The sequence below is a fragment of the Peromyscus maniculatus genome, chromosome 22 (genome assembly GCF_049852395.1).
Source record: "Peromyscus maniculatus bairdii isolate BWxNUB_F1_BW_parent chromosome 22, HU_Pman_BW_mat_3.1, whole genome shotgun sequence".
NCBI lineage: Eukaryota > Metazoa > Chordata > Mammalia > Rodentia > Cricetidae > Peromyscus > Peromyscus maniculatus.
Genome location: NC_134873.1, coordinates 10970079 through 11034183, shown reverse-complemented (window position 1 = coordinate 11034183; position 64105 = coordinate 10970079). Strand labels below are relative to the sequence as shown.

Sequence of the window (64105 nt, the reverse complement as noted above, 5' to 3'; positions counted from 1 at the left end):
CAAGCTGGGTATTCCACACATGTCCATAACTCCAGCTTTGAGGGATCTAGTGCTCTTTCCTGGCCTCTGCACACACACACACACACACACACACACACACACACACACACACACACACACACTGTGGATGATTGATTGATAAATAAAATGCTGATTGGCCAGTAGCCAGGCAGGAAGTATAGGTGGGACAAGCAGAGAAGAGAATTCTGGGAACAGGAAGGCTGAGTCAGGAGTCACCAGCCAGACACAGAGAAAATGATAAAAGCACAAGTACGCCACAAGCCACGTGGCAACTTATAGATTAATAGAAATGGGTTAGTTTAAGATGTAAGAGTTTGTCAATAGTTAGCCTGAGCTAATGGCCATGCAGTATTAAATAATATTAGTCTGTTTGTGTTTATCTGGGTCTGAGCGACTTTGGAAACGCAAGGACGCAGGAGACGGGTGGACACAGGAAAACTTCAACTACAAATGGCACCCAATGGCTGGAGTTTCCACCTAAAACCCGAGAAAGCTTAAAAAACGGAGCTAAAACAGCTTCCTAGTTGTCTCTCTCCCTAGTTGTCTCTCTCAAGTTAGCCGCAGCCTGCATGCTTGACCTACTATATGGCGGGTGTCTGGCGTGCAGCAGGCTTGACCTACTCATGGAGGGAATGAGGTATCTGCAAGCCACGTATTACGCTGCTGCTGTGTGGTGGATTAAGCCTTTGCTAGTACAGACAAAAAAAAAAAAAAAAGAGGTTTCTGGGGTGCACACTGCTGGATGGAAGCATAGAGCCACTGCTTCCCAGAGTCGGTGGTAAGCATGGTTCCCAGAGCTGCCTGTAAACGTAGTTCCACCATATTGGGAAGCTGAGGTGGGCGGAGAATGCTACAGTTTAAAGCAATAGATTCACAATATGACAGATTCAGATGGGATAAACCTCTAAAGAGTTTACAATGTGTGTGAAAATGTACATAGGCTTGGAAGAGGAAAAAAAGTAATATATGCAGTTATATAAAGAAATAGATAGTTTTAAAAAATAAAGTCTTTAAAGAGAAAATAAAAGTAATATAAAAATTAAGCCACATAAAGATGGATATCACACAGAGAATTTGGATTGTGTTGTCTTTGATATTTTTAATTGCAGAGAGATATTTGATTGTAAAGGCAGATGAGTTAAACCAATATGTATATTTTAAAGGTACCTTAACTTCAAAATTTGGATCAAAAGATATGTTGCTTTGGAAAGGAGTCTCTGCTTTTGTTTCCACAGAAAGTAAGAAGCTATGGATTTGTTCCAGATTAAGATACATGAGGTCAGACCAGCCAAGACTCCCTGAAAGGTCTTCAGTGACACCATGGCCCAGATGATCTAACATCCAGAGTGGTTTCTAGGCAACTGGCTCAGACAATATACCTCATGGACTATTCCATAATTTTCTTTATGTCCCCATAAGAACACAGCACCCTCATCCAGCAGGAAGTAGTATGAGACGCTACACCCAAAATCCCCAAATATTGTTTATGAATGTTTATTTTTATCTAAAACAGGTTGTTTATAAATGCAATCTCGCCGGGCGGTGGTGGCGTATGCCTTTAATCCCAGCACTCAGGAGGCAGAGCCAGGCGGATCTCTGTGAGTTCGAAGCCAGCCTGGGCTACCAAGTGAGTTCCAGGAAAAGGCGCAAAGCTACACAGAGAAACCCTGTCTCGAAAAACCAATAAATAAATAAATAAATGCAATCTCTTTCTAAAGAAGAAAAGGGGGTAGTTTAGATATGATAGGATGAAATTAATGAACCTACTTTTAAAGAGCAACAACTTGTTTAGAAATGTTTTACATTGCTATGGATTTTAGTTTATTGATACAAGTTTAAACTTAATTTTGTTATACTGTATATATATTTTTACTCTTGTTTGAGGTATTATGTTTTTGTAACTCATTTAGATTGTAATGGATAATTAAAAAATACAGATTAATAACTAGTCTTCTATGATAGTCAAATTTATAGTCATATTAAGTTTTCTAGATATACATAGATATATTTTAGATAGATAGTAATCTTCAAACACTTCAAAGACTACAGAATATGGCATTTAAAATGTTTTAGAAAATAGACTTTCTGGACAGTGAGACATGTCTGCTCCTGGCAGGACTTATTTACTTCAGAGAGGATGATGGGCATCGAAGGCACTCCATATGGAGTTTATCTTCTTCTTGGCAAAAATAGCCATTTGGGTAAGAAACTGTTCTTGCCTGGACTACTTGATTGACTGGACATGCAGGACCCATAGGAAGGTGACCACTGAACTTTGCTTGGTAAAATGGTCCTTCAGGTTTCTGCTTCACAGAGGAAACTGTCAGACATTTTAGAGGACACAGAGAGAAGTGACTGAGAGACTCTAGGCCTGTGGGCTGAAGACAGATACCCCAACTTTACAGAGGAACTTTGGATGACTGTCCAGGCTGCCAACTGTCTCTGTCTACTGTCGTAAGACTCTGAAAAGTTGCTTGCGTCCTTCTCCCGTTTCTCAGGTAATATTGTATCCTTCTGGGGTCTTTGGTGTAGTTGAAGATTAGATAGTTATAATTTCCTTAGTTATGATAAAAGATAAGTTAGATATGAAACCTTAGACTCACAAATATAGGATAGATAGGATATCTTCTTTAATTTTGCCAAATACAAATAGACTAGATATTATAAATAGACTAGATATTGTAACTGTAATTCTTGCTTGATAATTGTTTTGTTACATGTAATTTTACTATGTGAAAGTTAAAAACCTTCCTTTTTGAAAAAAAAGGGGAGGGGGAAATGCTGTGGATGACTGATTGATAAATAAAATGTTGATTGGCCAGTAGCTGGACAGGAAATGTAGGCAGGACAAGCAGAGAAGAGAATTCTGGGAACAGGAAGGCTGAGTCAGGAGTCACCAGCCAGACACAGAGGAAGCGAGATATAAAAGTACTGGTAAGCCACAAGCCATGTGGCAACTTATAGATTAATAGAAATGGGTTAATTTAAGATGTAAGAGCTAGTTAAGCCGGGCAGTGGTGGCACACGCCTTTAATCCCAGCACTTGGGAGGCAGAGCCAGGCAGATCTCTGTGAGTTCGAGGCCAGCCTGGTCTACAGAGTGAGTTCCAGGAAAGGCACCAAAACTACACAGAGAAACCCTGTCTCGAAAAAAAAAAAAAAAAAAAGCTAGTCAATTCAATAGTTAGCCTGAGCTAATGGCCATACAGTTTTAAATAATATCAGCCTGTGTGTGTTTATTTGGGCCTGAGTGGCTGCAGAAACATAAGGATGCAGGAGCTGGGTGGACATAGGAAAACTTGAACTACACACACACACACACACACACACACACACACACACACACACACACATTTAAAGACAGGGTCTCACTATGTAGCCCCAGCTGTCCTGGAACTTGCTGTGTAGACCAGGCTGGTCTCAAATCCACAGAGATCCTCTTGCCTCTGCCTTGAGAGAAGGTGTGCGCTATGAAACCCTACCCAAACACAGTAGAGCTGGCCCTGAAGGTGCAGGAGAACTGGCCCCGCCCCTTCTCATCCCTAGCCAGGAAAATACAGGAGTGCTCACCCTGGTGATAAGGACAAGGAAGAGCTGGCGGGCTGACCAACCCTGCAACTACCCAGGTCCAGAACCAGAGTTGGCCCACCCCAGCGTCCACCCCATCTGTGATCTGCTGGAGCACATGAAGGGACCGGTCCTGCAGACCCAAAGCTTCAGGATCTCCACCACAAAGGGCAACAACAGGAAAACCAGGAGGAGTCCCAGTGAGGACCCAGCATTGAGAGTGTAGCAGAAGCCAGAGGCCTCAGACCAGACCTCTTTGCAATGAACACTTGCAAGTGAAGATACATGGACAAAAGGGTTCACTGTGTGACTCACTGTGTCACACTGCAGCTTCCACGATGAGACTGATTTTTCTTTTTTTCTTTCTCTTAAGTTTTATTTCATTTTATTTTGTGGGGAGGTTACAAGAGCAGAGGGTGGATACGAAGTGATGGGAAAATGAATTGGATGGAGATGCATGATGTGAAAGACACAAAGAATAAATTTAAAAGAACATTAAAAAATAAATAAAAAATTTTAAAAAAGAAACCCTGCCCAATAAAAAAAAAATACATTTATTTATTGTTATCTGGTGGTGATGGGGGGATGTGTTCCACTTGTGGAGGTCAGAGGACAACTTGTGGGAGCTGGTTTTTTCCTTCTTCCACACGGGTGTGGTGTATGTCCTTCCAAGATTCTGTGGGTCCTCTGGCCCAGCCTGTGGCTCTCAGTGTCACTTTCCCCCTCCCGCTCTTGAGACTCTCTGGGGACAGAGCATAGGACCTCTATAGTTTCCATTCTCAGCCTTCAACAGAGGGGCTGGCAGAACCCTTAGCAGGTCAACTGGTACTGTAAAACTCAGTTAATGGCAATGAAAAGACAGGCCTCCCAGGCATGGTGGTGCCTTTAACCTCAGCACTGGGGAGGCTGAGGTAGGCTGATCTCTGTGAGTTCAAGGCCAGCCTGGTTTACAAAGCGAGTTCCAGGGCAGCCTGGGCTACACAGAGAAACCCTGTCTCAAAAACTAAAAGAGTAAAAAAGGAAAGAAAAAAATGGGCCGCATGGTGAAACCATGTAGGATGCGGGTGTGCTAGGGGCTGGTGTGGACATTTAAAGCGCTTTATATATTTATATATTATTGAGAGAGAGAGAGAGAGAGAGAGAGAGAGAGAGAGAGAGAGAGAGAGCGCACACGCGCGTGTACGCACAGTGAGTGTTTAGGGTGCGTGTGCCTCAGGGTGCATGTGGCGTCGGAAGACAATTTGTGTGTGTTCGTCCTTTCATTCTACCACGGGAGTCCCAGGAATTGAACTCAGGTCTTCAAGATTGGCACCTTTCCCCCTTAGGTAGATTTTGTGATCAGCACACATGGGAGAAAGGAGGCTGCTTCCTGGGAGAGCTGACCACAGGCACATGAGACTCACGTGCATGCGACTCCTGGCAAGATTGTAAATGCCGCCCTGGTTTATGGTATAGTTGGGCACGAGTTTTGAGCTAGTTGATGTTTAGTGTCCCCATGAAACTTCTGGACGGGCTTGCTTCTCTGGACCTAGGTTGGGAAGGTTTGGAGTCGAGGGTGTCTGCGTTTGTGTCCTGGCTGTGTATGTGTGCCCTGGCTTTGGCTGTGTACTGGAGGATGGGGATGGGCATGCTCATGAGCTGGATGCTGTCCTGTCACGCCGGTTAGGCCCGCATCTCTCTTGGCCGACTGGAGCGTACCAAGGTCCGCTGCTCCCAGGCTCGGCGGGTTGAGGGTCGGACCCCAGGAGGCCGGGCAGGGGGCGGGGGCGGTCGGGGCCAGCCCCGGGGCGGGGCGAGCCGCCCAGGGTTGGGGGCGGGGCGGCCTGGCAGCCTCACTTCGGCGAAGTTGGCGGCGCGGAGGCTGGCCGGGGACGCGCCCGGAGCCCTGGGAAAGAGGGAGGAGGGAGGAGGGAGGAGGGAGGGTCGCGGCCGCCATGGGGCCGGGGGCCCGGGGCCGCCGCCGCCGTCGTCGCTTGATGGCCCTGCCACCGCCACCACCGCCCATGCGGGCGCTGCCCCTGCTGTTGCTGCTAGCGGGGCCGGGGGCTGCAGGTGAGGGATCAGGGACGTGGAGGGTGGGACTGGGGCTGCAGGGGCGTGGAAGCACAAAACCCCCTAAGTTTGGGACTTAGGGGACCTGAGAGCCCAGGACTAGAGCTGGGGCAGAGGTGCAGGAGCTGGAGGCTGTATGCCCGTCATGGGGCGCACAGGGATTCGTGATGGGAAGGCAAGGTCCTAGAGGCCCGAGGAATCAAGATCCTTGAATGAGCCAGGAGTCCGAGACTGGGCACTCGGATGTGGGAATCTGGGGCTGAAATTTGGAGGCGAGGTGTCTCAAAAGTTCCAGGCTCACTCCATCCTACTTCTGCCTGGAGCCCTGGGAAGGTTACGGTGGGGGCTCCAAGACCCCCAAGGCCTAAGACCCCTTGCACAAAAGGCTCCCCCCATCCCGGGAGGGCCGGGAGTGGTGGTGGTGGTTGGGGGGGGGGGCGAAGAGGGGGCGCGAAGTTCTGGGAGCTCTGAACTGGGAGAAAACTTCTCAGGCCGGATAGCTGCAAGACCTGGGGCTGGAGCGCGAGGAGCCGGAGCTGAAGCCCTAGCGGCGCCCTCGCCCCCTCCCCCCCGCGTGCCGCCCGCTCCCTCTTCTGGCTGCTAGGATCCCACAGCCTCGGTACCCCGCCTCTGCGCCGGGAGGAGAAGGGGCGAGGCCCACGTGCTCCTCTCCGGCTTCTGGGCCCCCTCCCTGTGGCCGGAGCCCCTCCCCAGCCGGCCCAGGGGCCCCCTCCCCTTCTCCTCCAATCCTTACTCCCCTCCCCCGCTCGGGACAATGGCTGCGCCGTCTAGACACCCCCTCCCCCCGGCCGGCCTCGCGCTTTCTTTGCCAGACAAAGCGGGACCCACGGAGGGCCAGAGCGGGGACTGAGGGGGCGCCCCCATCCCCGCCCCGGGAGGCCTGATCAGCGGGGGAGGGGCACAAACCGGTGGCCTGGGCCGGGAGTTCTAGGGAGCCCACGGTGGGACTTGGGCCCGGTGAGAGTTGCAGAGAGGGGCCTGCATCCCCAGCGTAGCCTTTGGGCTCATCTAGGCAGGACCAGGCAGGAGCCACCGCCCCCGCGGGGCCGGCGCAGACTCATGGCCTGTCACACATAGAGAGATGCAAATGTGCATGTGCGCAGGTTCATGACACCCACGGATGCACACTTGGCACACACAAGACACACCTACGTGTTCACTGTTCATATGCTAATGTGCATTCATACAAGGTCAAGTATGATCACACATGCATAGCCATACCAAGACTCGGTATGCATTCATAGTCAAGGTCATACTGAGAGGTGCCAATACATGGCCCATACAGACACACCCGTGGCCACACAGTTGTATGCTTGAATACTGCTGTTCATATAGGTGGATGCACGGCACGTGCAGCTTGTGTGCTTGTGTGCACATGGAGTGCTTGGCTGTGCTGTTCACAGGTATCAGCACGGTAACATGCACATGCATTTTCACTATTAGCCACCCAGTGGCCTAATGCTCTCAAGTCTCCACAGACTGTCACACAAACTCACAAGCATGCGTGCACAGCACACACACACACACACACACACACACACACACACACACACACAGGGCACACATCGTCATGTCTCCCATCACACAGTTTCCAGTGCGACGTCACAGAAATGAATAGGTGGCTCTGAATCTCTCTCCTTTCAGTGTCTGTCTGTCCCTGTTTCTCAGCCCCCCCCCCATTCCTGCTCTCTCCAAGGAACACACTTCCACAGAGCCCCACACCTGCCTGAGCACATAATTCTCCACTAGCTCAGACCTGGCCACACCTCTCACCCAGCTGGCAAGACTGATACACCCGAGAGGGACACAGCCCTGAGGGATGGGGACACTGGACAGGGTAGCACATGTCTTGCACCCGGTGCCTCTCCCTTCTACTACACACCCTACCCACAGCCACCTCTCTACTGCCGTCACCAGTTGGTCCTGGGTGCGTGCTCTGCCTACTCTTTCAAGAGCCAGCAGGCTTGCCTGGCTGGAGTAGATACCCCAACGTTAGTGGAGGGTGGACCCAGCGGCCCACCCTTCCTCACCTCATCCCTTATCCCAGGACAAGGGCTTGCAGATGCAGACCCTCCTTCACACCCAGCATGCTCATTTCCTACGCTGTAGCCCTTCTCCAGTATGGACATGTTAGTTTGGGCAACTTCCTGAGCCCCCACATCTGGCACAAGTCAACTCCTCCTCCTTCCCACCCCTGCCTTGTGGTTCCCAGGGCTTGAGCTGGCAGGGACAGCTGCGGCCCCAACAGCTGGGACTGGGGCGGGGGGCCATGGGAACTGTAGATGGGGGGCCTCTCAGTACCCACAGACACCCTCCAGCCCTGTGCAGCTGTCGCCTGGCAGACAGGAGAGGAGGGTCTGTCCTTCCAGTGTGGGGTTCTGGGGGCCTGTCTGACCTCCCCACCTTCTTTTGCCCCTACACAGCTCCCCCTTGCCTGGACGGAAGCCCGTGTGCAAATGGAGGTCGGTGCACCCAGCAGCCCTCCCGGGAGGCTGCCTGCCTGTGAGTGTCTGGCCCGGCGCCATCAGTGGGCGGGCCCTGCATGGGAGGGAATCTGTCCTCTCCCCCTGCCTCCGAGTCTCCTGGGGGATGCTGCTATCACTTCCTCCATGTGTGTGGCTTGGGTAACCTCTTGTGTTTCCCTGTTGGGAATCAGACAGAGTTAAGAGCGGAGGCTCTGAAGTCCCTCTGGCCTGGGTTCAAATCCCACATCATGTTGCTAAGTGGCTGAGACTTAAACCCATTAAGTCACAGTGTTCTGGACCGGAAAATTGATTCCCAAGGCCAATGGCAGTAGCTTGACAGCCATGAGGACATCCATACCCTCCCATATCTGAGGACTTAGGAGCCACACCGGCTGCCTACGCTAGAGTCCTGTTGGACTGTTTTCTGGTTTGTGTGACCTTAGGTCAGTCACTTCTCTGTTCTGTGCCCCACTGCATCTGTGAACTAGGAATGCCTCCCCTGGCATATGGCTGTGAAGGAGTTCAAGAATTATTTGTTCAATAATACGAGGAAATGCAGAGGGTTGGGGAAGAAGAGCCGGGGCTGGGAAAGAGCTGAGTAGAGGCGGACAGAGCTCTGAGCTCTGGGCATCTGTAGCCAGTGCTGAGAACCTTCTGAGCCACTTCGGATCTGTAATGGCATTGTGAAGATTCGAAAAGAACCTTTAACTGGGTGGTTTACACTTGTTTTTCCCAGCAGAAGCAGGAGGATTGCCTTTAGTTGGAGGTCAGCTTGCACTACATATTGAGTTCCATGCCTGCTTATGCCACAGAGCGAGGCTGTCTCAAAAATGTTTTGGTTTTGTGTTTAAAGGTAGGGCGCCCAGCAGGCTAGCTCAAGTAGGTAACGGAGCTTGCTGCCAGACTTTGGTAACCTGAGTTAAATCCTGGGGACCTACGAGGTGGAAGGAGAGAACCAACTTCTACAAGTTGTTCTGACCTCCACGTGCACACACACACACACACACACACACACACACACACTAATGTAATAAAAATATATTTAAAAATGAGAGAGACTTTTGAAACTCTTTGAGGGCTGGAGGTGTTCAGTGGTGAGTGCTTGCCTAGCCTGGGTTTTTGGGGATGGACCTCAAGGTTTGTGGCCTTATTGGGCTTGTTTTCTCCTTAATAGCGACAGCAGTCCATCAGCAACTATTAATTAGTTCATAAATGTTCATTTACTCAGTACCGTGTGGCCTAGCCAGTGGGTCAGCCTCAAGCTAGGTGGGACCAGGATGACTTTCCATACAGAAGAACCCTCTTTGACGTACAGTGGCAGATGAACTCAAGTGGCTGGAACCCCATTTAGCTTCATTTTGGGGCTACTGGCCGAAGGGCATCCTGAGGGTGGGGGTTTAAGTTGGTGGAGCTGGGAGGGTGGGGGTTTAAGTTGGAGGAGCTGGGAGTGTGTCCTTACTTGGAAGGAGTCACTTGGAAGGAAGGTTGAGACACCGGCCGGGCGCCTGCGCAGTGGAACTACATGCCTGGACTACTGCCGACAGGTGAATACGCCCGAGGCCGCCCCGCCCCTCGACAGGTGAATCACCGGCTCACTCGGCCTCCGGGAGTCCGGATCGCGCGGAGTGGAGCCCGCTCAGGCTCCCGAGTAGATCCCTACATCCCCTTCATCCCCCAAGCCTCTCCTTTAATTTCTCAAATCCTCCTGTCCCCCAAATGTCACTTTCTTCCACCGATTACCCCCCATCTCCCCCACCTCCCCACCCCCCAAGTAGGCTCCGAAACTCTACTTCGCTTGTTCCTTGTCTGCCTTGCCGGTCGGTCAGTTTCCTCCTTGGAAGCCGTGCTCCCCCCCCTCCACGTCTCCCCCAAAGCTCAGGCCGCGGGGCGGGGCGCGGGGCCGGGGCTGGAACCGGCCCGACCGGTCGGCGGGGGCGCGGGGCGCAGAGCGTGGGAACCCGCCCGCGGCGCAGGGAGGGGGCCGCGCCCAGCCTGGCTGTGGTACCCGCAGTCCCCGGCGCCCTGCACGCAGCGCCCCCTCCTGGGGCGCCGCCGCCGCCGCTGTGCGGGTCTTAGGCGAAGGGGGCTGAGAGCATCACCTCCGAGTTTCCAACGCCACCCACACCCCTGCAGGGGTTTAGCTGGGAACGGAATTGGGTGGGGGATATTGTAAGGTGACGCTAAGAAGTGAGTCATCCGCTTTGAGTCCTGTCTTGGCGTTTGGGACCAGACGGAGCTAGGGGATCCGCTCAGGGAGCCGGAAGGGTAGGGTAGAGGAGAGGAGGGTCGGGGTAGGGGTGTCGAAGGTTGTGTCATAGCAGAGCCAGGACCTTTTGACTCCTCCATTCACCCTCCTTAGCCTTCCTCACCCCTGTCCCTGGGAAGGCTGAAAGCTTTGTCTTCAATTCTTATTTTCTTACACTCAGGACTACCTTGGTGGGTTTGGGGAAGGGGCTGCAAGCTGCAGGTCCCCCTTCCAGCATGAGGGCTGAGGGGTCTATGAGAAGCCCCGCCCGATCCGTGGGAGGAGGGTTGTGTGCGCTTGGGAGAAAGGAGTTGAGGGTTTGTGGCTATCTTCCGCCTGCCCATGTGAGTGAGAGTTTCCCACATACGCGTGGGAGGCTGTGGCTTGGTGTCGGTGTTTGCCAGGCCAGTGTGGCCAGTTGTATGCATCTGTGTGGTTTCTGGGCCCTTCTGGGTGTGCCAGTCTCCTGGAGTCTTAGGCTTTTCGTCGGTTGTTCCCACTACCTGGAGGGCCCTTCCCCACATCACCCTTTGGCTCACCCTTTTTACCTTCTTCAGTGTGTGAAAATGTAACACCCCCTCATTCCATTACCCTTTCCTGTGGTTGCTGTAGCAGATTACCACAAACAGGGTGGCTTAAAACAACAAAAATGTACTCTGGAAAAATCTTGGAGGCCGGAAGTGAGAAATGAAGGCGTTGCCAGCACTGGCTTTCCCTACAGGCGCTCAGAGGGGAGAATCCCTTACTGTGCCTTCCAGCTTCTGGTTGGCTCAGGCAGTCCTTGGCTTATGGCTGCCTCACCTTATCCTCTGCCTTTGTCTGTACATGACCTCTCTCTCTCTCTCTCTCTCTCTCTCTCTCTCTCTCTCTCTCTCTCTCTCTCTCTCTCTCTCTCTCTCTCTCTTTCTCTCCCTCCTCCTCCTCCTCCTCCTCCTCCTCCTCCTCCTCTTCTTCTTCTTCTTCTTCTCTCTCTCTCTCTCTCTCTCTCTCTCTCTCTCTCTCTCTCTCCTAAATCAATCATTTTCTATCTCAGTCTCTCTCCTTCCTTTCTCTTGCTGCCCTGACTTCTTTCTCTTGTGTCCTGGGAATGGAACCCAGGGCTCTGCACAAGCCAGCAAGAGCTCTACCATTGAGCCCCATTCCAACCTTTCTCTTCTAAAGATACTGTATGTCCAGGCTGGTGAAATAACTCAGTGGTTTAGAGCACATACTGCTTTTGCAGAGACCCCCAAGTTTGATTCCCAGTGCTCGGATGGTTACCCACCTGTAACTCCAGCCTCAGGGGTTCCGATGACCTCTTCTGGCCTCTGAGGACACTGCACACATGCCCACACGCAGCCACACATGTATACACATAATTAAAAATAAATGAATAGGGGCTGGAAAAATGGCTCCGCAGTTAAGAGCACTTATTGCTCTTTCAGAGGACCTGGGTTTGGTTCCTGGAACCCATATGGTGGCTCACAACTATCCTCAATGTCACTGCCCTCTTCAGACCTCCACGGGTAGCAGGCATGGACATTATGCACATACATACATGCAGGAAAAAAACTCATCCATACAAAAGTAAAATAAATAAATCATTTTAAAAAAGACATTTGGAATGGCTTGGATAATCCAGGGTGAATTCATCTTAAAATCCTTCATAATCATATTGGCAAAAATTCTTTTTCCTTCCTTCTTTTTTCTTGTGCTGGGGACTGAACCCAGAGCTTTGTGTATCCTAGGCAAGTGCAGTACCACTGAGCTATATTCCCAGCCCTCTCAGTATTTGTTTTAAAATATGTGTATTTGTTTTGAGACAGGGTCTCATGTAGTCAAGACTGGCTTCAAACTTGCTATGTGGCTAAGGCTCCTTTAAACTCCTGATCCACCTGCTGAGTGCCAGGTTTATAAGTATGAGCCACCTTGCCTGGACCATCTCTTTAAAAAGGAAAAAAAAAGATGATAGTCACAACTTCTGGGACATGGGCATGTCTTTGGGTGGGGGGGTGGGTGTGGGTACCATGTCCTTCTCAAGCCCTTGTGGCTTATACAAGCTGTTGCTGGCATGTTTCATATTAATTTGTTACTTGTTCTCTTTGCCTGACCTAGCTATGAGGACCAAGAGGGTAAGAATCATTTTTATTTTGTTTGCTGCCATGTTTTAGTTTGTAGTAGGCAATATTTGATAATATTTGTTGTCAGAATAAAAGAGTGTGGCCGAGACTGGTGGGACTCACCTTAAACCTAGCGATCTAGAGGTAGAGGCAGAGGCAAATAAATTCCTGTGGGCTCCAGGCTAGCCAGGAGTATGTAGTGAAACCCTATGTAAAATAAGAAGAAAGACCAAATGGATGTGTCTTACAGTTTGTTTGGCAAGTGTGCTCTTGGATGAGTGCGTCTTGTGTTATCCGTCGGGGATCACCATGCTTTATATTGTGCCCACCACACGTCTCTTCTTCCCACAGGTGCCTGCCAGGCTGGGTGGGTGAGCGGTGCCAGCTGGAAGATCCTTGCCACTCAGGCCCCTGTGCTGGGCGTGGCGTCTGCCAGAGTTCGGTGGTGGCGGGCACTGCCCGGTTCTCCTGTCGTTGTCCCCGTGGCTTCCGAGGTGAAGGGGTGGGCTTGGATGAGAGCCCGAGTTAGGTTAAGATGTGGTCAGTCCCAAGCTCACCCTCTCCTGGTTCTTCCAGGCCCAGACTGCTCCCTGCCAGACCCCTGCCTCAGCAGCCCCTGCGCGCACGGTGCCCGCTGCTCAGTGGGGTCGGACGGCCGCTTCGTCTGTTCCTGTCCGCCGGGCTACCAGGGTCGCAGCTGCCGGGGTGACGTAGATGAGTGCCGAGCGGGTGGGCCCTGCCGCCACGGCGGTACCTGCCTCAACACTCCTGGCTCCTTCCGCTGCCTGTGCCCACTTGGCTACACAGGGCTGCTGTGTGAGAACCCTACGGTGCCCTGTGCCCCTTCCCCATGTCGGAACGGTGGCACCTGTAGGCAGAGTAGTGATACCACCTATGACTGTGCTTGCCTTCCTGGTGAGTAAGGGGTACCAGGGGAGGCAGCTGGGGACAGTAGGCTAGCCTCCTAGTGACCGTCCTTACCTTGTCCTTCCCCACTAGGCTTCGAGGGCCAGAACTGCGAAGTCAACGTGGATGACTGTCCTGGACATCGGTGCCTCAATGGGGGAACGTGCGTGGACGGTGTCAACACTTACAACTGCCAGTGCCCTCCTGAGTGGACAGGTGGGCACCAGGGCTGCCGGGAGCTGGGGCTGACATCGGGTGGGCACACAGGAGAAGCCTAGACCAGTACATCTTTGTGCCCTAGGCCAGTTCTGCACAGAGGATGTGGATGAGTGTCAGCTGCAGCCCAATGCCTGCCACAATGGGGGCACCTGCTTCAACCTGCTGGGTGGCCACAGCTGTGTGTGCGTCAACGGCTGGACGGGCGAGAGCTGCAGTCAGAACATCGATGACTGTGCCACAGCCGTGTGCTTCCACGGGGCTACCTGCCATGACCGTGTAGCCTCGTTCTATTGTGCCTGCCCCATGGGCAAGACAGGTGAGTGGCCATTTTCTTTGTGGGCAACAGGATGCCATTGATGGCTTCAGAATGGAAGGGGAAGACAGATTCTGATTTGGGTGTTAGAACGATTGTGATGGGGCCGGAGTGTCGCTTACCAGTAGAGCGTGTGCTTAGAGTGCACCAGGCCCTGGGTTCAATCCTTAGCATGAAGAAAGACAGCAGAGATGAGGGAGGGGAGGAGGGAGGAGGGAAGCAGGGAGGGAAGGGGATGCTGGAGACTGGATTTGGGAGGAAGGTTGAGCCTCTGTCCTGTGAGGATGCTGGTACACAGCCCAAGGCAGATGCTATTGGAATGGGAGAACTCCTGAGAGGTCTGACTGGGAAAGAGGCAGGACATAGGGAAGTTAGAAGGGTCAGAGAACGTGTTAAGAGGGGCACTTGGATAGCTGGGAATGGTGGCACACACCTTTAATCCCAGCAGTAGATCTCTGTGAGTTCGAGGCCAGCCTGGTCTACAAAGTGAGTTCCAGGACAGCCAAGGCTGTTACATACAGAAACCCTGTCTCAAACTCCCTCTCCCCGCCAAAAAAGTTTATTTTACATGTGTGTTTTGGCTGCATGTATGTCTGGTCCCACATGCATGACTGGTATGCTTAGAGGCCAGAAGAATTAATCAGATCCCCTGGCACTGGAGTTACAGATGGTTGTGAGCTTCTATATGGGTGCTGGGAATCAAAACTAGGTCTTCCGGAAGAGCTGCTAGTGCTCTTAGCTGCTGAGCCATCTCTCCAGCCCTTAGTGACTTGTTTGTAAAACATTTCCAAGTTATTTTCAAATAGTTTAGAAGAAACAGGTTAATAGATAAATAATAGTGAACCAAGTGCTCCACATGTGAAACATATTCTGTGTATCTCGATTTTTTTCATAATAAATGGCTTAAAAAGAACAGATACTAAGTACACTGGTGGTTAATATAAGCATGAAATAGGAGGCATCCAGGCGGTGGTGGCGCACGCCTTTAATCCCAGCACTTGGGAAGCAGAGGCAGGTGGATCTCTGTGAGTTCCAGGCCAGCCTAGTCTACAAATTGAGTTCCAGGATAGCCAGGGCTACACAGAGAAACTCTGCCTCAAAAAACAAATAAACAAACAAACACAACAGTAACAAGAGGAAGCAATCGAGATGGGCCAGATGGACACTCAGAGGGTTAAAGGTGCTTGCTGAATAAGTCTAGCGATCTAAATTCCATCACTGGGACCCACAGGGTAGAAGGGGAGTATCCACTCCCCCAGGTTGTCCTCTGACCTCTATACATGTACTATGACATTTGCAAACCCCCCCCCAGATAAGTAAATTAATTAAAAAAGTAATAATAAACCAAAAGCAAGGAGCTGGGAGTGTAGCTCAGTGGCATCATTCATGCTTTGTATGCGCAGGGTCCTGGTGTTCCATCCCTAGAACCAAACTTCTTCCTCAAATGCTAGGCATGTGTGGACTTTGGGTAGACCTGGGGACCAGCTCTTGATCTTGGCTTACCTTTTCTCAGGCCTCTTGTGTCATCTGGATGATGCCTGTGTCAGCAATCCCTGCCATGAGGATGCTATCTGTGACACAAACCCTGTGAGCGGCCGGGCCATCTGCACCTGTCCACCCGGCTTCACCGGAGGGGCGTGTGACCAGGATGTGGACGAGTGCTCCATTGGTGAGAGGGGCACCTTCTGGAAATGAGTCTGAAATCAGGGGAAAGGTGGAGCTATGGTTGGCCATGCCCATCCTGGCTGTACCCTCATTCCGCAGGTGCCAATCCCTGCGAACATTTGGGCCGGTGTGTGAACACACAGGGCTCATTCCTGTGTCAATGCGGCCGTGGCTACACTGGACCTCGATGTGAGACGGATGTCAATGAGTGTCTGTCTGGGCCCTGTCGCAACCAGGCCACGTGTCTTGACCGAATTGGCCAGTTCACCTGCATCTGCATGGCAGGTGGGTGGTGGGTGTGGCTTGGGTGGGTCCTGAAGGCTGGAGCCTGGGCAAGAAAAGCCAGGGTGAAACTGGGTTCATTTTTATTAATTAAGAAAAAAATATGCTGGGCATGGAGACACTTGCCTGCAATCCCAACACTTGTGAGGCAGAGGCAGCCTGGTCCACATGGTAAGTTCTGGGATGGCTAGGATAATGAGGTGAGACCCTGTCTCAAATAAAATAAAATAAAAAGGGACTAGAGAGGTAGCTTAGTGGTTAACAGTAATTCCTGGTTTTCTAGAGGACCGAGTTTGGTTCCCAGCACCCATATGGGGCAGTTCACAACTGCTTGTAGTTCTAGCTCCAAGGGATATACCACCCTCTTCTGGCCTCTGAGGATACCCATGTGTGTGACACACACACACACACACACACACACACACACACACACACACACACACACAAATAAACAAAACCAACCAACCAACCAACCAAACAAACAAACAAACTAAAATTTTAAGCCAGCTGTGGTGACACACACTTTCAGTACATAGAGAATTGCAGACCAGCCAGGGCTACATAGTGAGACCCTGTCTGGAACTCACCAGGCTGGCCTTGAACTCACAGAGGTCCACCTGCCTCTGCTTCCCAAATATTGGATTTAAAGGCATGTGCCACTGTGCCTGGTAACAATATTTCTTTGAAAGTTTACATTCATGTGTGTGTGTGTGTGTGTGTGTGTGTGTGTGTGTGTGTGTGTGCACGCATTGATGAGTTCATGGCGTGGTGTGAGTGTGGAGATTGGATAGCAACTTTCAAGAATCAGTTCTCCTTCTACCATGAGGGTTCCACGCCTTGTAGCTTGGCAGCAAGTGTCCTCTGTTAAACCATCTTGCTGGCCCCAAACTGGGTTTAAAGCTTCCTGGCTCGAGAGAGGGAGAGTTCTGTGTCTTTAGGATGAAACCTTGTGACCCTGGATCAGGCAGGTGCAGGGCCAGAGCAGAATTTTGCCAGATGTTATTGAAGGGGGAGCTTCATCAACCTTGGTCCATGTGAAACCACAGCTGGGTGAGGGCTCAGCTTGTTTGAATCTAAATCTAAGTTTGAATGTGGTCGTGCATGCCTGTAATCCCAGCATTTGGGCTGCTGAAGCAGGAGGATCATCAGTTTGAGGCCAGCTCACGGTACATAGCAGGAACCTAGCTGAACAAAAACAACAACAAAACCAGAGCCCTGAAACTAAGGTGAAAAAGACCCCCTGAGCTCAGGGAACTTCCAGTGCCCCATCCTGTCCCCTCCCAGGCTTCACGGGGACCTACTGTGAGGTGGACATCGATGAATGTCAGAGCAGTCCATGTGTCAATGGTGGTGTCTGCAAGGATCGAGTCAATGGCTTCAGCTGCACCTGCCCCTCAGGTGAGGACCTGGCACAGAGAGCCTGGCATGTCAGGTTATGTCAACACTGAAATTTAAAAAGAAAGTAATTACTTAATTAATTGCTTTTTTTGTGTATGTGGGTTCTCTCCTTCCACTATTCTTGGGAATTGAGCTCAGGTGGTCAGGCTTGGCTGGCAAGTCCCTGGCCTTGACTACCTTGAAATTAATTTAAAACAAACCAAAGGGGTTTTCCTACTCAAATAAGGCAGGGTGCCTGCTTTGACGATGAATGTCGCCTTTCATCCACTACTTACTCCCAGGATTCAGTGGGTCCATGTGTCAGCTGGACGTGGATGAATGTGCAAGCACTCCTTGCCGGAATGGTGCCAAGTGTGTGGACCAGCCCGATGGCTATGAGTGTCGCTGTGCAGAGGGTGAGGGTGGACCGTGAGACTGTGGCAAGAACCTCAAGGTGGGCTGGTGGGCTGACGGCCGTCAAGGACCGATAGCGGAACTGGGGACAGCCTCAGAGGAGGGTTTCAGCGAGGCCAGGGCAGGGCCAGTGACAGCTGGGGTGTGGCGCTGACGATGGAGGTAGGCAGGGTTCTTGGCAGGATTCAGGGTGCGGCTAGAAGTGGGATTTAAAGTGAAAGGGGCGGAGCTTGGAGGGTGGAATGGAAGGGAGAAGGGGTGGGGCCTGAGAGCTGAGCTAGAATTGGGCCAAGACGAGCCATGGGGCAGACCCTAACCTCTTGTTCTTGCAGGCTTTGAGGGCACTCTCTGTGAGCGAAATGTGGACGACTGCTCTCCGGACCCCTGCCACCATGGGCGCTGTGTCGATGGCATTGCTAGCTTCTCGTGTGCGTGTGCCCCGGGCTACACGGGCACACGCTGCGAGAGCCAGGTGGATGAGTGCCGCAGCCAGCCCTGCCGCTACGGGGGCAAATGTCTAGACTTGGTGGACAAGTACCTCTGCCGCTGTCCTCCCGGAACCACAGGTGGGGTCTGGGGCTGGGCTGTGACAGGGATAGTATACGGGTGTGGGGGGGTGTCCGTGAGGGGTTTGGGAGTAGTACTTGCCAATAGCGGCTACTCCCTGCCGTATTCCCCTCCCTGCAGGTGTGAACTGCGAAGTCAACATTGATGATTGCGCCAGCAACCCCTGTACCTTTGGAGTCTGCCATGACGGCATCAACCGCTACGATTGCATCTGTCAGCCTGGCTTCACAGGTGGGCAGGTGGCTGCCATGGAGCGGGGAGGGCCTTGAAGGATAGGGATTAAGCTCCAAGTCTCTTTTGGGTGGGTTTCCACACACACACCTTTATTTTTTAAAAATTACATTTTATTTTGTGTGTATGTGTGAAGTTCAGTTCTCTCCTACCATATAGGTCCCAGGGACCCAACTCAGGCCGTCAGTCTTGGTGGCAAGCATTTCCCTCCCCCCAGTGAACCATTCCTCCCTTTATTTGCGTGCACACGCGCGCACACACACACACACACACACACACACACACACACACACATGATTATCCAAGGCCAGACATGGTGATGTATGCCTGTAACCTTAATACTCGGAGGCAAAGGCAGGAGGGTTGGTACAGGTTCGAGGCTAGCCTGAGCATCAGTGAGCACTCGGCCAGCCAGGGCTACACCGAAAAATCATGTTTCACAATAAAACAACACAGAGTGCTGGAGAGCTGGCTCTGCAGTTTCTGCACTTGCAGAGAACTGGGGTTCAGTTCCCGGCACCCACATGGGTAGCTCATAACTGCTTGGTTTTGTTTTTTAATATAAAATAAAAATGTAATAAAATAAAATAAGATAAAACAAAAACCAACACATTGGAATTGGACAAAACAGATCCAGAAGGAAAAGAGCTCAAGAGAAGACACAAGAATCAGAGACCCACCTGGTAGTGGTGGCGCACGCCTTTAATCCCAGCAGGAGGAGCTCTGTGAGTTCAAGGCCAGCCTGGTCTACAGATTGAGTTTCAGGACAGCCAGGGCTACACAGAGAAACCCTGTCTCAAAAAAACCAAAACAACAACAACAACAACAACAACAACACAACAACAATAAGAAGAATCAGAGACCCACTCATCCACACACTCAGGAATCCCACAGAAACACCAGACTGGAAACTGCTGCAGGGGGAAGCTCCTCTGATGATGCCTGAGCAAGGCACTGATCTATGAGGACAGCAGAATGTCATTAGCAGTCATTTTATCACTACTTTTTTTTTTTTTTACTCTTAAGACTAGTAGCATTTGGTTTTATCTTAGGCCCCAGGGCTACCTAGCCTCAGGTTCTTGGCTGCTGAAGCAAATGTCGGGTATGGGCTTCATCTTGAGTGAGCCTTCAGTCAAATCAGATATCGGTTGGTTATTCCCGTAAGCTTCACGCCGCCGTTGCACTAGCCTGTCTTGGAGGCGGGACACCATTTGTAGATCAGAGGGTTCGTGCCTGGGCTAGTGTTCATGTTTCTCCTTTGGTAGCTTGCAGGAGTACCTTCCTGTAGCAAAGACCCTAGAATGTAGAAGGCTCCATGTAGGCACCAGTTTTATCTCTCTGTGTTCAGTGTGTTTCACAACTGCTTGTAACCCCAGTTCCAGGAATCCAACCCCCTCTGCTGGTTCTCATGGGCACGGGGCACACACCATGCTGCACCAACATAACATACAAGCACTCACATTAAATAAACAAATTAAATAAATGATAAGCTTTTTAAAAAGCAGAAAGAGAAAGGAGAGATGGAGAGAGAGAGGGAGGAAGAGAGGCTGGCAGAGAGAGAGAAAGGGAGAGAGAGAGAGAGAGAGAGAGAGAGAGAGAGAGAGAGAGAGAGAGCAGAGAGCGGGAGCGCACACCTGCCTTGTCGTATCCTGAGCTTGCTCACTCACTGGTTTGGGGGTTGTCACCCCCATCAGCAGAATGAGGGCCTCCTCACATGGGGACACAGCTGTGTGGTGTAGAACAAGGTGTTCCCTTCCCCTCAGTCGGCACCTCTCTCTTTGTTCTGGAACGAAGTTGCCTGTGTGCTTCCCAGGGCCCCTCTGCAATGTGGAGATCAACGAGTGTGCGTCCAGCCCGTGTGGAGAGGGCGGCTCCTGTGTGGACGGGGAAAATGGATTCCGTTGCCTCTGTCCGCCGGGCTCCCTGCCTCCTCTCTGCCTGCCTGCGAGTCATCCTTGTGCCCACAAGCCCTGCAGCCACGGAGTCTGCCATGACGCCTCTGGCGGGTGAGGCCCTTCCCCAACTCCTGACTCCTCTCTTCTGCTGTCTCTGGTCGCCTGCCACCCCTGACTGCCTCCCCCACCAGGTTCCGCTGTGTGTGTGAGCCCGGTTGGAGTGGCCCCCGCTGCAGCCAGAGCCTGGCTCCAGATGCCTGTGAGTCCCAGCCCTGCCAGGCTGGTGGTACCTGCACCAGTGATGGACTAGGCTTCCACTGCACCTGTCCCCCTGGATTCCAGGGTGTGTGTCATCACCTTCCTCCTCAGGGTCCCTGATACCCTCGTTTCTCACGTTTCCTTTCTACTCTCTTTAAAGCTTTGTTTAGTTGCCCCCGTCCCCCCCATGTGTCTCTATGCGCACGTGCCTGTGCGTGGAGGCCAGAACCAGAAGAGGGCGTAGGGGTCATCCTCTGCCACTCTCTACCCTTCCTCGGAGGCACGGTCTCTCCCTGAACCTGGGGGTTGTGCTTTCTTGGATAGGCTGATGCCAGTGAGTCCCTGTGATCATCCTGTTTCCTTCTGACTTGCCGCTGGGGTTAGCGTTTGTTATATAGGTGCTGGGGTCTGAGCTCTGGTCCCCATGACTGGGCATCAGGTGCTCTTAACAGCTGAGCCATCCCTCCAGCCCCTTCTGCCTTTTCTTTTCTTCTTTCCTTTCTCTCTCTTTCTGTCTTTCTGGATATCAGGGTGGGACTCCATGGCTGGGGGAGATGGGAGCAATGAGTCTTCGAAGACGATCTAAACCCTGCTGGTTCCCTGCAGGCCGCCAGTGTGAGGTGCTGTCCCCCTGCACTCCAAGCCTTTGTGAGCATGGAGGCCATTGTGAGTCTGACCCTGGCCAGCCGACTGTCTGTTCCTGTCCCCCCGGCTGGCAAGGTACACCAAAGTCCTCCTCCTCTCCTTTTCCTCCTCCTCCCCTCCCACCTCCTCTCTTCTTCCTCCTCCTCTCTCTCTACCTCCTTTTCCTGCTCCTCACTTCATGTTGGGTGATGCTGGGAAGCCCAAAGCAGACCCGCCCCTGCTCTGCCTTTGAAGGTCCTTCATTCTGGGCAAAGACAGCTGGATCTAGACATTCACAGCCCACGTGAGTCAGCTCAGGATAAGAGGGAGCCACGTGGGGCTGAGGATGCTGGGATGCTTGAGGTTTGATGACAAGTCTTTGAAGGGTGTATGTTCACCAGCTGCAGAGATAAGGCAGAACATAGTTCAGGAGTGGCGTGTGCCAAACACCCAGGGGCAATTGCTTGCCTTTGCCTTTTCCTGCCTCAGCCTGCAGGTTCTTGAGCTGCAGGCACCCTCACACCCCACCTTACTCCTCTAACCGTAACTACTTCCCTTCTCCCCTCCAGGCTCACGATGCCAGCAGGATGTGGATGAGTGTGCCAGTGCTTCACCCTGCGGCCCCCATGGCACCTGCACCAACCTTCCTGGGAGCTTCAGGTGCATCTGCCATGGGGGATACACTGGCCCTTTCTGTGATCAGGACATTGACGACTGTGCCCCCAGTAAGTGCAGGGAGCTATGGGGGCGCTTCCCCAGGGAACCCACCCGCCAAGCCATATATGTGCCTGGCACAGTGTTGCTGTGTCCTCACAGCTCTGTCACCCTCCCCACGCACGAGGGCCTTCGTTCCGCCTGCAGCACTGGGCTGCTGAGATGACTCTGCAGTTAAAGGGGCTTGCCTCCAAGCCTGATGACCCGAGTTCAGTCCTACCAGTTGTCCTCTGCTCTCTACACAAATACCACATGTACACACACGCACGCACGCACGCACGCACGCACGCACGCACGCACGCACGCACAAAGTAATGATAAAAAAATCACATGGCCGGGCGGTGGTGGCGCACGCCTTTAATTCCAACACTCGGGGAGGCAGAGGCAGGCGGATCTCTGAGTTTGAGGCCAACCTGGTCTACAGAGTGAGTTCTAGGGCAGCCAGGGCTACACAGAGGAACCAAAAAAAAAAAAAAAAAAAAAACAAAAAACAAACAAACAAGAAAATATTTTCATTTCCACGTATAGGCTTTCAAAAATTTGAATTCTGCTAAATGTATTTTACATTTGCAGCTTTTTTTTTTTTTTTTTTTTTAATTTGGACTAGCAGGAATGTCAAGGGCCCATTAGTCTCCTGTGGCTAGTAGTGGCTACCCTAGTCACCAAGGTCTGTGCTGAGCTCACCAATCCGAGCAGGTAGTAACAGGACACGTGTCCCTTGGTGCTCTGAGACTGGATACCAGACTCCATGGGTGCTCAAGTCTCTTGTTTTAAAATGGCTTAATATTTGCAAATAGCCTCTGCATATCCTCCCAGAGACTTTAAATCATCTCTGGGTACCTTACTTTTTATTTAAAAATTTCTACATTGACTTATTGTGTGTATGTGTGCCACATGTAGAGGTCAGAGGACAGTTTTTGGGGATTCTGTCCTTCCACCTCCAGGGACCTAGGGCTACGACTCAGGATGTCAGGCTTGGTGGCAGGTGTCAGCCCATGTCTTACTAATTTAGGCTTAATTTTTAATTTAAATCTTATTATTGTGTGTATGGCATGTGTGTGTGTGTGTGTGTGTGTGTGTTTGTGTTTGTGTGTTCGTGCACACACTTGCTACATTGCACGTGTTGAGGCCAGAGAACAATTTGGAGGGGTTGGTTATTTCCTTCTATCATGTGAATTTCAGGAATTGAACTCAGGTAGTCAGTCATGGGTGACAGGCACCTTCCCCAGCCGAACCCCTTCCCGGACCCTCTACACAGCTTAAAGTAGCAAGCACAATGTAGATACCACGCACGTGCTTGTTACACTCTGTTGCTTAGGGAGTAAGGAGAAGAAAGTGTGTGTGCAGTCCTCATGTGAGCTCTGGTTTTCACTCTTTCTCATCTGCTGGTTGAACCTGAAGATTCTTTTTTTTTTCGAGACAGGGTTTCTCTGTGTAGTTTTGGTACCTGGCCTGGAACTCACTCTGTAGACCAGGCTGGCCTTGAACTCACAGAGATCCGCCTGCCTCTGCCTCCCGAGTGCTGGGATTAAAGGCGTGTGCCACCATTGCCCAGCAAACCTGCAGATTCTTGTATGTGGATTTTTCTTTGGGCTACCACTCACAAAAAGTGACATGGAGACTTATTAATTATGAAAGATTGGCCTTAGCTTAGGCTTGTTCCTAACTAGTTCTTATAACTTAACCCAGGTCTCTTAATCTAAGTTCTTTTACGTGGCTCAGTTACCTTTACTCTGTACTGCCCATGCTGCCTCCTCTGTGTCTGGCTGGCGACCTCTCCATTCTTCTTCCCAGAGCTCTCTGTCCCCAGAAGTCCCACCTAACCTCTTCCTGCCTAGCTAGTGGCCATTTAGCTCTTTATTAAACCAGTCACAGTGACACATCTTCATACAGTGTGAAGGAATAGTCCACAACAGAGTCTGAATTTCAGGATAGGTAGGGCCAGCTTTATAGCTCAAAGGGGAGTTTTTAAATTTTATTTTTATTCATTAATTAATTTTTTCCAGTCCCTACCCCCACCTCCACTCTTCCCCTTCTCCATCTCCTCCAAAGGGGATTTAACATTTGCTTTTGCATTTATTTACTTGTGTGTACATTGCACATGTGTGCTAGAGTGTTCATGTGGGGGCCCAAGGACAACTTGTAGGAAGAGGCTTTAACCACAAAAGGGGCAAACTTTGATCTCTGATCAGGAGTGTCCCTCTGGACTATGTGTGGTGGTGGTGCACGCCTTTAATTTCAACACTCACGAGGCAGAATGTAGGCTCATCTCTGGGTTCGAGGCCAGCCCGTTCTACATATTGAACTCCAGACCTGTCACGGCTACGTAGTAAGACCCTGGTTCAAAGACAAGCAAACAAACAAAAGGAGCGTCCCCCCTCTAGATTGAATCTGGCTTCTTCCTGTGTGAAGTGTGGCTGGGTCAGGCCAGGCTGACATGGCCATAGGGAATGACCAGGCTTCCTTCCTGCTCACTGCAGACCCGTGCCTCAATGGCGGTTCCTGCCAGGACGGCGTGGGCTCCTTTTCCTGCTCCTGCCTCACTGGCTTTGCTGGCCCTACCTGTGCCCTGGACGTGGATGAGTGTCTGAGCAGCCCCTGTGGCCCTGGCACCTGTACTGACCACGTGGCCTCCTTCACCTGTACCTGTCCACCTGGCTACGGAGGCTTCCACTGTGAGAATGACCTGCCGGACTGCAGCCCCAGGTGGGTGGGGCGTGGGCTGGACACTCAGGGCCCTGTGACAGAATGCAGACCAGAGAGGGCTCCCTGGGCCTGGCATCTGTCTGAGGGCTCTGGTGATGGTGGCATATGTCCAAGAAAGGGCAAGGCTGTGTGGAAGTCACAGACTCCAGCCCTTGCGAGGCCCAGACTGGAGCAGGATCCATAGGTGAAGGGACCAGATGGGATCTCTACAGAGCTATAGCTTGTTGAGGACAGTGAGGACCGGACGTTGGGAAGCACTTAGTTCTAGGAGGGTCAGGCTGGCCTTCAAGGTGGTGGAACTTGATCCCCTTGTCCTGCTTTCTAGTTCCTGCTTCAACGGAGGGACCTGTGTGGACGGCGTGAACTCCTTCAGCTGTCTCTGTCGCCCGGGCTACAAAGGCACCCACTGCCAATATGAGGCTGACCCCTGCCTCTCCCGGCCCTGTCTGCATGGGGGCATCTGCAGCCCCACCCACCCGGGGTTTCAGTGCACCTGCCGGGAGGGCTTCACTGGGAGTCACTGTCAGGTGGGTGGTGTCTGAGGTCCTGGGGAAGAGTCCGGAAACCAGCTGGGGCCTGTGGGGCATCCTGGAGGGAGAAGCCCGCCTTGTTTCTGGGGTCTCTCCCAGCGCTGACCTTGAGGGGTTCTTTTGCAGAATCTGGTGGACTGGTGCAGCCAGTCACCCTGCCAGAATGGGGGTCGCTGTGTCCAGACTGGGGCCTACTGCCTTTGTCCCCCTGGATGGAGTGGCCGCCTGTGTGACATACAGAGTCTACCCTGCAAGGAGGCTGCAGCCCAGATGGGTGAGGGGCAGCACGCGGTGGGCGTGTGGGGCTGAAGGGAGTGTGACGGTGCCACACAGCATGCGGGTCTAACGAGGTGTGTGGTTCCGTGTGTGTGTGTGTGTGTGTGTGTGTGTGTGTGTGTGTGTGTGTGACTGTGGAATAGCTGGCCAGGATGGTGATGGTGTCTGTCGTGGGAGACAAGCTGGGATGCTGTGTGTGTGTGTGTGTGTGTGTGTGTGTGTGTGTGTGTGTGTGTGTGACTGAGCCGGTAGGGGTATCAAAGTTGGGCGTTATGGAAAGAGACCAGGCCAGTTGACAAGTTGCCTGACCGCCCTCTGGATTGTGGGTGAGGCACTAGGGATTGATGCCGGCAGGGATGCTGGATGTGTGTGATGTGGCCCAGAAGAGGGAAGGGTGCATGGCCTGAGGCTGCTCTCCGCTTCTCAGGGGTGCTGTCGGAGCAGCTGTGTCAGGCAGGTGGACAGTGTGTAGACAAGGACCACTCCCACTACTGTGTATGTCCAGAGGGCCGCACCGGGAGTCACTGTGAGCAGGAAGTGGACCCCTGCACAGCCCAGCCCTGCCACCATGGGGGCACCTGCCGTGGTTACATGGGGGGCTATGTGTGTGAGGTAAGTGTGCACCCCAGGGAGAGGGAAGAGAAGCTAATCGTGCTTGGGTGTGTTTCTTTTCCCTGGTGTGGGCATGTCTCTTTCTGAGGTGGGGGAACAGGGATGCTTCATGTATGGAGGTAAGTAAGTCATCTATACTCCGGCTCCTAGAGATTCATCTGCCTCTGGCTCTCGAGTGCTGGATTAAAGCATTCACCACCACACCTGGCTGCATGTCTTGTCGTCTCCTCCTCCTCCTCCTCCTCCTCCTCCTCTTCGACAGAGTCTCGCTGTGTAGCTCTGGTTGGCCTTGAACTATTAGCGATCTACCTGCCTCTGCCTCCTGAGTGCTGAGACTAGAGAAGTGTGCAACCAGACTTAGCAGTCTTTTTTCCTTTCTTATGGGTGTATGTCTGTGTGTGTGCACTGGGTGCACACAGGAGTGTGCTCGGAGGCCAGAGGAAGACATCAGTGTCCCCTCTACCACTGCTTTATTCCCTTGAGTTTCTCTCCCTGAACCTGAAGTTAGGCTGGTAGCTTTTTAAGTGGGTGCTGGGGATTTGAACTCAGGTCCCCCTGGTTGTACAGCACGTGCTCTTGCTCACTGAGCCATCTCTTCAGCTCCTAACCCTCATGTCTTTGTGGATGGATTTGGGCACATTTGTGTGAGTTTCTGTCTCCAGTTCTGTGTCTCTGTGGGCCTGAGGGACTTGCCAGTGTCTGTGTCTAGATGGGTCTTTCCCTTGCCTGTTTCTGTGTACCGGCTGTGCTGGTGGCCTCCCCAGTCTCACTCTGACCCAAAGCAACCCGAGGGAGGGGGGGTTTACTTCAACTCATAGTCCCTCAGTCCATCACTGAGGGAAGCCGGGGTGGGAGCCTGAGGCAGGAGGCTGCAGAGACCACAGAGGAATGCTGCGTACTGGCTAGCTTCCTTTGGATTGCTCGGCTACCTTTCTTCTATAGCTCAGGCTCACCTGCCTGGGGATGGGATCACCCAGAGTGGGCTGGGCCCCTCCACATCAAGCAGTCAAGAATATATATACCCACAGCTATTCTCAGGCCAATCTGAAGGAGGCAATTTCTCAAGGGAGATTCCCTCTTCCCAGATAGGTCTAGGTTTAGTTCAAGTTGAGAAAAAAATTACAAGGACAGTGTGTTTCCCTGTAATGAGTAAGGCTGCCCTCTATGTTGGCTGCATATTGGATGTCTATGTCCTTTTGTGCTGGGGTTCCATGTCCACAGGTATGCCTGGGCATGTCTGTGTCCCCTAGGCCTGAGTGAATCCCTTTCTTGCCCCACTCCAGTGTCCTGCCGGCTATTCTGGTGACAGCTGTGAGGACGATGTGGATGAGTGTGCCTCCCAGCCCTGCCAGCATGGAGGCTCCTGTATTGACCTTGTGGCCCGATATCTCTGTTCCTGTCCCCCTGGCACACTCGGTATGTCAAGGCCAGGGTTGGGGGACAGGAGAAGAGGCAGTCTCTAGACTTGACTGACCACTGTCCCATCCCCCAGGAGTGCTCTGTGAGATCAATGAGGATGACTGTGGCCCAGGCTCATCATCCTTGGACTCGGGCCTCCGGTGCCTACACAATGGCACCTGTGTGGACCTGGTGGGTGGCTTCCGCTGTAACTGTCCCCCGGGATACACGGGTCTGCACTGTGAGGCAGACATCAATGAGTGCCGCCCAGGTGCCTGCCACGCAGCACACACCCGTGACTGCCTACAAGATCCAGGTGGGCACTTCCGCTGCCTCTGCCATCCCGGCTTCACAGGTAAGTATGGCAGATAGACCGGCCAGGAACCTGACTGTGGGTCTGCCATTGTGGTTGAACCTCCGGCATCTGCTTGTCTAGGGCCTCGATGTCAGACTGCCCTGTCCCCTTGTGAATCCCAGCCATGTCAGCATGGAGGCCAGTGCCGTCCCAGCTCAGGCCCTGGAGGTGGGCTGACCTTCACCTGTCACTGTGTCCAGGTAGGTGTGCGTGGCAGGGATGGAGGCCCTTGGGGATGGGTATGTCTGTAAGGGAAAAGGGGAAGGCAAAGGGGTTCTGAGAGATGCTGAATTATGGTTTGGAGTGTAACTTAGTGAAGCCGTGGCTTGGCCATGTGGCCTCCTGGGGAAGGCGGGGCTTATCTTCAAAGTCAGGTCTTTAGAGGAAAGGGGAGGTCGCTGGATGGGGAGACGCGGGTGGGGGTGGGGTGTCATCATTTCTCAAGTCTCGACCCTCACTCTTCTCTCTTTTCACCTCCTGTTTCTTTTCTTCTCACTACCAATTTTCCTCTTTTGGTTCTCTCACTAGCCGTTCTGGGGCCTGCGTTGTGAGAGGGTGGCGCGCTCCTGCCGAGAGCTGAAGTGCCCGGTGGGTATCCCATGCCAGCAGACCGCTCGCGGGCCGCGCTGTGCTTGTCCTCCCGGGCTGTCCGGGCCCTTCTGCCGGGTCTCTAGGGCGTCGCCCTCTGGAGCAACTAACGCCAGCTGCGCAGCTGCCCCGTGTCTGCATGGGGGCTCATGCCTGCCGGTACAGATCGTCCCTTTCTTCCGCTGTGTATGCGCGCCGGGCTGGACTGGCCCGCGTTGCGAGACCCCTTCCACAGCTCCTGAGGTCCCCGAGGAGCCACGGTGCCCGAGAGCCGCCTGTCAGGCCAAGCGAGGGGACCAGAACTGCGATCGCGAATGCAACAGCCCGGGCTGTGGCTGGGACGGCGGCGACTGCTCGCTGAGCGTGGACGACCCCTGGCGGCAGTGTGAGGCACTGCAGTGCTGGCGCCTCTTCAACAACAGCCGGTGTGACCCCGCCTGCAGCTCTCCAGCCTGCCTCTATGACAACTTCGACTGCTACGCTGGTGGCCGCGAGCGCACCTGCAAGTGAGCCCCCGACTCTGTCCCGCTGTCCACCTATACGCTGCTGCACTGTCTGTCAGTGAGCCACATCTGGCCCAGTTTCCCTGAAAGTCCGTCTTTGGACTGTCTGATGGGGCTGGTCCTTCGTTTCTCACACCTGTGTGTCTCATCTTTGTTTGTATTTTCATATCTTGCCCATTTGCTTCTGCGTGCCTGCAGTTACACAGCCCATCTGTCTATACTTATGACTTGTTCTTCTGTCTTCCTTAAAATTTTAAAAATTAAGCTGGGTATAGTGGCTCACATCTTGGGACTTGGGAAGCAGATGCAGGCATATATGAATTCAAGGCCAGCTTGGTCTATGTACTGAGTTCCAGGCCAGCTAGGGCTACATGGTGAGAGCCTGTCTTAAAACAAAAGCAAAACATTACACTTACCTATTTAGTGTGTGTGCTTGTGGAGGTCAGAGGACCAGCTTGCAGGGATCTGCCCTCTCCTCTCACCCTGTGGGTCCCCGGGGCTGTCTGTATGCCCAGCTGTCTGTACTTTTGCTTGTCCATCCATCTGTCCATCTGCTAGTCTGTTCTCTTGTGCCATCTGTCTGCCCACCTTTGGGTCCCACTTGTTCACCCAGAGGCCTCTAATGGCCATCCTGCCATGCCAGGGATCCTCTGTCTCCCTCTGTGTGCCTTCCGTCTCCTGTTCCCCTGTCTGTCGGGTCTCTTTGCTTGTTCCTCTCTGTCCCATACATTCTGTACCTCTGCATCCTTTTGTGTGCCCCTCTGTTTGTCTGGAGCCCTCTCCTACCTTTGTCTCCTCATGATCTTCCATTCCAACCTTCCCCAGCGCCCCAGTCACCCTGACCTCCTCAGATGTCCTATACCTACTCTTACCTGGGGACACTCTGCTTGCTCCCACTGGCTGAATTGTTCTTCCCTGAAGTTCCGCCCACCTCCTTCAAGCCTTTGCTTAGATGGTGTTATCTATATTGTAAATTACTCCTAGGTGCCCCCAGCACGTCCCTTGCTTCCTAGTATTTAATTCCAAATAGTACCACATGCACATTTATATTTACCATTGATTGTCATCTAATTTAGAATGTTGAACGTTCTCCTCACTTGTCTCCTATGACATCTCTCTCCACCCACAGGGATGCCAGTTCTTCTGAGGCAAGGATTTGTGTGTGGGATCTTGGTATTTAGAGCAGCATGCAGCAGGTGCTCAGTTAATGATTGATGTTGAGCACCCCTAATCCCAAACCCGAAACTCTGAACTGTGTGCTGCATGGGCATGATGCCACAGTGGAAAATCCCATCCTTTACTTCATTGACAGGTTGCAGTCAGAATTCAGGCACAGGCTGAGATGTAGCTCAGTGGCCGAGGACTGCCGAGATGGCATGAGGCCCTTGGTTCAATCCCCAGCATGGAAATAAAACAACCCCCAAACTCAGGCACACTCAGCTACTTTTGGGCTGTGTCCCTTTGTGTTTAGACTCGGGCCTCGTCCCTGAGGCGCCTTACGTAAATCATGTATAGAGGGCTGGGGATGATGCGCAGGCGGTGGAGTGCTTGCCTCGCATGCACAAAGTCCTGGGTTTTGCCTCAAGCGCCACCTAACGTGTGAGTGGCGATGCATGCTTGTGATCCCAGCACTCAGCAGGTGAAGGCAGGACAGTTCATGATCACTCTTAGCTACATTGTTTTTTGTTTTTTCTTTTTTTTAAATAGGGCTAGGGTTTCACTATGTAGCCCTAGTGGGCTTGGAATTGACTATGTAGCCCAGGCTGGCCCCAAACTCACAGAAACACCCCACTGCCTCTGCCGGGAGTACTGGGATTAGAGGTGTATGCCCTCATGTCTGGCTGACATAGGAGTTTGAGGCCAGCCTGAGATACATGAGATCATATCTTAAAACAATATGTATAGAAAGATATTTCATTGCATATATAATATTTAAGCAAATAGGCAAACATTCTAAAACTCAAATTAATTTAAACTCTGAAATAGTTTTAGTCCCAAGTATTTCTAATTACGGACACAGAACCTATGGTTATACAGCCAACAGCTGCGTTTACAGAAAGCCTGACATTTGCAAGGACATTCTAGCCGCCTGTGCAAGCACTGTGCAGTACTACTTTTTGCCACGTGTGTATTTAGGTGGCTGGGGGATCCCTCACAATGTGTTCTCTGCCTCCAGCCCGGTGTATGAGAAGTACTGCGCCGACCACTTTGCAGATGGCCGCTGTGACCAGGGCTGCAACACTGAGGAGTGTGGCTGGGATGGGCTGGACTGCGCCAGCGAGGTCCCGGCCCTTCTGGCCCGAGGGGTTCTGGTCCTCACGGTTCTTCTGCCCCCTGAAGAGCTGCTGCGTTCCAGCGCCGATTTCCTGCAGCGACTCAGCGCTATCCTGCGCACCTCGCTGCGCTTCCGCCTGGATGCGCGGGGCCAGGCCATGGTCTTCCCCTATCACCGGCCGAGCCCTGGCTCTGAATCCCGGGTCCGGCGTGAGCTGGGTCCCGAGGTGATCGGGTGAGTGACTATAGCCCAAGGCTGGGTACAGTGGACAGGGCACCGATGATCCAGACCTTGGGTTTCACGCTTCTTATTTGAGAGCGCTCCCTGGCAATGCATCTTCCACAGGTTTTTCAGTGGGGTTGGATCCCAGCTGAGAGTTGGGTGGGTGGTGTGGTGATGGGGGTGGCTTTCTGAGGTTTTCTAGGATGCTATAGACAGCTGTTGAGTCTTTGGGTCCCTTGGCTCTGTTCCCGCAGCTCTGTAGTGATGCTGGAGATTGACAATCGGCTCTGCCTGCAGTCACCCGAGAATGACCACTGCTTCCCAGATGCCCAGAGCGCTGCTGACTACCTGGGAGCCTTGTCAGCAGTAGAGCGACTTGATTTCCCCTACCCACTACGGGATGTTCGAGGTGAGGTGGGAAGAAGAGCGGGCCATTAGAGCACGTGGCCCCAGAGAGTGGTTCGATCCTAGTGGTTCGGTCTTCTGGCTGAAGCCCTGCCCCGTAGCTAAGCCAGCCCCGTGGGTGAGAGCCTCTCACAGTCGAAGCCCACCTCTAGTTGCTCGCTCCACATCTAAGCATCGCCTATGACGGAAACCCCGCCGGGTTGTTCCTGCTCTGCTCCTTGGCCGAGGGCTCACCCACTGCTTCCTTCTTACAGGAGAGCCGCTGGAGCCTCCGGAGCAGAGCGTGCCCCTGCTGCCGCTGCTGGTGGCCGGGGCCGTCTTTCTGCTGGTCATCTTCATCCTGGGTGTCATGGTGGCCAGGCGCAAGCGTGAACACAGCACCCTCTGGTTCCCTGAGGGTTTCGCACTACACAAGGACATAGCAGCTGGCCACAAGGGCCGGAGGGAGCCCGTGGGACAAGATGCATTGGGCATGAAGTGAGGACCTTGTCTGCTCTCTATCCCTAACTATGGGGCCCTTGCAAGGTCTGGGTCATCCCCACCTTGGTCATATTCCAACCTCTGACCCCCACCTGACTTCTTTAACCTCAGATTCCATCTGGGGCTTCAGTGTTCATCCTCTTGACCAAAGACTCCATGATCCCTGGGGATTGCCCATGATCTCTGACCTCTGTTCTTCTTTTCTATTTCTATCCATTTCCTGACTCATATCCTTCCCTGGCCCCATCCTGAGCTGGGCTCACAGACTTCATTCTGATTCATTCCCTTGTGACTGCTGTCCTTAAGACCTACGTCATCATCTCAACCTGTCCCTGACTAGGAGGACTGTGTCCTTGATGATCCCTGAATCCCCTCTGGTTTCAACCCACCTGTACCTTTAACCTCACCCCAGACTCCTGTTTCCACCCAATCCAGTGTTCATTTCCCTGTGGTCCTTGATCCCAAGCATCCAATTTGACTTATCCCTCAATACCTACAACTGTATCCTGATTTTAACCTCCCCTAGGATTCCATGACTCCTCAGCATGACATTTTCTTTTTTTTTTTTTTTTTTGGTTTTTTGAGACAGGGTTTCCCTGTGTAGCTTTGCGCCTTTCCTGGAGCTCACTTGGTAGCCCAGGCTGGCCTCGAACTCACAGAGATCCGCCTGGCTCTGCCTCCCGAGTGCTGGGATTAAAGGCGTGCGCCACCACGCCCGGCCAGCATGACATTTTCAATCTTGGCTACCCCTCCATTAGCCATGAATAACTCCTCTTCCATGAGCTTTGACACTATCGTCTAGATCCCTCATTTTCCTTATCTATCCCTGTTCCATTGTGTGTACCACTCCTGACACCTTGAGATTCTGGCTGCCTGGGGCTTGAGGGGTGGCTCAGGACTTTAAGGGATTGCTGAGCAGGAGTGCCGGCTGGAGTCTGGATCCTTAGAACCCATATAAATGTCATAAGTTCCCTAAATGCTTGGTGGGCATGGCAGCCGTAGGGCAGGCTTTCTCTGGGGCCACCAACCAGCTCCCAGATCATGACACGGAGACTTGTTAGTAGTTATGAATGCTCGGCCTTGTCTTAGATCTTGTTTTAACCTGTTTCTCTTCATCTACATTTTTTCTCGGGGCTTTCTACCTTTCTTTCATTCTGTATGTTCTACTTTCCTGCTTCCTCGTGTCTGGTGGGCTGGCAGCTGCCTGGCTTCTGGCTCCAGGCATGTACCTCTCTTTCTTCCTCATTCTCTCTTCTCGTCTCTCCCTCTATGTATTCCCTCTGTCCACCAGGCCTGCTTATCCCTCTACTGCTATTGGCCATTCAGCTTTTTATTAGACCAATCAGGTGCCTTAGGCAGGCAAGGTGAAGCAGCAACACACCTTTACATAATTAAACAAATGCAGCATAAACAAATGTAACACACCTTTATATAGTTAAAGTCCATGACATAAACAAATGTAACACCTTTATGTAGTTAAAGTAATAGTCCACAACATGGCAGCCTGCCTTGGAAGGCGGAGTCCTGATTCCTAGAGCAAGCTAACTAGCTCATATCCATGAGCTCTTGGTTTGATTGAGAAACCCTGCCTCAATGACCAAGACTGAAGAGAGATTGAAGGTGATTCCTATTTATCAACTTCATATCTGCACACCTACATGCACACTCGTGTGCCCAAAACATGCATGTGCACACACAGCCATACACAAATGGGGAAAAAAAAAGGTTGATTGCCATCTGACATGATTCCTGTAACTTCACCTCTATCCTTCCATCCCTCTTTGGAACCTGTCAACAACCCAAGACCCCGCCTCAATTCCTGACCCACGACTTGCCTCTATGACCTCTGCCTGAATTGAACCCTACATCCTCCTTCCAGGCCAGATGTCTCCAGTGCACTTTTTTAAGTTTTTTTCTTCCTGTTTTCCCCAAGGAACATGGCCAAAAGCGAGAGTCTGATGGGGGAGATGGCCACTGACTGGATGGACTCAGAGTGCCCAGAGGCCAAGAGACTGAAGGTATTAGCTGCTGCTTCTCTCTTTCCCTCCGGGCCCCAGGTCATGACACCCTGGTCAGCTGGAGAGCCTGGGGAAGTCTCTGTTCTCTCCATTGCCCAGATCCAGACAATTGCTACATCTGTGTGACCTCATTTTCTTCTTAATGTGGCTCTGCTGCCTTGTTAGGAGGGAAGGAGATTTGCCACTGGTTACCCGGGTTACCCCTTCTCCGTCTGGTTCTTCCTCACACAAGCTCCTGCTCCCAGGCTATTCTATAGCAGTGGTTTTCAACCTGTAGGTTACGACCCCTTGGGGGGAGGGAGGTGTCAAACAACCCTTTCACAGAGGTCGCATATCAGATATCCTTCATATCAGATATCTACATTATGATTCATAACAGTAGCAAAATTACAGTTATGAAGTAGCAATGAAGAGTTTTATGGCTGGGGGTCACCACAACATGAGGGACCGTATTAAAGGGTCACAGCATTAGGAAGGTTGAGACCACTGCCTTAGAGGGAGCACTCTGGCTCACAGAGTGACTGCTTTTTCTGTTCTTTGTCCAGCATGTCCAGGCTGAAAGTGTCCCCAGCTGGTCTTGGACTCCATTTATCTCTAGGAACCCTACCCATTTGGCTGGTCTCTCCATTTTCAGATGGTTCAGTCGGCAAAGTGCTGAGGTCCTGAGCTTGATTCCCAGAACCCACATGGGAAAACAGAAACAAAACACAACCCAGGCGCTATGTGGTACACTTGTAAACCCAGTGCTGGTGAGGTGGAGCCAGCAGACTCCTGGCTAGTTAGTTAGCTTAGCCCTCCTTGGCAAGACCCTGGTCAGTGAGAACCTGTCTCATGAGAGAAGATGGACGGTCCCTGAGCAGTGACATCCGAGCTGGTTCTCTGGCTTCCATACTCATGGGCACACACATACACATGCGCATACACACACACACACACACACACACACACACACACACACACACACACACACGCTACCCGAGGGCTGGGCAATGTATAATAAAGGAAACAATCCTCCTGCCTCAGCTCCAATAGCTGGGATTACAGGCATGTGCCACAGCATCTAGCCTCCACATTTCTTTTACTAGGGATCTGTAGTTCATAGAATATGAGAACTGCATTTAATTTTTAAAACTCCAAATATTTTGCTCTTCTTATTTATTTATGTTTATTTTTAAAAAAATTGGAGACTGAAATGTTAGGCAGAGGAAAAGGGGGAAGAAGGATTGTAGGAGCCAGAAGGGTCAATACATCACAAGAAAACACACAGAATCAACTAACCTGGGCTCATGGGAGCTCAGAGACACTGAACTGATAACCAGGGAGTCTGCATGGGACTGACCCAGGCCCTCTGCATACATGTGACAGCTGTGTAGCTTGGTGTTCTTGTGGGACTCCTAACAGTGGGAGTGGGGGCTGTCTCTGACTCTTGCTGGCTTTTGGGACCCTTTCCTCATACTGGGTTGCCTTGTCCAGCCTTCAACTTGATATGCCGTGTTTGGTTGATATCCATGGGAGGCGTGACCTCTGAATGGAAATGGAGGAGTGGATGTTGGGGTGGGGACTGGAAAGAGAGGAAGGAGGGGAAACAGCAGTTGAGTTGTAAAATAGATAAATAAAAAAATACAAAACAGGGGTTGGAGATTTAGCTCAGTGGTAGAGCACTTGCCTAGCAAGCACAGGGCCGTGGGTTCGGTCCTCAGCTCTGGAAAAAAAAAAATACAAAACAAACAAACAAAAAATTGGAGGCTGGAGAGATGGCTCAACAATTGAGTGCTGGCTGCCCTTCCAGGGGATCTGTGTTTGAGTCCCAGCACCCACAGAGTGGCTTAGAGTCTGTGACTCCAGTTCCAGAAGACGGGACCTGATGCCTGCTGGATTCCACGGGCACCAGGCATGCATGCAGTACAAAGACATACAGGCACAACACCCATGCACATAATTTAAAACACCTTTTTAAAAACAAACAAACAAACAAACAAACACATTTTATTTATTTCATGTATGTGTTGGATACACATACCACAGTGTTGTGTGGAGATCAGAGGACGACTTGGAAGAATCAGTTTTCTCCTAACCCAAGTGCGTCCCCTGGGTCCAAATCAGGTCATCAGGCTTAGCAGTAAGTGTGCTTACCTGCAGAGCCATCTTGCTGGCCTAGGATTGACTATATAGACCAGGCTAGCCTCAGACTCAGAGGTCCACCTGCCTCTGCCTCCCAAGTGCTGGTGGTATTAAGGGTGTGGCTAGCATCCTATTTTTTTTTTTTTTTTTTGAGAGTCTTAATATTTAGGCCAGACTGGCTGTGAACTATTTGTCCTCCTGACTCTGCTTCATGAGTGCTAGATTACAGGTGTGCCACCGTGACAGCTTTATTTTGATAATTAAAAAAATTTACATTGCCAGGTGGTGGCACACGCCTTTAATTGCACTCGGGAGGCAGAGGCAGGCGGATCTCTGTGAGTTTGAGACCAGCCTGGTCTACAGAGGGAGTTCCAGGACAGACAGGGCCACACAGAGAAACCCTGTCTCAAACAAACAAAAAACAAAAACAAACAAAAAAACCATTTGTTTATTATTTACTTTGTGTGTGTGTGTGTGTGTGTGTGTGTGTGTGTGTGTGTGTGTGTTGGGCATGTGCACCAAATCATGTGTGTGGAGGTCAGAGGACAACTTGTGGGAGTCATTTCTCTCTGTCCACTGTGGATTCCAGGGATCAAACTTGGGCCATCAGGCTTGGTGGCAAGTTATCTCTTATTTTGATAATTTAATTAAAAATGTTGTGTTCTTTTTCTTTTTTAAATATTTATTTTTGTGTATGTGTGCACATGCTTGCATGTGTGGGCACATGTGTGCCAAGGCAGTGTGTGGAGAGCCATGTCTAATCTACAAGTACGTCTACCAGCTGAGCCCTCTTCCCACTATTCGATGGTCCCCTTGACCTGGATACAGCTTCATCAGTGACACCATGGGACTCCCCACCCCTCTCTGGTCCTGCCTGTCCCACCCCGAATGGGAGATCAGAGCCTGCATCTGTGTCCCTCCAGGTAGAAGAGCCAAGCATGGGGGCTGAGGAGCCTGTGGATTGTCGCCAATGGACCCAACACCACCTGGTTGCCGCTGATATCCGTGTGGCACCGGCCATGGCACTGACTCCCCCCCAGGGTGACGCAGATGCTGATGGCATGGATGTCAACGTTCGTGGCCCCGGTGAGTGCCCCTCCCCAAAGACTTCTCCTTGGTCCTATTGATAGATCACACATGGGACTGTATTCTGGGAGTGCCCGGGCTTCTGTGCCTGGTGCGGGTGTTAAGCCAGACTTTAGGTTGTAAGTGATAAGGGCCCAATGCAAAGCAGTTTAAGTAAAACAGCATACACTGGCATGTAGCTGGAAACTGAAGATAACTGGATCCTGAACTTTTCTTCATGAGGCTGAGATTTCCTTCTGTTTTCTCTTTTCTTTTTTTCTGAGATAGCCCTGGCTGGTCCTGGAACTCACTCTGTAGACCAGGCTGGCCTCGAACTCACAGAAATCCTCCTGCTCCTGTCTCCTGAGTGCTGGGATTAAGGCAGAGCCGCCACTGCTAGGCTTTTTTTTGAGACAGTGTTTGGGCTGGCCTGGAATTCATTCTGTAGATGAGGATGTGGACTCACAGAGCCTGCCTCTGCCTCCCAAGTGCTGGAATTACTTGTGTGTGCCACCACACCCAGCTGGGGTTTATTTAAAAACGACACCTATTTGTGTGTATTAGTGCAAGAGGACGTCAGAGGACAGCTTGCTGGAACTGGTTATCTCCTGCCACAGTCAGATCGAATTCAGGCTGTCCAGTTTACCCACCAAGCCCTTGGATCCTGGATATTTGATTTACTTTTCGCACTTAGCTCCAGCTGAACAGCTTGTCGGGAAAGTCTCAGAATGCGTTCTGACTGGGCAGACTAGAACCATGTACTCATCCACGGGCCAGTCAGTGTGGCTAGGGGACAGATAAGATGCAAATAAACCAGTCCCCGTCTGGTCTAAGTAGGACTTGCTACTAGGGATGCATGAAAAGAAAAACCAGGGAAGGAATAGTACCCCTTCCTTTTATTCTTAACGCTCTGCTTCCTGGAATCCCTTTCATGATAAATCACGTGATTTTTGTTGGGGTGGCTTTGCAGTTGGGGAGAATTTACCTGTCTTACGGTGCAGTGTGCCCCAGTTGCGTCTACTACAGTGCCCCTGGCATTGTCCCTCAGGAAGACCCCTATGCCTGTGACACCCTCCTGGTCCCCGCAGATGGCTTCACACCACTTATGCTGGCCTCCTTCTGCGGGGGAGCCCTGGAGCCGATGCCGGCTGAGGAGGATGAGGCGGATGACACATCAGCCAGCATCATATCAGACCTGATCTGCCAGGGGGCCCAGCTCGGAGCGCGAACTGACCGCACTGGCGAGACCGCCCTGCATTTGGCTGCCCGCTATGCCCGCGCGGATGCAGCCAAGCGGCTGCTGGACGCTGGCGCGGACACCAACGCCCAGGACCATTCGGGCCGCACACCTCTGCACACAGCGGTGACAGCCGATGCCCAGGGTGTTTTCCAGGTGAGACAGGCCTGTCTCTTCAGACTTCGGAGCTGCTGTGTGGGCGTCAGATCCACCTGGATTTGAGCTCTGGCCTGTCTTGCAAAGCTTGTTTTTGCCATTTGGATCATACTGCCTATCAAGAATAGGTAGTGCCTGACCTAGATTTTTTTTTTTTTAACTATCTTTAAAATTACATGCGTGTATACACGCATGTGCCACAGTATAAGTGTGGAGGTCAGAGGATAACTTTTAAGGACTGGTTCTCAGGAGCTGGAGAGATGGCTCAGTGGTTAAGGGCACTTACTGCTGCTCTTCAGAAGACCTGAGTTTGGTTCCCAGTATCCACATCTGGTGGCTCACAACCACCTGTGACTCCAGCTCCAGGGGATCTGACACCCTCTTCTGGCCTCCTCAGATCCTACGTGCATGCACGTGCACACACACACACACACACACACACACACACACACACATACAGGCACACACACACACAGGTACACACACACACACACACACACACACACACACACACACACACACACACACACACGCACACACACACACACAGGCTTGGCAGCAAGCAGTCACCTGCTGAGCCACCTCCCTGGCCTCTGACTTAGATTTTTCTACCTTGAGCATGCTTCTCCACTTTCAGACATACATTGATGTTCAGCACTTTTTTTTTTTTTTGGACAGTCTTGTGTATGGCTCAGGCTAGTACTGAACATATAATCCTCATGCATCTGCACCCCCAGGTGGTGGGATTACACATTACCATGCCACAATGCACTGTATAAATGTTAAACCCATGGTGTTTGCCTGGATATAGTGACACATGCTTTTAATCCCTGCACCTAAGAGGCAGAGGCAGATGAATCTCTGTGAGTTCAAGGCCAGCCTGGTCTACAAAGTGAGTTCCAGGACAGCCAGGGCTACCCAGTGAGACCCTGTCTTAGAGACAGAAACAGAGATTCATTTTTTTCTTAATTGTAGCATATAAAGTGCTGAGTTTTATTATGGTGTTACCTTTTATTAGCACTTTTGAGTTTTTTTGTGAGTGCTGGTGTGTGTGTGTGTGTGTGTGTGTGTGTGTGTGTGTGTGTGTGTTTTACTTTGTGTGTGATTTGTTTGTGTGGCATATGTGCACCTGTGTGTGCCCATGCTTGTTGTATAGATTGCAGAAGCCAAAGGAGGCTGTTAGATGTCTTTTGTTTTTTGTTTTCCTTCCTTCTTTGTTTTGAGACAGGGCTTCTCTGTGTAGCTCTGGCTGTCCTGGAACTCACTCTGTAGCCCTGGCTTGTCCTGGAACTCACTCTATAGACCAGGCTGGCCTCGAGCTCACAGAGATCCTTCTGCCTCTGCCTCCAAGTGCTGGGATTAAAGGCGTGCGCCGCCACCGCCCAGCTTGCTGCTGGATATCTTGCTCTATTGTTTTCTATCTTTTGAGACAGAATCCGTCACTGAACCTGGAGCTAGGCTGGTAGCCAGCAAGCTCTCTTGGTCCTGCTGCCTTGTCCCATACAGCCTGGGGGTTTACATACATTGCAAAATTGGGCTTCTGGATTACATGGATCCAAAATCAGGTGCATGTCCACTGAGCCATCTCCCTAGCCTCCTACATACTATTATTTAAATCATTTTTCCATTGAGGTTATTTTCGATTTAAATGGGATTAGCAGAAATATCACCCTATTGTAAGTCTGGAAGTACCTGTAACTCATGGGTTCCAAGGCTGTGGGGTTTGGCACTCGCAAGGTGCAAGGTGCTATACATTCCTCTGCTCCTGCCCGATGTCCTGCCACGGCCTTTTTTTTTTTTTTTAAAAGATTCTCATCAGGAACCGCTCCACTGACCTGGATGCCCGCATGGCAGATGGCTCTACGGCACTGATCTTGGCGGCCCGCCTGGCGGTGGAGGGCATGGTGGAAGAGCTCATTGCCAGCCACGCCGATGTCAATGCTGTGGATGAGCTGGGTAAGTGCTGAGGAAGGGCTGGGGGGGGCCTCCGGTGCTGCTGTCCTCTTAGCATGAACTCGCGCCCATGCTGACACCAAGCATCTGCCCAGCTGTGCACGCCAGGGCTCCCACACGGATGGAACAGGACCCGTAGGGTGCCTCTAGTTCAGAAGAAAATGTAGGTTCCTCAGGATGTACTTTTCTCCTCCCCTCCCCTCCCTTCTCTGCCCCTTGACTCCTTCCATTAAATTCCATTCATTTATACAGTGCACTGTGGTGACGCCCCCTCCGCTTTCACCCCCACACAGTCCACCTCTGCTTTCATTGTGGTCCTCTTCTCCCCCTCCTCCTGTTCGTCTTTCTAGAGTCCAAATATTCAGTAAAACCTGAAGTACTTGTCTTTGAGTCCGAGTTATTCCACTTACCGTGATGGTCTCCTGTTCTATCAATTTTCTTGAAGATTGTATAATCTGACCCCCCTATCCCCTTTTGAGACAGGGTCTCATGTAACCTAGGCTTGCTTCCAACTCACTGTGTAGCCAAAGATCTTGAAATCCTGATCCCCCTGCCTCTCTCTCCCAAGTCAGGCATTTGACACCACACCCAGTTCATTTATTTCCCTTCTTTGTTTGTTTGGAGTAGTGCTCTGTTGCACACAGTGTTGATGGGTAGCTGGGCTGAGGCCATAATGTGGCTGCTGTGGATAGTGCTGTGGATGCCACAGTTGACATGGGTGTGCAGGTGTCTCCGTTGTATGCTGACTCAGATTCCTTCAGGTATAGATGCAGGAGCCCAGGAGTGCCACAGCTGGACCACAGGGTAGTCCTACACTTAGGTGTTTGGGGACCCTCTGTGGTATTCTCTGTAGTGACTGTGCTAATTACGTTCCCATCAATAGTGCATGAGGATCCCTTTCTCTAGCTTTTGTATTCGTCCCCCCCCTCTCCCTTTCTTTCTTTTCTTTTCTTTTCTTTTCTTTTTTTTTTTTTTTTTGAGACAGTGTTTCTCTGTGTAGTTTTGGTGCCTGTCCTAGAACTCACTCTGTAGACCAGGCTGGCCTCAAACTCACAGAGATCCACCTGCCTCTGCCTCCGGAGTGCTGCGATTAAAGGCGTGCGCCACCACACCCGGCTGTTAAGTTCTTTTTATATTCTGACTACAGATCCCTTGTTAGATGAATAGCAGGCAAAGACTTTTTCCCATTCTTTGAGGAAGACACGTCATCATCAGCTGTTTTTTTTTTTTTTTTTTTTTTTTTTTGTCATACTGGGGATGGAAGATGATGCTTTGCTCACACTAGGCAAATGCTCTGATGGTTGGGTAGCACCCCAGCCTGGCTGCTTTGCTGGGAAAATTGGATTATACTGCCACCTGCTGGACAGCTGTCATAAACTAGCAAATCCGGGCATCTGTAAGTGAGGGCAGCTGACTGGTCTTGGGTATGACATGAGCAGAGTCACAGCAAGCTGTCCTTATGTCCAAAGGGTCTCACCCAGCTGTAGACACACTCAGACACTTACAGACATCCTGTGGAGTACCTTTAGGTTCTCAACTTCATCCTCACTGACATCTGTGGTTGGATCATTCCTGGTTTGTGTGTTGGAGGAGGGTTGAGGCTGTGTGCTACAGCATGGGGATGGCATCCCTCTTCTAATGTTACTGTGTAAGTTGGGCATCTTTCCTTGGTTCCTTGTTCCATCGATAGACGGAATTAGAAATGGACTCAGAAGAAAGCTCTAACACAGTCTAACGGAATAGAGAGATGGAGAAGAGGAAGAGAAATTCATGTCTTTTGAGATGGTAGCTGGGAAGCAGCAGCCTGGTGGAAGCTGGGGGAGGGGTGAGCTTCAGAGGACAAGTGAGAGGGTTCAGAGAATCAGGGAGTCGTGTCCAGGCTTTGCTCAGAATCCAAAAGAAAATAGAGGTGGGGTGGTGGCGCACGCCTTTGATCCCAGCACTCGGGAGACAGAGCCAGGCGGATCTCTGTGATTTCGAGGACAGCCTGGTCTACAGAGTGAGTTCCAGGACAGCCAGGGCTACACAGAGAAACCCTGTCTCAAAAAAACAAAACAAAACAAAACAAAACAAAACAACCAAAACAAACAAATAAACAACAAAATAGAAAAGAAGGAAAAGGGGCCTTAGTGGTTCAAGCACTTGCCATGCAAGTGTGAAGGCCTGGGTTCGGATCTCCAGAGACCTGTGTGAACGCTAAGTGGGTGTGGTGGCCACATGTGTGTGATTCCAGAGACAGGGAGCCTTAGAGCAAGCTGGCTGACAAGATTAGCCATATCAGTGAGTTCAGGGTTTGACTGAGAGACACTACCTCAATGAATATGCTGGAAGATCTAGCCTCCACATGCACACACACACACCACACACAAAACCGTGCATACATGGCCAAAGCATAAAATGTGGCAGGCTGCATCGTGGAGGCCCCGAAGTGCCACCTGGTGGAAATCTTGCAGGCAGCTGCATTGAGAGAGGGGCTCTTAGGAAGGAGAAGTACTTTATGTCATTACAGGGATTCAAGTCCTGTCCTTAGCATGTCTTCAGGTGACTCAGACTTCCTGGAGGATCAAAGGTGGACTCCTGGACAGGTCATTGATGGGCCCCACTGGGCTATTTTTAAAAAATATTACTTGTTTTTATTTTATGTATTTTGCCTGCATGCTTGTCTGTGTACCACATGCATGCAGTGCCCACACAGGCCAGAAGAGGGTGTGGGATCCTCTGGAACTGGAGTTACAGGCAGTTGTAAACTGTCATGTGGGTGCTGTAACTGAACCTGGATTTTCTGGAAGAGTAGCCAGCGCTCTTAACCACTGAACTATTTCCCCAGCTCCTGGAATTAAAGTTTTTTTTTTTTTTTTTTTGGAGACAGGGCTTCTCTGTGTAGCTTTGGAGCCTGTCCTGGAAATCGATCTGTTGCCTCGAACTCACAAAAATCCACCTGCCTCTGCCTCCCAAGCACTGGGATTAAAGGCGTGTGCCACCACCGCCCGACCTTTTTTTTTTTTTTTTTTTTTTTTAATTAAATGTGCATTGGCATTTTGCCATGTGTGTCTGGTCCTCTGGAACTGGAGTTAGACAGTTGTGAGCTGCCATGTGGGTGCTGGGACTTGAACTCGGGTCCTCTGGAAGAGCAGGCATTGCCATTTCTCAGCTGCCAGACCTAGTTACTGTGGAGTACTGCAGCAGTCAAGGGGTCGAGCTGGCCCTGAAGGATGTGTGAGCTGGTGAGACAGAGAGGTTAACTGATGCATCGAAGGCGTCAGTTCAGCTATTTCAGTTCTGAGTCCTGAAAACGATGCCCAGAGTGGCAAGAAGAGGGATGACCTGGATGGTTCATGGCTTATTATTCCCCTTTTAGAGATCACCTGAACTGCTTTTAGGGACTTGGGGTGTGACTCGGTAACTGCTTCCAGGCTGACAGAGTGTGGCGAGGGGAGCAGCAGTTAGTTATAGAGTGCCTCAGAAGAGGGTCCATCCAAGGGACCGTGGTACAACTTTACAGCTGGCAAAGATCCAGAACGGCAGTCAAAGGGTGATGACTGCAGCTCTGTGGAGAGTAAAATCACACGAGGAAGACTTACATCGAGGTTAGCGTGAGTTGAGTGCAGTTGTACAAGGTAACTGTAAGGAGCTGTCTCTTGATATCCGACTCCTGTAGCTCAGGGCTGGCTGCTAGAACTTTCTCAGAGGGTTGGAAGAAATACTTGGTCTAGTCCAGTTTGGCTGCCGCTGGCCACTTGTGGCTGTTGGGCACTTGAAATGTGGCTTGGACAAATAAAGAGCTCAGTTTTCTTTTAGTTCACTGAACGTTTAAAATATTGGACTAGGGATATACCTCAGTTGGCGGAGTACCCTGCCTAAGGCACAAAGTTCCAGGTTCAATCCCTACCACCATATAGAGTTAGGTATGATAATCCTAGGCAAGCCTGTAGTCCCAGTGCTTAAGACCTATCTGGAGTCAGGAGGATCAGAAGTTTAAGGTTGTCTTTGGCTACATAGTTACAGGCCAGCCTAGGATACTTGAGATCTTGTCTTCAACAACAACAAGAAAATAGGGGATATCTCAGCAGTTAAAAGCATGCACTGTTCTTGGGGAGGACCTGCGATAAGTTCCGACCACCCAAGCTGGCGACCCACAACCACCTGTAACTCTAGCTCCAGGGGATCTGATGCCCACTTCTGGACTCTGCGGGCACCTGCACTCATCATGCGCTTCCCCCATGCAAACGCGTATATACACATAATTTAAAAGATAAAAAGTAAATAAATCTTACAAAAACAAAGAACAAACAACTCACTCAGAACAGGCAATATAGAGTGTAAAGACAGCATATCAACAGTTGCCTAGGGCTTGGGATGTGAGGGGATTGACCAATGATGGCTAGTGAAAGTGACAAAAATACTGTAAAAATTGATTAACTGTGTAGAACAAATATATATATATATATATATGTATATATATGTATATATATAATTTAAACAAGAAAAGATATTAAGAATAAAATTTTTGAGACATAGTCCTAGTTAGTGTTAACTGTCTACTTGACATAGCCTAGAGTCATCTGAGAAGTGAGCCTGGATTGAGGGATTGCCCATTCCGTGTGAGACTGTCTTGATCGGTGCAGGAGGGCTCAGCCCACTGCGGGCAGCACTATCCCCTGAGCAGGTAATCCTGAACTATATAAGAAAGTTACCTGAGGATGAACCTGCGAGTGAGCCAGCCAGCAAGCACGATCCCACAGTTGCGGTTGTATTTGGCTGTGGGGTGAGTTCCTTAGCTGGAGGAAATGCTGTGGAGAATAGCAGGCAGGCCTGACTTCAAGTCCCTGTGTTGCTTCACTCAGTGATGGGCTGTGGGCTGAGAGTGTGTCCTGGCTTATTCGGAGTGTCAGCTTGACACGGAGTCATCAGAAAGGAAGGAGCCTCAGTTGAGGAAATGCCTCCATGAGATCTAGTTCTATGGCATTTTCTTAATTAGCAATTAATGGGGAAGGCCCCGTCCATGGTGGGTGGTGCCATCCCTGGGCTGGTTGGTGGTCCTGGGTTCTCTAAGAAAGCAGGCTGAGCAGGCCATGGGGAGCAGCACTTCTCCATGGCCTCTGCATCAGCTCCTGCCTCCAGGTTCCTGCCCTGTGTGAGTTCTTGTCCTGACTTCCTTCAGTAAAGAACAGCGGTATGGAAGTATAAGCCAAATAAATCCTTTTCTCCCCAACTTCCTTTAGTCACGGCATTTCCTGGCAGCAATAGAAGCCCTAAGACAGAGTGTTAGCCACATAGATTCCCCAGTGCTGGGATGGCAGGCGTGTGCCACCACACCTGGTTAACACGGTGCCAGGGATCCGATGCCCTCTTCTGGCCTCTGTGGACGCCAGGCACACAGATGGTGCAAAGATATACCATGCAAGTAAAACAGCCCTACACGTAGCATTAAAACTAAAACAAAACCCCTCCACTTCCCACAATAGAACAGCAGATGTTTTTAGCTCCCGAGCCATCTCTCCAGCCGCTAGCCTGCATGTCTTTGATGGTATCCTTGGAAGAATGAGAGTTTCAGTTTTGGCGATGTGTTGTTTATTTTGTTGTTCTTGTTGAAATTCCCTCTAATGTGGGTTTGGGGCTGGAACTCAGGTCGTCAGGTGTATGCAGTAGACACCTTTGCCCGCTGAGCCATCCTGCTGGCCCTTGTTTGTTTTAAAATCAGTTTCACACGCACACACGTGCAGGGCGCCCCTTGGAAGGAGGCGTTCTGTAGATCTGCACCTACTCGGATCTCCACAAGAGCTCAGACACTAGGGTGTGCCTGGAACTGTCCTGCCCGCTGCCAGGTCGTTTTCTAGACTCTTCTGCCTGTCCTGTGTGGGGACCCGGCATGAGCCTGACTGCTGCCGTTTGTCTCCCTGCAGGGAAATCAGCCCTACACTGGGCTGCAGCCGTGAACAACGTGGAGGCCACCTTGGCTCTGCTGAAAAATGGAGCCAACAAGGACATGCAGGACAGCAAGGTGAGCCCTTGGGAGCCGGTACTGCCACAGCCCCCTGCACGTGACACGCAGGGCGGGAATAAGCCTTTAGGGGGCATCCATCTTGCCTACAGTCAGCTTTCGGGAGTGGGAGTCAGGCCTAAAGGCTCCGATAGCAGATCAAAGGAGGACATTTGTGGTAGTCACTGTGTGACATGGAGCAAGTTGCTAAACATCTCTGAAACTTAGTGTCCTCCTGTGGATTAGGGAAGCAGCAACATCCACTTGACGGCACTTGCTGAGCTTCAGCAAGCGGACTGAGCAGATCCTCAGGGAAGTGTTAGGCTGACTGTCAAAAACCTCGTCAAAGGACCAGTCCCTAATCTCTTTTATGTGTTACATTTAGTTACTGTATGTTTGTGTGCGCTTGCTACAGCAAGCCTGTGGAGGTCAGAGGTCAACTGTGGGAGTCAGTTCTCACCTTCCACTATTTAGATCGTGTTGTTTGAACTTAGGTCACCAGGCACATTTACCTGCAGAGCCATCTTACTGGCCCTTACTTTTTAAAACATGAAATATATATATTGAGAGAGAGAGAGAGAGAGGACACTCCAGGCTGGCCTTGAACTCACAATTCTCATGTTTCTGCTGCCTAAAATGCTGGCATATACTGTCGTGCTTGGCTATTTTTTTTTTCAATGATGTATTTTATTTTTTATTTAGAGTGTGTGTGTGTGTGTGTGTGTGTGTGTGTGTAGTTATGTGGACATGAGTTGCGGGTTCCCTTGAGGCCATAAGAGCGTGTGGAATCCCCCTGGAGCTGGAGTTGCAGCCAGGTGCGATCTTCCCGGGTGGGTACCAAGGACGAGGACGGAACTGAAGTGACTAGGCTTGGTGACAAGTGCTTCCACCCACTCTGCCGCCTCGCCACCATTCTTTACTCTGTTTCCTTTTCCTTTTGAGACCAGGTCTTACTAGTTACTTTAGCAGAAGGTGACCTCAAACTCTTGGTGAGTCTTCTGCCTCGGCCTCCCAAGTGCTGGGATTACAGGCATGAGTTGCCACACCTGGTTTTGGGTTTTCCTTTCATTTTTACTTTTTTTTTTTTTTTGAAGACAAGGTCTCATTGTGTAGATCAGGCTAGCCTGGAACTCACTGAGATCCACCTGCCTTCGCTCCTGAGTGCTAGGAATGAAGGTGTGCATCTCCATGAAAGCCCTGACCCCTGGCTTTTTAGTCTTTTACAAATCATTGCATCAACGTGTAATTTATCTTGATGACTGGAGATTTTGATGCCCCTTTAAATTTTGTGCCTAAGGTAAGTCCTGTCCAGATGCTCCTGCAGCAGGGTCATGGCTGAGGGGAGAGGGCTTGTTCCTTCAGCAGAGCTGGGATCCGAACCCAGATCCATCCATCTTCAGGCTTTCAACTTGTACTTCTCAGGATGCCCTAGGGATTAGAGACCCGGGTGTTGGACAGAGAGTGACTGACATCTGTGGGTTCTGCCCCTTCTTTTTACCTCAGGAGGAGACTCCACTGTTCTTGGCTGCTCGTGAGGGCAGCTTTGAGGCTGCCAAGCTGCTGCTGGACCATTTTGCCAACCGGGAGATCACAGATCACCTGGACAGGCTGCCCCGGGATGTGGCCCAGGAGCGGCTGCATCAGGACATTGTGCGGTTGCTGGACCAGCCCAGTGGCCCCCGCAGTCCCCCCGGCCCCCATGGCTTGGGGCCCCTGCTCTGCCCTCCAGGGGCCTTCCTTCCTGGGCTCAAGGCAGTGCAGTCTGGGACCAAGAAGAGCAGGAGGCAGCCTGGCAAGACGGGGCTGGGGCCACAGGGAACCCGGGGTCGGGGCAAGAAGCTGACACTGGCCTGCCCGGGCCCCCTGGCAGACAGCTCTGTCACACTGTCTCCTGTGGACTCGCTGGACTCCCCAAGGCCTTTCGGTGGGCCCCCTGCTTCCCCTGGAGGCTTCCCCCTGGAGGGTCCCTATGCCACCACGGCTACTGCGGTGTCCTTGGCACAGCTTGGTGCAAGTCGGGCGGGCCCTTTGGGGCGCCAGCCTCCCGGGGGCTGCGTGCTCAGCCTGGGTCTCCTCAACCCTGTGGCTGTCCCCCTCGACTGGGCCCGGCTGCCTCCACCTGCCCCACCAGGAACCTCATTCCTGTTGCCCTTGGCTCCGGGACCCCAGCTACTCAACTCGGGAACCCCAGTTTCTCCCCAGGAGCGGCCGCCACCCTACCTGGCTGCCCCAGGACACGGAGAGGAATACCCTGCAGCGGGGACCCGCAGCAGCCCCACAAAAGCCCGCTTCCTGCGGGTTCCCAGCGAGCATCCTTATTTGACCCCATCTCCCGAGTCCCCAGAGCACTGGGCCAGCCCATCCCCTCCCTCCCTCTCAGACTGGTCCGACTCTACGCCTAGCCCAGCGACTACGGCTGGTGCCACAGCGGCTGGAGCACTACCTGCTCAGCCACACCCCATATCTGTTCCCTCCCTCCCTCAGGCCCAGACACAGCTGGGGCCCCAGCCAGAAGTCCCCCCTAAGAGGCAAGTGATGGCCTAAGTTCTTGGATCTTTGCGGGGGCGGGGGGCGGTGTTGAAGTGACACCCCTCCCTGGCTTCTCTCTCTCTCCCTTTTAATTTTATTTTCATCCCTTTCTCTGTACCAGCCTTCCTGCACCTCTCTGTCTTATAGTGTGACCAAGCTGGTCACCAGCCCAGACCCCCAGTCTTCCTTTATTTATAATGGGTAGGGGCTGACTTCCCACCATCTCGGCCCTTTAAGGTAAGGGGTCTGGGACTTAACCCCTCACCCTGCCTCCATTCCCTGTCCTCCTTTTTTTTTTTTTTTTGCCTCTTCTTGCTCCTCATTTTCTCACACTGGCATGAGTGAGTTATTTTTTTCTTTTTTACATTTTGTATAGAGACAAATTCATTTAAACAAACTTATTATTATTATTATTTTTTACAAAATATATATATGGAGATGCTCCCTCCCCCCGCTGCAAATCCCTCCAGCGCCCCTGTGGGGCTGAGTCTGTGGGCCCATTCGGCCAATCCGGACTCTGTGTACCGAGTACACAGACAAGACTAGGGTCCCGTGTACTGAGTATGCGGCCCTGGTATGTACCAAGTAGCCAGCCTTGGGCACACCCTCCCCTGGGGTCAGGGGACACTTGGGAGCCTCCTTCCTCTCCCTATCCTCCTTCCTCACTTCACTGCATTCCAGATAAAACTTGTAGACTCACTGGGAAAGGGGTCTTTCCCACCAAAGCCCCCACTAGGGCCCCCCCTCCCAGAGCCTGGCTCACCTTTTAGGGCGGGGGGGGCGGGGTCAGGGGAGATGTATTTCGTATGCATTCCACTTCTAATTGTAAATACAGGGCTGAAGGTGGGGATGCGGTACCTGAGGGAGTGACACCCCCTCTTCCTGGTATCCCCTTGGCTCAGCCTCACTGCCTAATAGAAATGTTTTTAGGCTATTTTTATAATATGGCACTTGGTCACCGTCCGTTGTAGCTGAATTCCCAGGTCTCGCATTGTACAACCCTCACCTCCCCAGTTCCCTTACCACCTAATAAAGAAATAGTTAACACCCAGTGTCTTTGGTTTCTGTCCAAAGTGGGCACTTCTGGACAGCCCTACACAGGGCTAACTTGAACTCCCATCTTGGAGCAAAGCCATCTGGCTTTCCAGTCTACCTTTGATTCCTTTTTGGCCAGGTGTCCTAGCTTCATTTCTGTTACTTTCAACAAAAACCTAACAAAAAAGCAACTTAGAGGAGAGAGGAGTTTATTCTAGCTTACAGTTCCAGGTTCATCATTGTGAGGAAGTCAAGGCAAGAACTTAAAACAGTCATATCAAATCAACAGTCAAGAGCAGAGAGAAGGAAATGAATGCATGCATACTTGTTTGTGTTCAGATGGATCTCTACATTCTTTTTTTTTTTTTTTTTGGTTTTTCGAGACAGGGTTTCTCTGTGTAGCTTTGCGCCTTTCCTGGAGCTCACTTGGTAGCCCAGGCTGGCCTCGAACTCACAGAGATCCGCCTGCCTCCGCCTCCCGAGTGCTGGGATTAAAGGCGTGCGCCACCAACGCCCGGCTGGATCTCTACATTCTTATACAGTTCGGAAACCCCTGCCTAGGGAATGGTGCCACCCACAGTAGGCTGGGTCTTTTTACATCAATTGATTTAATTAAGACAATCTCCTACAGACATGCTCTCAGGTCAACCTGATGTAGACAACTTCTCTCCTCAGGTGATTATAGATCCTGTCAAGTTGACAAAGGTAACCATCACATCAGGTGATTCCAGTTACTGAATCTTGGGTGGATATCTGCCTTAAGATGAACCAATAGAGTGCCTTGCTTGAAAACTTTTATTTTCTTTAAAAATTATTATTATTAATGTTTTTTTTACATTTCAAATTATTTTATTTCAATAACTTAGAGATTTAGCTTTCTTGTTTACAAGTAGGTTAACATGGTGAGGTAAACTTGGTAGAATTTCTTTCTTTTCTTTTTTTTTTTTTTAAGAAATTCTTTATTCATTTTATATACCAACCATAGATGCCCCTCTCTTCCCTCCTTTCACCCCCCAATCTTCCCCCCCAACTCACCTCCCATTCCCTCCTCTAACAAGGTAAGGCCTCTCATGGGGAGTTAGCAGAGCCTGGTACATCCAGTTGAGGCAGGTCCAAGCTCCTCCCCTGCATCAAGGCTGTGCAAGGTGTCCCACCATAGTTCGTTGGCTCCAAAAAGCCAGCTCATGCACCAGGGATGGATCCTGATCCTATTGCCAGGGGGCCCCTTAAGCAGATCGGGCTATACAATGGTGTTGCTTATGCAGAGGGCATAGTCCAGTCCCAAGGAGGCTATACAGTTGTTGGTCTAAAGTTCATGAGTTCCCACTAGCTTGGTTTGGTTGTCTCTGTAAGTTTCCCCATTATGATCTTGATGCCCCTTGCTCATAAAATCCCTTTTCTCTCTCTTCGACTGGACCCCTGGAGCTCAGCCTAGTGCTTGATTGTGGATCTCTGCATTTGCTTCCATCAGTTACTGGATGAAGGCTCTATGATGACAGTTGGGGTATTCACCAATCTGATTACCAGGGTAGGCCAGTTCAGGCACCCTCTCCACTATTGCTAGTAGTCTAAGGTGGGGTCATCCTTATGGATTCCTGGGAACTCCCCTAGCACTGGGTTTCTTCCTAGCCCCATGATGTCTCCCTCTATCATGATGTATCTCTTTTTTTTTTTTTTTTTTTTTTTTTTTGGTTTTTCGAGACAGGGTTTCTCTGCGTAGCTTTGCGCCTTTCCTGAAGCTCACTTGGTAGCCCAGGCTGGCCTCGAACTCACGGAGATCCGCCTGGCTCTGCCTCCCGAGTGCTGGGATTAAAGGCGTGCGCCACCACCGCCCGGCCTTGATGTATCTCTTTCATTGCTCTCCTACTCTGTCCCTGTTTCCAGCTTGACCATCCTGTCCCTTTATGTTCTCATCTCCCATCCCCTACACTCTATTGCCTCAACTCACCCCAGTTTACTCATGGAGATCTCATCTATTTCCCCTTCCCAGGGTGATCCATATGCCCCTTTTAGGGTCCTCCTTGTTAGCTAGCTTCTCTGGAGCTGGGAGTTGTAGTCTAGTTATCTTTTGCTTTACATCTAGTATTCACTTATGAGTGAGTACATACCATATTTGTCCTTCTGAGTCTGGATTACTTTACTCAGGATGATATATTCTAGTTCCATCCATTTGCCTGAAAATTTCATGATGTCATTGTTTTTGTCTGCTGAGTCTCCATTGTGTATATGTATCACATTTTCTTTATCTATTTTTCGGTTGAGGGACATCTAGGTTGTTTCCAGGTTTTGGCTATTACTGTTGTATAATGCTGCTGTGAACATAGTTGAGCAAGTGTCTTTGTGGTATGATATACCCTTGGGTATATGTCCAAGAGTGGTATCATTGGGCTTTGAGGTAGATTGATTCCAAGTTTTCTGAGAAACCGCCATACTGATTTCCAAAATGGCTGTACCAGTTTGCACTCCCACTAACAGTGGAGGAGTGTTCCCCTTGCTCCACATCCTCTCCAACATAAGCTGTCATCAGTGTTTTTAATCTTTGCTCTTCTGACAGATGTAAGATGGTATCTCAGAGTCGTTTTGATTTGCATTTCCCTGATGAGTAAGGATGTTGCACAATTCCTTAAATGTCTTTTGGGATTATTGTGTTGAGAATTCTCTGTTTAGCTCTTAGCCCATTTTATAATGGGACTGTTTGGTATTTTGATGTCTAGTTTCTTGAGTTCTTTATATATTTTAGAGATCAGCCCTGTGTCAGATGTGGGATTGGTGAAGATCTTTTCCCATTCTGCAGGCTGCCATTTTGTCTTGTTGACCATGTCCTTTGCCTTACATAAGCTTCTCAGTTTCAGGAGGTCCCATTTTTTTTAAAGATTTATTTATTTATTATGTATACAGAAGAGGGCACCAGATCTTATTACAGATGGTTGTGAGCCACCATATGGTCACTGGGAATTGAACTCAGGACCTCTGGAAGAGCAGTCAGTGCAGTGCTCTTAACCTCTGAGCCATCTCTCCAGCCCCAGGAGGTCCCATTTATTAATTGTTGCTCTCAGTGTCTATGCTACTGATGTTATATTTAGGAAGTCGTCTTTGGTGCCAATGCATTCAAGTCTACTTCCTACTTTCTCTTCTATCAGGTTCAGTGTAACTGGATTTATGTTGAGGTCTTTCACCCACTTGGACTTGAGTTTGGTGCATGGCAATATACATGCAATCTTCTACATGTTGACACCCAGTTATGCCAGTACCATTTGTTGAAGAAGTTTTCTTTTTTCTACTGTGCATTTTTGTCAAAAATCAGGTGTTTGTAGGTGTGTGCATTAATGTCAGGGTCTTCAATTCAATTCCACTGGTCCACATGTCAGTTTTTATACCAATACCAAGCTGATTTTATTACTATAGTTCTATAGTAGAGCTTGAGGTCATGCATGGGTGGTGATGCCTCCAGAAGTTGCCTTATTGTACAGTATTGTTTTAGCTATCTTGGGTTTTTTGTTTTTTCATATAGAATTGTTCTTTCCAGGTCTGTGAAGAATTGTGTTGGGATTTTGATGGGGATTGCATTGAATCTGTAGATTGCTTTTGGTAAGATTGCCATTTTTACTATGTTAATCTTACCTATCCATGAGCATGGGAGATCTTTCCATTTTCTGATATCTTCTTCAATTTCTTTCTTCAGAGACTTAAAGTTCTTATGATACAGATCCTTCACTTGCTTAGTTAGAGTTACTTCAAGATATTTTATATTATTTGTGGCTATTGTAAAGGGTGATGTTTCTCTGATTTCTTTCTTGGCCTGTTTATCATTTGTATATAGGAGGGTTACTGATTTTTTTTTTTTTTAGTTAATCTTGTATCCTGCCACATTACTGAAGGAGTTTTTCAGCTGTAGGAGTTCCCTGGTAGAATTTTTGGGGTCACTTATATATACTATCATATTATCTGCAAATAGCAAAATTTTGACTTCTTCCTTTCCAATTTCTATCCCTTTGAGCTCCTTTTGTTGTCTTATTGCTCTAGCTAGAACTTCAAGTACTATATTGGATAGATATGGGGAGAGTGGACAGCCTTGTCTTGTTCCTGATTTTAGTGAAATCGCTTTGAGTTTCTCTCCATTTAATTTGATGGTGGCTGTCAGCTTGCTGTAAATTGCCTTTATTATGTTTAGGTATGTTCCTTGTATTCCTGATCTCTCTAAGACCTTTATCATGAAGGGGTGTTGGATTTTGTCAAAGGCTTTTTCAGCATCTAATGAAATGATCATGTGGGCTTTTTCTTTCAGTTTGTTTACATGGTGTATTACATTGACAGACTTTTGTATGTTGAACCACCCTTGCATCCCTGGGATGAAGCCTACTTGGTCATGGTGGATAATTTTTTTTGATGTGCTCTTGGAGTCTATTTGTCAGTATTTTATTGAGTATTTTTTGCATCAATGTTCATGAGGGAGATTTGGTCTGTGATTCTCTTTCTTTGTTGCATCTTTGTGTGGTTAGGGTATCAGGGTAACTGTAGCCTCATAAAAAGAATTTGGTAATGTTCCTTCTGTTTCTATTGTGTGGAACAATTTGAAGAGTACTGGAATTAGCTCTTCTTTGAAATTCTGGTAGAATTTCTGAAATTCTGGTAGAAGCACTGAAACCATCTGGTCCTGGGGTTTTTTTGTAGGAAGACTGTTTCTATTTTAGGGGTTATAGTTCTATTTAAATTGTTTATCTGGTCTTGATTTAATTTTGGTATGTGGTACCTATTCAGAAAATTGTCAATTTCTTTTAGATTTTCTAATTTTGTAGAGTACAGGTTTTTGAAATATGACTTGATGATTCTCTGGATTTCTTTGTTGTCTGTTGTTATGTCTCCCTTTTCATTTCTGATTTTATTAATTTGGATGGTCTCTGTCTGCCTTTTGATTAGTTTGGATAAGGGCTTGTCTATCTTGTTGATTTTCTCAAAGCACCAACTCTTTGTTTCATTGATTCTTTGTATTGTTCTCTTTGTTTCTATTTTATTGATTTCAGCCCTCAATTTGATTGTTTCCTCATTTCCTGGTGTCTATTCCTCCTGGGTGACTTTGCTTCCTTTTGTTCTAGAGCTTTCAGGTGTGCTGTTAAATCACTAGTGTGAGATTTCTCCAACTTCTTTATGAATTTTCCTCTTAGCACTGCTTTCATAGTGTCCCATAAGTTTGGGTATATACTACATTCATTTTCACTTAATTCTAGGAAGTTTTTAATTTCTTTCTTTATTTCTGCCTTGATCCTTGGGTGAATCAATTGGGCATTATTCAGTTTCCATGAGATTGTAGACTTTCTGTAATTTTTGTTGTTGTTGAAATCTAACTTTAAGCCATGGTGGTCTGATAAAATACAGGAGGTTATTGCAATATTTTGTATCTGTTGAGATTTGCTTTGTGACCAAGCATGTGGTCAATTTTAGAGAAGGTTCCATGGGGTGCTGAGAAGAAAGTATATTCTTTTTTGTTGGGGTAGAATGTGCTGTAGATATCTATTAAGTCCATTTGAGTCATAACATCTGTTAGATCCCTTATTTCTGTGTTAAGTTTCAGTCTTGCAGACCTGTCCATTGGTGAGAGTGGGGTGTTGAAGTCTCCCACTACTAGTGTGTATGGTTTGATATGTGATTTAAGCTTTAGTAATGCTTCTTTACATATGTGGGTGCCCTTGCATTTGGGGCATAAATGTTTAGAATTGAGACTTCATCTTGGTGGATTTTTCCTGTGATGAATATGTAATACCCTTCCTGATTGCTTTTGATTGATTTTAGTTTGAAGTCTATTTTGTTAGATATTAGGATAACTATACCAGCTTGCTTCTTAAGTCTATTTGATTGGAACATCTATTCCCAGTCATTTACTCTGAGACAGTGTCTGTCTTTGAAGTTGAGGTGTGTTTCTTGTATGCAATAGAAGGATGGATCCTGTGTTTGTATCCATTCTGTTAGCCTGTGTCTTTTTATAGGCAAATTTAGTCCATTGATATTAAGGGATATTAATGACCAGTGATTGTTAATTCCTGTTATCTTTTGGTGGTAGTGTGTTTATTTTCCTTCTTTGGGATTTGCTGCTGTGGGATTATCTATTGCCTGTGTTTTCATGGGTGCATCTAACTTCCTTAGGTTGGAGTTTTCCTTCTTCTGCTTTCCATAGGGGTGGATTTGTGGAGAGGTATTGTTTAAATCTGGTTTTGTCTTGGAATATCTTGTGCACTCGGTCTATGGTGATTGAAAGTTTTGCTGGGTATGAAAGTTTTTTTTGTCTGTGCTGACATCCGTGGTCTCTTAATGTCTGCATTACATCTGTCCAGGACCTTCTGGCTTTCAGAATCTCCATTGAGAAGTCGGGTGTCATTCTGATGGGTCTACCTTTATAAGTCACTTAGCCTTTTTCCTTTGCTGCTCTTAATATTCTTTCTTTATTCTGTATGTTTAGTGGTTTGATTATTATGTGGTGAGGGGACTTTTTTTGGGGGGGGGTGGTCTAGTCTATTTGGTGTTCTATAAGCTTCTTGTATCTTCATAGTTATTTCCTTTTTTAAGTTGAGAAAGTTTTCTTCTGTGATTTTGTTGGGTGTATTTTCTGTGCCTTTGATTGGTATTCTTTTCCTTCTTCTATCCTTATTGTTCTTAGGTTTGGCCTTTTCATGGTGTCCCAGATTTCCTGGACATTTTGTGTCATGAAGTTTTTGGCTTTAGTGTTTTCTTTGACTGATGAATCTATTTCCTCTACTGTATCCTCTACACTAGAGATTTCCTCTACTGTATCCTCTACACTAGAGATCCTCTCTTCCATCTCGTGTATTCTGTTGGTTATGCTTGCATTTGTAGTTTCTGTTCATTTACTCAGATTTTCTATTTCCAGCATTCCCTTGGTTTGTGTCTTCTTCATTGTTTTTGTTTCAATTTTCAGGTCTTGACTTGTTTCCTTTACCTGTTTAATTGCTTTTTTTTTTTTTTTTTTTTTTTGCCTTTGCCTTTCTTTAAGGGATTTATTGATTTCTTCCAACTTTTTTTTTGTCTTTTCCTCAGTTTCCTTAAGTTTCATTTCCTTCTTAAAGGTTTCTATCATCTTCATGAAGTTATTTTTAAGGTCACTTTCTTCTGCTTCTTCTAAGTTGTGATGTTCAGGTCTTGCTGTTGTAGAACTACTAGGTTCTGGTGGTGCCATATTGCTCTTTATGTTGTTGTATGTATTTTTGCACGGGTGTCTATCCATCTCTTCCTCCAATAGGTATATAAGGTGCCTGTGTCTGAGTGAGCTGCTCTTGGTCCAATCTGTGCTTGCTGTGTGTGTCTCAGGGGGACCACTCTGGGCCCAGTCGTAGCTCTTGGTCTAATTGGAGCTGGTGGATTCTGTGTCTCAGGGAGCCGCTGAGGTCCGAGGGTTATGGGTGGGTTTGGGTAGGGAGTGGGTCTTGTAGATTGCAGGGTCCAATGTGGTGTGTTGGTGGAGAAGGCTGCCTGCAGAAGTCTTTCCTGCTGGCCAGCAACTGTGGCAGCCTATTATTAATGTTTTTGAGACAGGGTTTCTCTGTGTAGCCCTGGATGTCCTAGAATTCTGTAGACTAGGCTGACCTTGAGCTCAGAGATCTGACTGCCTCTGTCTCCTAAGCATTAGGATTAAAAAACATGGGCCACCATGCCCAGCTTGAAATTTTTGTTTTTGGTTTTTTGAGACAGGGTTTCTCTGTGTAACAGCCTTAGCTGTCTTGGAACTCACTTTGTAGACCAGGACCGTCTTGAAATTTTATGTTTATTGTGTGTGTGTGTATGTGTACAATGTATGTGTGTGTGAGTGTGGGAAGGAGTATTCCATGCAGCACATGAGGAGGTCAGAGGACAACTTTTAGGAGTTTGTTTTCTCCCTCCATTGGGGTCTGGGGAGCAAGTTGAGGTTGTCAGATTTTCTAGGCAATCGTTTTTTATCTGCTGAGCTATCTCTATTGCCTAAGGAAAAAAATTGTAAAAACATGTGTTTTATTACATATTTATTTATTCATTCTGTATATGAATGTGGGGGGCACACATGGCGGTCATGGGGGTCATGTGATGGTCAGAAGACACATTTAGAGAGTCAGTTCTTCCCTTCCACCATATAAATTCTGGAGATGAGCTCAGGTCCTCAGACTTGGTGGCAAGTGCCTTTACCCACTGAGCTACCCTACCAGCCACAGAGAAGGTTCTTAACTGGTGCTCTTAAATTTCTTAACTTGTTTGATGCAGGGTCTCACTTATGTAGCCCAGGCTAGACTCTTAACTCATCCTTCTGCCTTAACCTCCCTGGTGCTGCTGGGATTACAGGTATAACCCCCGCCCCCAATATCCTATTAATGGTATCTTTTAAGATCAAGGAAAGATAAAGAAAAATTGGTGAAGTCGAAGTGTGGCTCAGTGGTAGAGCACTAGCCTGCATGTACCTGCATGTCCTGGGTTCCTGGGGAAATTGGTAGCCAGTTTGAATCAGTGTGTCTATTCTTTACCCATGTGGGTTTTTGTTTTTGAGGGTCTTACACTGTAGCTGAAAAGGGCATGGAACTTATTATGCAGCCCAAGCTGACCTTAAATGCCTGTTCTTTCTGTATCAGCCACTGTACTGGTTTGTTTAGTCAGTTTGACACAGACTTAGACCTATCTGAGAAGAGGGGATTTCAACTGAGAAATTGCCTCTGTTAGATTGGCTTGTGGCATGTTTGTGGGGGCATTTCCTTGATCAGTGGTTGATGTGGGAAGGCTGAGTTTCTTGTGGGCAGTGCCACCCCAGTGCAGGTAATCTTGGGTTGTATAGGGAAGCAGGCTGAAGGAGCCAGGAGGGGCAAGTCAATAAGCTTTGTTCCTCCATGGTCTCTGCTTCAGTTCCTGCCTCCAGGCTCCTGCCCTGAGTTCCCTGCACTATGAAGTACACAGGCTGTAGGTGAAATAAATCTTTTCCACCCCAAGTTGCTTTTGGTTATGGTGTTTATCTCAGCAATAGAAAGCAAACTAAAACAGCCTCCCAAGTGCTAGGATTACAGACGTGAGTTGCTATGGCTGTCTTCCTTGTAGGTTTTTTAAAGAGATGGTTTTCTTCTGTAGGGATGGAACTCAGGGTCACACAAGCTAGGTAAGTGACTCCTACTGACTTATACCCCCAGCTCTGGGAAGTGGGTGCTGACGGACAGAGGATGAATCTGACAGAGACTTTGGAGACCCAGGAAGGGAACAGGCAGGGATAATCAGGTCCAACTGCACTGTTAGGTCCTGCCGGCTGGAGTGTCAATTCTGAGAGCTGTATGGATTCTAGTTAACTGAGCACTCATTCCAGGATGTCAACAAGACTTTGACCATTGTCATCTAAGTGCCTGATGTTGGTCCTGCATAAATCTTGCTCTGGAGGTAATCCTACATGCACATAATGAATAAACAAACAAACAGGGGCTGGAGAGATGGCTCAGAGGTTAAGAGCATTGACTGCTCTTCCAGAAGTCCTGAGTTCAATTCCCAGCAACCACAAGGTGGCTCACAACCATCTATAATGAGATCTGGTGCCCTCTTCTGGTGCCTGCAGTCATACATGCTGTATACATAATAAATAAATAAATAAATAAATAAATAAATAAATAAATCTTAAAAAACAAACAAACAAACAAACAAATTTACATGGGCAACTTTGGTGAATTTCTATATATTTTTAAAAATGTTTTTGATATTTATTATTTATTTTGTGTGGGGGTGGTGGTGGGGGCACTACAGGCATGTAGAGGTCAGAGGACAACTTGCTGGAGTCATTTCTCTTCTTCTAGCATGTGATTGGACTCAGATCTCCAGGCTTGGAAACATGTACCTTTTCCCACTAAGCCACCCCGCTACCAGCTTCTTTTAAAAGATATTATCTATCTGTCTGTCTGTCTATCTATCATCTGTCTATCATCCGTCTGTCTATGTATGTATGTATGTATGTATGTATGTATGTATGTACCTATCTACCTAGCATCTGTCTATCCATCCATCCATCTCTGTGTGTTCACCATGCATGTTGCAGTTAGAGGACATCTTGTGAGACTCTGTTCTCTCTTTCCACCCTTTCCACCCTGTTGGACTTGGTGAAAACTCAGGTCATCGGGCACAGTGGCAAGTGCCTTTACCTCCCCTCCCCCAGAAACCATCTCGCTAGCCCTGGGTTTCTGTATCTTGTGAATGAAAAGATAACCTTGTGTTTACACTGGGTCCTCTAAGGAAATGAAATAGTTGGGTTATACGTGGGGGTGGGGGAGTTGCTGAAGACTGAACAAAAGGCCTCATACATGCTAGGCAAGTACTCTACCACTGAGCTATATCCCCAGAACTATAGTTACAATCTTAATTGGTTCTTTAAAATCTCTCCCCCATCTGCTCCCATCTCCACTCCTTCTCCCCCTCTGCAGTTATATGTGTGTTTGAGTTGGGGTGAGCACATTCTAACATGCCACAGCGCATGTGCGGAGGAGGTGAGCAGACAACTGAGGTGTCAGACCTCACTTTCCTCCTCTGAGAGAGTCTTTTGTTCACTTTATAAGCCAGACTAGCTTGCTCGAAAGCTTCCAGTTTCCCTGGGCTGGTGGTCCTGGGTTCTATAAGAAAGCAGGCTGAGCAAGCCATGGGGAACAAGCCAGTGAGTGGCATTCCTCCATGGCCTCTGCATCAGCTCCTGCCTCCAGGTTCCTGCCCTGACTTCCTTTGGTGAGGAACAGTGATGTGGATGTATAAGCTGAATCCATCCTTTCCTGCCCAACTTGCTTTGGTTTTGGTGTTTCATCATAACAATAGTGACCCAAACTAAAACACACACACACACACACACACACACACACACACACACACACACACACACACAGAGAGAGAGAGAGAGAGAGAGAGAGAGAGAGAGAGAGAGAGAGAGAGAGAGAGAATGATAGGTGTGGGTGTTGCACATCTGCAATTAGTACTCAAGATGGAGATAGGAGTATTGTAGCTAGAGTTTTCCTGTCTGGCCCACAGTCAGGACAAATCTCTGTCACCCGCCAGTCCCACAGCCGCTCAGACCCAACCAAGTAAACACAGAGACTTATATTGCTTACAAACTGTATGGCCGTGGCAGGCTTCTTGCTAACTGTTCTTATAGCTTAAATTAATCCATTTCCATAAATCTATACCTTGCCACGTGGCTCGTGGCTTACCGGCATCTTTTCATGCTGCTTGTCCTGGTGGTGGCTGGCAGTGACTCCTTCTGCCTGCCTGTTCTTTCTTTTCTCCTCTCTGTTAGTCCCACTTATACTTCCTGCCTAGCCACGGGCCAATCAGTGTTTTATTTATTGACCAATCAGAGCAACGCATTTGCCATACAGAACATCCCACAGCAGAGTATCCTGGGTTTGAAGCTATCCTAGGGTAAATAGCAAGTTCAAGGCTAACTTGGGATCCATACAAAGACAGTATCTCAAAAACAAACAAACAGAAACCCCACAGAGCAAACAAATAACTACAACAGGGATGAGAGCTCACTTTTAAAATGAGGCTCCACTTCTAACCTCATTAAGCTATAAATTCATCAGCCATTCAATCCATGGAGTCAGAGCCCTAATGATCCCATCACTTCCCAAGGGCCCTGCCTCTGAATGCTTCTGCACAGGGGACCAAGCCTTTACCATGAGCGCCTTTTTGGAGCATTTAAGATAAAAGAGATGATTTGTGGGAACAACCTTCAACAAACCAGAGCTCTCTCCTTTCTTGAGTGTCGTTGATATTTTAGCATTTACTCCCTGGAGTCTACTTGTGTACATTGCTAAAGTCTGTAGCAACACTCAAGAAAAGAGAGAGCCTTTTTTCCTGAGGACTGTGTAGATAAAGACAGTCATTGTTCCTGCTGCACTGTCTGCTGGGCCACACAACTCTGGCCTTATGTAAATGAAAGTGTCCCAAGAGGGAGCCCACTTGTACCTAGTACAGCAGATTTATGTGTAAGCATCTGTGAGATTCTGCTGTTCTTGGGGAGGTGGTTCTAGGAAGTTGTGGTGGTTGGTGTGGTCTATAATCACCTGGGAGATGGGCCTCTGGGCATGCCCATGGAGGATTCCCGTGGTTGTGTTAATTGAAGGGGGAGGACCCATCTGCTGTGGTTAGTGACATTCTTTGGTTTCCTGGACTGTACAAGGTGGAGAAAGAGAGCAGAATAGCAACCTGCCTCCTCTGCTGTTGTGGCTCTGATGTGGCAAGCTGCTCCAAGCTTCTACTGCCTCCATGTCCCTGCCGCTGCGGATCCCCTCCTTGAACTGTGGACCGGAACGAACTCTTTCTCCTTTACGTGTTTTTTGTCTGAGTATTCTCTGACACTGTGGTGGTTTGAAAGAAAATGGCCCCCATAGGGAGTGGCACTGTTAGGAGGTGTGGCTTTGTTGGAGGAAGTGTGTCACCATGGGAGTGGGCTTTGAGGTCTCCTTTGATCAGGCTCTGTTCAGGGTGACACACAGTTGCTTCCGCTGCTTGTGGATCAAGATGTGGAACTCTCAACTCCTTCTCCAGCACCATGCCTGCCCTCAAGCTGCCATGCCATCCATCAAGCCAATAATGGACTGGACCTCTAAACTGTAAGCCAGCCCCAAGGAAACGCTCTCCTTTATGAGAGTTGCCATGGTCATGGTGTCTCTTCACAGCGATAGAAATCCAAACTAGGACACACGCCAACAGAAGAAGACACTAAGACAGATGTTTGCAACCATGGCTGGGGAAAGGGAGCTGGTGGGATTCAAAGATTCGCGTGTCTTAAGTTCATTAGTGTGAACCTGGCTTTCGGTGTCTTATCTCAGCGGACTTTATTCTCCACCCCTCCCACAACATAACTCTTGACCTAGGATCATGTAAACAGCCTTAATTAAACTCACTGAGTCAACAGCAACAATGATAAAGAGACAGGAAGAAAACAGTTGGGAAGAGGAAGGGGATCCGCAGGAGTGGGAGGGGAAAGAGGGTAATGTGGGAGGGTGGGCATCAGAACATTTTAATAGACATGGTTGAGAATGCTTACCAAACCACCACTATGTAGATGCTAGTGAAATTGACGTGATAAAAACTTCCGTTTGTGGACCTGGGAGTGGGGGCAAATCCAAGCACTCAGGAGTCTGAGGCAGGATGATCATCTTCAAGTCAAAGTCAGTGTGGGCTACACAGCGAGCTCCAGGTCAGCCTGGGCTGCAGATGGTCTCAGCAAGCTCTGTTAATGGAAATCTGGGCTATTGTAGTGTGTTCCTTTGGCTCCTCCCTTCATCTGTTTATTACTCAATTCTAAAGCCTCTGACATCTTCAGGTATTTATTATGACATCCTGGTACCAAGTGTTGCCTTAGCTTGCTCTGAGCTGCACATCCCCCTTCTGGAAGGGACCACATCAGGTGAGCTCCTTGTAACCTCATAATCCCACGGCAGAAACTAGAAGGTAAAATGAGCATCAGAGATAGGAAGATGAGAACACTTCTGGGGTAACTATGCTATTCGAGTAATAACAGCATTAACCCAGTCAGAAGGTAAAGCCCCTGGGGCTAGGGAGATGGCTCAGTGGTTAAGAGAACTTACTGCCCTTGCAGAGGACCTGAGGTAGGTTCCCAGTGTTGTGCCCAAGATGTGAGACCCCCCCCAGAAGACCACCACAGAGCTGATATCCAATGCAAAATACACAGGGATTTATTGATTACAAGCAAGCCCGGGCTTGGTCTGTGTCCAACA

At 49.6% G+C, this 64105-nt stretch overlaps 2 protein-coding genes across 2 annotated transcripts in view; one reads left to right on the top strand and one right to left on the bottom strand.

Annotated features, from left to right (window-relative positions):
• Nucleotides 1–5486: 5486 nt before the first annotated feature.
• Notch3 (notch receptor 3) lies at nt 5487–50390 on the top strand. Its single transcript, XM_006991270.4, has 33 exons — nt 5487–5639; nt 8084–8162; nt 12821–12963; nt 13046–13384; nt 13469–13591; nt 13677–13910; nt 15421–15576; nt 15672–15857; nt 17139–17252; nt 17534–17647; nt 17978–18211; nt 18333–18443; nt 20257–20449; nt 20530–20681; nt 21203–21316; nt 21790–21945; nt 24415–24640; nt 24966–25167; nt 25297–25444; nt 25874–26058; nt 27342–27474; nt 27551–27811; nt 27893–28011; nt 28340–28905; nt 31079–31411; nt 31654–31808; nt 32059–32281; nt 34218–34302; nt 37347–37509; nt 38577–38881; nt 40690–40837; nt 46738–46835; nt 48318–50390. Exons 1-33 carry the CDS (start codon nt 5522–5524, stop codon nt 49356–49358), a joined length of 6957 nt encoding a protein of 2318 aa, XP_006991332.2. The 5' UTR covers nt 5487–5521; the 3' UTR covers nt 49359–50390.
• Nucleotides 50391–64036: 13646 nt separating this feature from the next.
• LOC102923562 (olfactory receptor 10T2-like) overlaps nt 64037–64105 on the bottom strand; it is a 6438-nt gene continuing 6369 nt past the window's right edge. Inside the window, exon 3 of the mRNA XM_006991306.3 lies at nt 64037–64105. This exon is cut by the window's right edge and continues 2637 nt beyond it. The gene's annotated coding sequence lies outside the window, so the exon portion shown is untranslated.

Bases quoted from the DNA above. Each gene is read 5' to 3' on its own strand.
- Notch3 (XM_006991270.4), top strand. From the start codon at position 5,522: ATGGGGCCGGGGGCCCGGGGCCGCCGCCGCCGTCGTCGCTTGATGGCC. The intron at 5,640-8,083 runs GTGAGGGATCAG...GCCCCTACACAG, and splicing joins AGCGGGGCCGGGGGCTGCAG to CTCCCCCTTGCCTGGACGGA. The intron at 37,510-38,576 runs GTGAGTGCCCCT...TGGTCCCCGCAG, and splicing joins TGTCAACGTTCGTGGCCCCG to ATGGCTTCACACCACTTATG.